The 72,089-nt window shown below is 41.1% G+C and overlaps 2 protein-coding genes across 8 annotated transcripts in view; both read left to right on the forward strand.

Annotated features, from left to right (window-relative positions):
• The first annotated feature begins 10,426 nt into the window (after window positions 1–10,426).
• Window positions 10,427–51,537, forward strand: gabra2a (gamma-aminobutyric acid type A receptor subunit alpha2a). Of its 6 annotated transcripts, none has more exons than XR_003871438.1 (11): window positions 10,427–10,924; window positions 11,302–11,387; window positions 12,087–12,208; window positions 20,870–20,937; window positions 22,804–23,024; window positions 23,346–23,428; window positions 40,008–40,151; window positions 40,452–40,604; window positions 46,946–47,148; window positions 50,251–50,723; window positions 51,136–51,537. XR_003871438.1 is itself a non-coding variant. In XM_029729933.1 (10 exons), the coding sequence occupies exons 2-10, from the start codon at window positions 11,317–11,319 to the stop codon at window positions 50,548–50,550; spliced, it is 1,365 nt and encodes a 454-aa protein (XP_029585793.1). In that variant the 5' UTR covers window positions 10,427–10,924; window positions 11,302–11,316; the 3' UTR covers window positions 50,551–51,537. The 6 variants fall into 6 exon arrangements, 4 of the variants coding, with proteins under 4 accessions (XP_029585793.1, XP_029585794.1, XP_029585795.1 ...); XR_003871439.1 differs by having other exon boundaries at window positions 50,251–51,294; window positions 51,460–51,521; XM_029729933.1 differs by having other exon boundaries at window positions 50,251–51,537.
• A 9,588-nt stretch (window positions 51,538–61,125) lies between these two features.
• The window catches only part of gabrg1 (gamma-aminobutyric acid type A receptor subunit gamma1), a 13,635-nt gene continuing 2,671 nt past the window's right edge, over window positions 61,126–72,089 (forward strand). Inside the window, exons 1-10 of one of the 2 annotated variants that reach the window (XM_029729939.1) lie at window positions 61,126–61,234; window positions 61,370–61,462; window positions 63,928–64,091; window positions 64,843–64,910; window positions 65,527–65,747; window positions 66,047–66,129; window positions 66,683–66,820; window positions 66,946–67,098; window positions 67,244–67,443; window positions 70,872–72,089. The exon at window positions 70,872–72,089 is cut by the window's right edge and continues 2,671 nt beyond it. In XM_029729939.1, coding sequence (XP_029585799.1) covers window positions 61,392–61,462; window positions 63,928–64,091; window positions 64,843–64,910; window positions 65,527–65,747; window positions 66,047–66,129; window positions 66,683–66,820; window positions 66,946–67,098; window positions 67,244–67,443; window positions 70,872–71,150 — 1,377 coding nt within the window. In that variant the 5' untranslated portion in view covers window positions 61,126–61,234; window positions 61,370–61,391 and the 3' untranslated portion in view covers window positions 71,151–72,089. Of the gene's footprint in view, window positions 61,463–63,927; window positions 64,092–64,842; window positions 64,911–65,526; window positions 65,748–66,046; window positions 66,130–66,682; window positions 66,821–66,945; window positions 67,099–67,243; window positions 67,444–70,871 lie in introns of both variants that reach the window. The other variant, XM_029729938.1, reaches the window with a different exon arrangement.

The following is a 72,089-nucleotide window of genomic DNA, read 5'->3' on the forward strand; positions in this document are numbered from 1 at the left end:
TAAGTTTGCTTAATATCCCTATATAAAATATGCAACCATAGCTGTTATTATTATGTGCCCATTGTGTAATTAAATCAAAACAAATTAACTGTGGTAGCGGTGAATACACCGCTACCACAGTTAATTTGTTTTGATTTCATTTCCTGTTATTCGTGATATTTTCAGATACAGCATCAAACTATAAATTTATCACATTGATGTTGAGACTATTGCAGAAATTAGAATATGTATTTGCATATGGTTATTGGAAATTACAGTGCAGATGTTTTAATAACAGCGTGTCACTAATGTTGTTACTCTCCATTAGTAGAGTCATCGTAATGTAATAATTGTATTTTTAATCTCTTGGAAAAAGGGAAAACCATCATTGAGGCAGTGGATGCCCTTGCATTTCTAATTCAGCCTTAATTACTTTATTGAGATGACTACTAAATTGATTATTTGGTCTGCATATTTACATTTTATTAATTTAGCAGACATGCTTATCCAGAGTGACTTACGGTCGTGAGTGCATACATTTTGCACTGTGGGAATCGAACCCACGACACTTGTGTTGCAAGCACCATGTGTTACCAACTGAGCCACATGGGACCAGCCTCAAGAGGCTTGTGTATGGGTTGGCTCCTAATGGCCTCTGTTCCTTTAATTGCTGTGATACTTCAATGTGTTCCCTGTTTGTCTCCATGGTCTGGTCATGCCTTTTCAACAATTCACACCCATTGCCGCACTGATCCTGAGTTACAACAAAAGGTTAACATGTTAATCCTTCAATGCAGTAGGAAATTTGATGACAGCACAGAGAAATAAGGGATGACAAGGCAGACAGAATAAACAGACAATAAGGCACATTGTAAGTGAAACACACAGCCCGAAGTGATGTATTATCTTTGCTGGATTCAAGTTCTTTTTTTTGTCTATAAATCTGACACATAGGCCTACTTCCACTGTTGCTAAATGACTAAGCTTAGCAGAATCAAGAAAGAAGAAGTAAGTCACCTTTTAAAATTTGCCATAATTGTCCCATGCTGAGCATGCACCAGTGAAAATCCTAATAAACTACTTAAATCTGGTGGTCTGAAATGACCTCCCATCCCCATGAGGATTTAGTGAATGAACCAGGATAATAGGCACACGTGTCACCAACACCCTATTCATAACACCAATAGGGATGGATTCCATATTGACGTTTTACAAGCGTTGAACTCAATCAGCCTTGCATGTTGCTTGTTGAACGATTATTTAAACCATATCAGTCCCAAATTTCAAACCCATTAAACCACCATTCATGCTTTACTGGTCCCCTTCCACCCATCCATCAATGGATATCCATACAGCAGCAGGCAGACTGGACTCCCTGAGGAGAGTAAGGGGCGTTGTGGCCTGGATCTAATGTGAAGATCATCGTAGAACTGTAGTTAATTTGGCAGCTTTGGGTGCAGATCAAAACATCTCACTAGAATTATATGGGAATTCCATTCAGGGCAATCAAACACTCAACTGGAATAAACCAACCACTCCAAGTGGTGGACAAAAACAATGACTTTCATCTCCGTGTTGATTGATCCTCTTTAATATGCCTAAACGTAGAATGTAGACCTGGATCTTGGTTGTTGTTGTAAAGTTTATATGCCAATGTTGTCAGGATTTTTTGGTGTCACAATCACTCAACCAGAACAGCTGCTTTGGAGTATCCGATGAAGATGTTTGTTATATGTCCTAAAATGTCAACAAATGTCATATACTAACTAGGCCAAATGAAACAGCACGTTTTCCCTTATGCAATGATTGGACTAATAGGAAAACAATTAAGCAGCAACATTTTGAACACTAGCTTTTTGGTACAGTGTGTGAAAACAGTCCAACAATAATTAAGCAAAGCACCAAGTCCCATGAAAGTGCTAAGCTCTATTGTAATACAGAAATGAGTAATATACACATGAGGAACATAATCCAGCTATTCCCAAATGTCTGCCCACGGCCTTTTCCCAACAGGGCACTGAGAGTAGTTTCAGGCGGAGCGGTTATTTGAAAAGGGAATAAGGGATCTGAACTATCTATCTGAACACATGAGGAATCAGCTTCATTACAGTATGTCTCACTGGGACTCACTAGGGTCTGCACACAGTTACTTCTGTGTGGGGAGTTACTTCTGTAATATTTATATTTTCACACTTCATATGAACAAAAACGAAATAAAGTAATGCACTTTTGGAAATTAGACAACAAGAGCCCCCACACCCTATGGGTCCACAGAACCAGGCTTGAAGAAAGCTGGAATAAACATTTTCCTTTTCTGACAGGAAACTATTATATTTGTCTGGCATGAACTTTGCATATTAATTGTACTGTGGTACAGTTTCCACACGATGCTAAACATGTATGGCCTCTTGAGTAATGACTATTGGTTTATGTGAGACAGAAGGCAAGCCATCAGAGATAAATTAATCCTCTACACAATACCTAATGAATACTTAATGACCAAATATGTGAATTTCAACATTTTACCACTATAGCCTTCTTTAACTCATGTTACATGCGTCACAAGTGAAAGCAGATTTTTCGCAATACGGTATGTTTCAAGATTATGACAATTTCTGTGTTGACTAATCAAAGCTTAAATGAATCATGGCCGTACTGTCAGGGCCAGATTAAGAAATCATAGGCCTGTGGCTTAAGGTTCGGGTTAGGGTTAGTGGAAGGGTAAGCTAACATGCTAAGTACTTGAAAAGTAGCAAGAAGTTGAAAAGTTGTCTATGATGAGACTAGAACTCACAACCTTTGAGTTGCTAGACATTGGTGTGATATGCTTACCCATCAACCCTCACCAACCACCATACTTTTATCTTTGCCTTATGCAACCATACCAAACATAACATATCATACTAATTTCAGTGTGCCGGATTAACATTTACAGGTGTATAAAATCGAGTACACAGCCATGCAATCTCGATAGACAAACATTGGCAGTAGAATGTCCTTACTGAAAAGCTCAGTGACTTTCAACATATTCATAGGAAACATCTGCAGTAGGAGCAACAACGGCTAAGCCACAAAGTGGTAGGCCACACAAGCTAACAGAATGGGACCGACGAGTGCTGAAGCAAGTAACGCGTAAAAATCTTCTGTCCTTGGCTGCAACACTCACTACTGAGTTCCAAACTGCCTCTGGAAGCAACATCAGCACAAGAACTGTTCGTCTGGAACTTCATGAAATGTTTTTCCATGGCCGAGCAGCCGCACACAAGCCTAAGATCACCATGCGCAATGCCAAGTGTCGGCTGGAGGGGTGTAAAGCTCACCACCATTGGACTTTGGAGCAGTGGAGACGCGTTCTCTGGAGTGATGAATCACGTTTCACCATCTGGCAGTCCGATGGACGAATCTGGGTTTGGCAGATGCCAGGAAAACGCTACCTGTCCCAATGCATAGTGCCAACTGTAACGTTTGGTGGAGGAATAATGGTCTGGGGCTGTTTTTCATGGTTCGGGCTAGAACCCCTTAGTTCCAGTGAATGGAAATGTACAATGACATTCTAGACGATTCTGTGCTTCCAACTTTGTGGCAACAGTTTGGGGAAGGCCCTTTCCTGTTTCCTCATGACAATGTCCCCATGCACAAAGCGAGGTCCATACAGAAATGGTTTGTTGAGATCGGTGTGGAAGAACTTGACTGGCTTGCACAGGGCCCTGACCTCAACCCCATCGAACACCTTTGGGATGAATTGGAACGCTGACTGCGAGCCAGGCCTAAACGCCCAACATCAGTGCCCAACCTCACTAATGCTTGTGGCTGAATGGAAGAAAGTCCGTGCAGCAATGTTCCAACATCTAGTGGAAAGCCTTCCCAGAAGAGTGGAGGCTGTTATAGCAGCAAAGGGGGGACCAATACCATATTAATGCTTATGATTTGGAATGAGATGTTCGCAGGTGTCCACATACTTTTGATCATGTAGTGTATTCCTTTTTTTATTATTATTTTATATAAATATCTTAATGTTAGAAATAGATTAGGTCATTAACAATCATAAGGTCCTGAAGCCCTCATAATAGTATCACAAACCACAAAAATTCAAGATCCTGAAAAAACTAGATACTGAATCCTGTCATATTTATATGCATGTCAGATGCTGTTAGATAAAGTTTATACAGTGATGTCATTATTTCATAGACCGCAGACATTGTAGACGCTTCCGTCACCAGACCCAACATATCCCAACCAAGCTGCCTTTCCTGCAGCTCAACTCAGCAGCCAAATTAGTTATGACGTGTTCAGTGCAGTATACACATTTCTCCTGAGGGTAAAGAGCCTTTTGCTCATAGGGTCAGACTGGGAATTTAATCTTGCTGCCTTAATGACTCAAGTCATATACGGAACAGATACAAATTGGGGAAATGTCCCTTTCAAATAATTCTTCAGGGTGTAACACAGTAAAGATGTAATCTATAGCAACATTTTTAGTGCTTATTGAGCGTACTTGTATTGAATTGTAATCACACTTCTACATCAGTGTCACAACCACAGCTGGGTTGTGCTACAGTAATTTGAGCATTCGCTTACAGTGACAAAAGAGGTCAAGCTGCTGTAACTCTACAGAGTCTGTTGTGAGGTTATTTCAGCTCTGCCATGGATTGCAATAGCATTCAGAGACAGAAAATTTGAGCGCTTTCTAAACAGCGTCTAATCCTAGATTCATATGATTCATAGCTACTCGACCAGGAGTGTTTCAAAGGTATCCTAGGTTAGGCTATATCTAGATCAATCTCTTTTTATGGTGTTAATTACGGTTTGGTCCTCCTAACTTTTTAAGGTTGGGAGCACCATTGCTACTAATTATTTTTTTAATTTAGAGCCCTGCTCATAGATTCCCTGGCTACTAAAGACTTGACTACACGTAAACTGTCACCTAGACCTTTTAATGGGTTAACACAGTCTTCTCTGGTTGGTGGGTCACTAACAATTCTTGTTAAAAAACAAGGCTGTGGAAGATAGTGTTATTATTACATTTGGTCCCTCACTATTGAATTCTTGTTTTTGTAAACCCATGGGACCCAACCTCTGTGCAGTTTGTTGTGATAGGTCATTGTGAGCCCACATTCACAAAGTAGATTCTCAGCTGGTGGCTGGCCATCCCCTAAATTACCCTCTTCTAAAACATTTTTTTTAATCATACCTTAATCATACCACTGCTCTTTCAGTCTCTCATTCTCCTGCTAAACTACTGATTGGTATTCTTCCCAGGCCCCTATCTCACCCCATAGTCCATGTGCGTTAATTGCCCCTTCTCTCTGGGCAGGGCAAAGCTTGCCAAAAGACACTATGAACAGAGCAGCATGTCCCCAAACCCTTCATCTTTGAGAAAAGGAGTTGGCCTATTCTCAATCAAACGCCCTAACATCATTGCATGGAATTTTATAACCCAAACTCTTTATCTTTGTGGCATGTTATTCAATGGAGCGATTTCAGTACCAACAGAAATTGTATTCGAATTCCATAATTTAGAATTTGTATTACAATATTGAATTTGAATGTAATACTTTGAAATTTGTAACGCACAAATTTAATCATTGAATTCATAAATTGAACATGTATTTCATGACTTAAAACGGAATGTTGCATTCGGTTTTAAAATTCAATTTCAAAGTAATTGAATATTCAAAATCAATATTTATATATTCAGTATCAATATGGTACATTGGCATGGTATTGCATGAGAGGGTGTGGCCCATGACCCTTGATCGCCATGCAAGGTTGTACCCTCCTAGGTCTTATTATCGCACAGGAATTTTCCTTTTTCCACCAAAACGGCAGAAGAACCGGAATAATATTAGTGGACGTAAAACAGTAGGGAAATTCAATAAGGTTTATCACAGCTTCACTGCTTGAACTCCTAATAAAAAACACTTCCCGACCCCACCTTGAGAGCACACATCTTATCATTATTGCATGGTGGCTATGGTGTTGTTTACAGATGTCATGAAAATAAACTTTAATCTAACAATGTGTAGCAAATCTAAAAGACAAGGCCATAATTCGCTGCAGGTTATCCTCTCTAGGGTAGGTGGGACAAAATCGTCCCACCTACTCAACAGCCAGTGGAATCCCGTGGCGCGTTATTCAAATACCTTAGAAATGCTATTACTTCAATTTTTCAAACATATGACTATTTTACACCATTTTAAAGACAAGACTCTCGTTAATATAACCACACTGTCCGATTTCAAAAAGGCTATACAACGAAAGCAAAACATTAGATTATGTCAGCAGAGTACCCAGCCAGGAATAATCAGACACCCATTTTTCAAGCTAGCATATAATGTCACATAAACCCAAACCACAGCTAAATGCAGCACTACCCTTTGATGATCTTCATCAGATGACAATCCTAGGACATTATGTTATACAATACATGCATGTTTTGTTCAATCAAGTTCATATTTATATCAAAAACCAGCTTTTTACATTTTTACAAACTTCCGGTGAATTTACTAAATTACTCACGATAAACGTTCACAAAAAACATAACAATTATTTTAAGAATTATAGATACAGAACTCCTTTATGCAATCGCTATGTCCGATTTTAAAATAGCTTTTCGGTGAAAGCACATTTTGCAATATTCTGAGTAGATAGCCCAGCCATCACGGGCTAGCTATTTAGACACCCACCAAGTTTAGCCCTCACCAAAGTCAGATTTACTATAAGAAAAATTTGATTACCTTTGCTGTTCTTCGTCAGCATGCACTCCCAGGACTTCTACTTCAATAACAAATGTTGGTTTGGTTCAAAATAATCCATAGTTATGTTCAAATATCCTCTGTTTTGTTCGTGCGTTCAAGACACTATCCGAAGGGTAAAGAAGGGTGTCGCGCCCGACGCGTTTCGTGATAAAACAATTCTAAATATTCCATTACCGTACTTCGAAGCATGTCAACCGCTGTTTAAAATCAATTTTTATGCAATTTTTCTCGTAAAAAAGCGATAATATTCCGACCGGGAAACCCTGTTTACGTTCAAAGACAGAGAAAATAAAAACATGGTGTCGCCTTGTGCACGCGCCTCAGTCTCATTGTACTCTGATCGACCACTTACCAAATGCACTAATGTTTTTCAGCCAGGGGCTCCAAAGACATCATTCCGCTTTTTGCCGCCTTCTGAGAGCCTATGGGAGCCGAAGGAAGTGTCACGTTACAGCAGAGATCCTCAGTTTTCAATAAAGAGAGTGAAGAAGCCCAAGAAATTGTCAGACAGGCCACTTCCTGTAAGGAATCTTCTCAGGTTTTTGCCTGCCATATGAGTTCTGTTATACTCACAGACACCATTCAAACAGTTTTAGAAACTTTAGGGTGTTTTCTATCCAAAGCCAATAATTATATGCATATTCTCGTTTCTGGGCAGTAGTAATAACCAGATTAAATCGGGTACGTTTTTTATCCGGCCGTGCAAATACTGCCCCCTACCCCCAACAGGTTAAACTACATACAGTGCATTCGGAAAGTATTCAGACCCTTTGACCTTTTCCACATTTTGTTACGTTACAACAATTGATTAAATTGTTTTTTATCCTCTTCAATCTACACACAATACCCCATAATGACACAGCTAAAACTGGTTTTAGTCATTTTTGCAAATTTATAAACATAAAAAAATTGTATTCAGACCCTTTAATCAGTACTTTGTTGAAGCACCTTTGGCAGTGATTACAGCCTTGAGTCTTGTGGCGGATGAATCAGAATTAGTTGGGTAACATAGATAATTAAGATGTTTCATTTGCAAACATTGTCTTCATATGTGAATGTGTCTTTACCTATTCTTAAACCATGTGAAGAGATGGCGTGATTAATGGGGAACCAATTACATGTCTCCACAATGTCTGTGCGCAAGTCACCACTTCCTTTTCTATGTTGTGGGGAGGTGTATGGCAGTGTCTGGGACCATTGTATGTCCTCTCTTAGATCTTGCACTTATCCTGGGATAGTATATGACCTAGAGGCTCACTCCCCTCAATGAGCTTGTCCAGGAGTGGGTTCAAGAGGGGGTTTGCTTGACTTAGGAGTATTTAGAGTTGACAATTGATATATGCCATTGGATGAGTTGGTGTTTTTGTACTATGAAGTACCAGGAACAAAATTAGAAACCTCGTCAAGGGGACCAAACTGAACGATAATTTATAGCGAATGCTATCTGGCTGTGGATACTCCTCTCTCAAGTAAACAGTCTTTCTTTGTGAACCGTTCCTAAATATCTGTGGTTTGTCATGTCAAAGGGGGGTGTATCTTTGCTATAAAATATCTCAGTAGCCATTGTGTTAACACTCTCAATGGGTCATTAGAAATGGTGAATCGTTGAAAGTCAAGTGCTAATGCAAAGCTCTTATAATTAAAATTGTAGTTTAAGTATAACTCTGACTGGTGTGTGTGAAGTTTGTCTCTCCTCATTTGGTAAAACAGAAATTAGCAACCACAGTCTTCTTGGGTTTGGCGGTACAAGCTTGGCACACCTGTATTTGGGGAGTTTCTCCTATTCTTCCCTGCAGATCCTCTCAAGCTCTGTCAGGTTGGGTGGGGAGTGTTGCTGCACAGCTATTTTCAGGTCTCTCCAGTGATGTTTGATCAGGTTCAAGTCCGGGCTCCGACTGGGCCACTCAAGGACATTCAGAGACTTGTCCCAAAGCCACTCCTGCGTTGTCTTTGCTGTGTGCTTAGGGTTATTGTCCTGTTGGAAAGGGAACCTTTGCCCCCAGTCTCAGGTCTTGAGTGCTCTGGAGCAGATTTTCATCAAGAATCTCTCTGTACTTTTGAGTTAATCTTTTCCTCAATCCTGACTAGTCTCCTAGTCCCTGCCGCTGAAAAACATCCCCACAGCATGATGCTGCCAACACCATGCTTCACCGTAGGGATGGTGCCAGGATTCCTCCAGGCGTGACGCTTGGCATTCAGGCCAAAGAATACAATCTTGGTTTCCTCAGACCAGAGAATCTTGTTTCTCATGGTCAGTCCTTTAGGTGCCTTTTGGCAAACTCCAAGCGGGGTGTCATGTGCCTTTACTGAGGAGTGGCTTCCGTCTGGCCACTCTACCATAAAATACATGTTGGTGGAGTGCTGCAGAGATGGTTGTCCTTCTGGAAGGTTCTCCCATCTCCACAGAGGAACTCTGGCACTCTATCAGAGTGACCATTGGGTTCTCACCTCCATGACCAAGGCCCTTCTCCCCCGATTGCTCAGTTTGGCCGGGCGGCCAGCTCTAGGAAGAGTCTTGGTGGTTCCAAACTTCTTCCATTTAAGAATGATAGAGGCCACTGTGCTCTTGGGGACCTTCAAATCTGCATAAATTCTTCCACAGATCTGTGCCTCTACAAAATCTTGTCTCTGAACACTACGGACAATTCCATCGACCTCATTGCTTGGTTTTTGCCTTTCCAAATCATGTCCAATCAATTGAATTTACCACAGGTGGACTCCAATCAAGTTGTAGAAACATCTGAAGGATGATCAATGGAAACAGGATGCACCTGAGCTCAATTTCGAGTCTCATAACAAAGGGTCTGAATACTTATTTAAATAAGGTATTTTTGTTTTTCATTTGTAATACATTTCCAAACATTTCTAATAACCTGTTTTCGTTTAGTAGGAAAATACATACATTTTTTGTCACTTCATTCATATTAAAATTCATTTTTGGGGGCAAACTTTGGAACTAAGTTATTAGAGCAATGCATGATGGGCAATGGTGTTCTACACTGCCTTTTTTGTCCCCCCCACACACACATACACACACACACACACACACACACACACACACACACACACACACACATATATATATATATACACACACAAATTTGTTAACAACCCAATATTTTTTATCAACCAGGTTGTCACAGACATAATTATAATATAATGGTAGCCTTCCGATGTTTGTATTTTTATTAACGCCAATATTATTTTCCGTTGTCACGTGTGGTTCAGTTGGTGGAGCAAGGCACTTATTATGCCAGGGCTGTGGGTTCGATTCCCATGGGGGACTAGTACGGACAAACATGAAAATGTATGCTCTTACTACTTTAAGTCGCTCTGGAAAGAGTGTCTGCTAAATGACTGAAATGTATTAAGGTTATGTCATTCAATTTGTATGCTATTGTATAACCGGGTAAGATACAGTCTAATATAGTATGTCTTAGAAGGCATATGATATTGTACAACTGCTATTCCATTCATAATGTAACCTAATATACAGTATCATACTAAATGGATTGTCACAGAATAATACCAATTGTCCTGAGACCATGTTAATTTCTGAGTTAATTACGATAGGCAAAGTCACGCAGCCTCTTGAGCGCATCCGAAGTGCCTCAAATAACATCTTAGCATCTATCCAACTCCTTTACTTGAAACCAGTTCCAGTTTCTACATGGTGGTGATGTGCTTTGTGTTGCAGAGAAAGAGCTTTTCCAGAACCCTCAAACATAAATTTGTCACTGGAAATCAAATCTGGGATTTATTCTAGTGGTCAAAGGGTGGAAGCTATCTCTAGGACCTAGTATATCTGCCTCGCTCGTCTTACTCACTTTTCTCAGTGGCTCGTGCCACGCGGAATTGGGCGCGCGAGTGCATCGGTTACAGGTGAAAGGCGGGAGCCAATATTGAAAAAATTGTGAACCACGGCACTTGGATACAGATGGACAGAGCTACATTCGGTCTTTTGGATTTTTCAGGGTTTGGAATATAATCAAAATCTTTACGCGCACTCCGGGTGCATTGCCAAATCTCCGTGGTGTAATTTAGATTACGCACAGAGCTCTTGGGCGCAACTTTACAGCTGAGTTCGCAGAAAGAAAATCAAAGGGGGGGTACCTTGCGCTAGTCAGGTAGCCTAGCTGTCAACCGCCTCATTGCTTTGCTGCGACTAAGTGACAGTTGCCTTGAAGGTTTGATGATTTGCAAAACGTTTTCAAAAAATCTTCTTGCTCTCTATTCCAGCAAATAATAATGGCGTTTTCAATAACTTCAATACGTTTAAAAAAAATAATGTATCATGTTTTTTTATGGAGTGGTCGAATTTATTTGTGTTTGCATGTTGCCATCACATTTGATGTCTTTGCATATACTTTATAGACTATACAGCGCATGACTATTTGATTTTGGATAGAGAAAACAGTTTATAGAATTAGTTTGCATTAATTTGTTAACAAAAGGCAATAATTCAGAATGAATGGTATTGCTTAGCATTTCAATCGAATGTCTTCATGAATGGAAATTCGGGCTCTGAATATTGCATTTAATTGGGCATCCTCCCATTCTGTAGGTTTGGATTTCAGCAATGAACAAGCGATTGGATTTCTCACATTATCTAGCGGTGTTCTTCTCGATGATGGTACTGTGGCAGTCAAGGTAAGTTTCGTTGTATTTTCTTTATAAAAAAATAAACAATCAGTAGAAAAAACAGTAAGCGGTGTTTGCGTGCACTGCATCTGTCCGTTCTAAATCTTCTCAATTTTGGCCAATCTAAATGGTTCCCAGATTGGAATAAAGCAGTCACGCGAAATTACTATTTTTTTGTTGAAATTATCGTGATAACATGGTGGTACAATTTGTGTGGAGAGCGGAGACACCAATTGCGCGGTGACCTGCAAAGCAGACTCTAGGTAGAGATTGCGCACCGCTCCAGGAAGTTAGAACATTTGTATGAATCTGAAGAAAGAAAACTCAGTAATGTGATAATCGACTGATGCACGATTTCTTGGTGCCTTCCTTCATTAATCTTCGGAAATGTTTAGGAATTTCTTTGGTGAGGTAGAACTGTCTGTTCTATAATGAACAAATGTGAGAGAGGCTGGTTGTCTTTGCAAGAAGCCAACTGAGCCACATTAATTCACTTTTGTGGTCTTTAATAGTTGGCTACAGAACAATTGTTTGCCGCATAGTGCTCTGTCCCATTTCAAGAGAGGAAGTTGGCAGAGAGAGATTGAATTAGGTTTTTATTTTCCTTAGGAAAACACACAAAAACAATGTTTTTCCCACATATGTCAATTTTCCCCTCACATCTCTCCTAATCATTGATGTTTCTGCTACTTAATGTTACCTACATAGATCAAGAGTGGAATCGTCGGCATATGCTTCAGAAGCCTTCAAAAACAATATCACTCTGTTCACCCGGATCTTGGACAGCCTTCTGGATGGCTATGACAACCGATTACGACCTGGACTTGGTGGTGAGCAGTTAACATTGCATACTTTCCATATAAAATGAAATAAATTGAAAGTTAAATTGGTTTTAAATGTTGATCAGCTGCTCAGCAGGACCTTGATTAGTATAATCAGGTGTGTTAGAGTAGAGCTGGAACAAAAGCCTGTACACCCAGTAGGACTCCAGGACATATATTTTATTCAGTTTTAAATATCTTTGAGATTAAACATGTTCTTGTGTCAATCTTTTGCATTTCCCCAGATGGAAGCTTGTTTAAATTCCCAAATAACTTGTCTGGTGTCAGAATGAGTTACTGAGCTTGCATTTGCATCCCCCTTATCACCAAGACAACAACACAGAAAGTATTATCTGCTGTAACAGAAGAGATACTGTAAGAAATATTCTAGGCTGTTTTATTTAGGGCTGACCCAGTCACTTTGAAGTTTTGTTTGCGTGTATCCATTAAAACCGTTGCCACTCAAATTTCTCTGTGTGTTTTGGTGTGTCTGGCTCACCATGATGATTGAGCTGTGTATGAGTGTAGGGTTCACTATGATTGTGGACTCTCTAATTCATAATGTCCCAGGGTGCATGACTCACGGCAAAATAGCTCCCAATACCTCTATAGCTCCCAAGAGAGGCTCCCTTTGTCCCAGTTCTGATGAGCAGCATAGACACTGGATGTAGTGTACAAAGATTAGTCTTAGTCACAATTAGGGAATTTTGGTAGAAAAAGGTAAGATAACGAAAAACCCAGTGCCTACTGTGCTAATGTGATTATCCTGATAACTGTGTCATAAGGCTTTGCTGAACATTCACATCCAGAAGGATACAAATTGACATTTGGGACAGCCCCTTAGTCATGTGCAGTTTACAACTGGCCTTGTTGCGAGGTAATTTCCCTTACTATGGTACTATACCTCCAACTGTAAATTGCTGGCAAGGATGTACTTTGCTTCTGGCTTCTTACTGATCCAAGAGCAGCCCACATTAGGTGTGAGTGGTGTGATTTATAATGCCTGGTCTGTAAAAGATGACTGATCATGGTTATACAGTAGCCTCTCACTGATCCCAGTACAGTCACTGATCTCATTTGTGTGATTGAATATGCTTTCTTGACTTTGAGGACTTACTGAGGACTTACTGAGGTTTTAACTTTTCATGGATCCTAGAATAGCCCACAAGGTGCTATGATTTATGTTGATGTTTATCTACTGTAGTTGTAGATATTATTTTATGACAGAAGCACTCTACAGTCAGGCAGTAAAGTTAATTTGATTTCCCATGAGACCAAAGAAGACAGATGCACCAGATGTGTACTGGAAAATGGCAGTTTTATTTATGGGAAATTAGATTTTTTTCACTGAGAGATTTTAGAATTGCACAATAGCTCCCAGGTTTGGCTTAAATCAAGGCTTACAGTTGTAGACAATTCAGTGCAATTCAAAATAAGTAGACTGTTTGTTTGTTTTTCACTCCTGACCTCAAAAGAAAATGTAAGAAGCTCAGCAAACCTCATAACAGACAAAAAGGCATGAATTCTGGCGTTGAGATGACAAAGAATTTTAAATAAGTGATAATGATTTTGGGAAAGTCAATGTAAACCTTGTTTGAGATTACCCAGGGCTCCATTGATTCTGCACCCGGTCATCACACAGGTATTAGGATAATCCATGTTCATGGTGTATTTAATAAAAGTGAAAACATATTTTTCGAAATGTTTGCAAATATGTTGAAAATGAAATGCAGAAATATCTCATTTACATACGTATTCACACCCCGACTCAATACATGTTAGAATCACCTTTGGCAGTCATTACAGCTGTGAGTCTTTCTGGGTAAGTCTCTAAGAGCTTTGCACACCTGGATTGTACAATATTATTTTCAAATTTCTTCAAGCTCTGTCAAATTGGTTGTTGATCATTGCTAGACAACCACTTTAAAGTCATGCCATAGATTTTCAAGCAGATTTAAGTCAAAACTGTAACTTGGCCACTCAGGAACATTCACTGTCTTCTTGGTAAGCAGCTCCAGTGTAGATCTGGCCTTGTGTTTTAGGTTATTGTCCTCCTGAAAGGTGAGTTCATCTCCCAGTGTCTGGTGGAAAGCAGACTGAACCAGGTTCAGGTTACATCTAATTTTACTGTTTGCATGAGTTACTTGATGTGGAATAGAGTTCTATATAGTCATGGCTGTTCAATGTTCATGGTCCCATGTGGCTCAGTTGGTAGAGCATGGTGTTTGCAACGCAAGGGTCGTGGGTTCGATTCCCACGGGGGACCAGTATGGAGAAAAAAAAGAGAAATGCATGCATTCACTACTCTAAGTCGCTCTGGATAAGAGTGTCTGCTAAATGACTAAAATGTAAGTGCAATGGCTTTATGTAGTACTGTGTGCCTCCTGTAGTCTTTTCTGGATTTGGGGACTGTGAAGAGACCTCTGGTGGCATGTCTTGTGGGCTGTGTGCTAGTAGTTTTTAAACAGACAGCTGGGTGCATTCAACATGTCAATACCGTTCACAAATATAAGTAGTGATTCAGTCAACCTCTCCTCTACTTTAAGCCAAGAGAGATTGACATGCATATTATTAATGTTAGCTCTCCGTGTACATTTAAGGGCAAACCATGCTGCCCTGTTCTGGGCCTATTGTAATTTTCCTAAGTCCCTCTTGGTGGCACATGACCACATGACTGGATAGTAGTCCAGGTGCAACAAAACGAGGACCTGTAGGACCTGCCTTGTTGATAGCGTTGTTAAGAAAGCAGAACAATGCTTTATTATGGACAGACCTCTCCCTATATTAGCTACTGTTGCATCATTGTGTTTTGACCATGATAGTTTACAATCCAAGGTTACTCCAAGCAGTTTTGTCTCCTCAACTTGCTCAATTTCCGTATTATTCATTACAAGATTTAGTTGAGGTTTAGGCTTCAGTGAATGATTTGTCCCAAATACAATGCTTTTAGTTTTTGAAAAATGTAGGACTAAATTATTTCTTCCAAACAATTTTTTAACTACATCTCTTTGTTAAGATTTGCAGTGATTTCACTTGCTGTGGTAGCTGATGTGTTGAGTCATCAGCTTACATAGACACACAGGCTTTACTCAGAGCCAGTGGCAGGTCATTAGTAAAGATTGAAAAAATTAAGGGGCCTAGACAGCTGCCCTGGGAAATGCCTAACTCTACCTGGATTATGCTGGAGAGGCTTCCATTAAAGAACATCCCCTGTGTTCTGTTAGACAGCTAACTCTCGATCCAAAATATCAAATCACATTTTATTAGTCACATGCACCGAATACAACAGGTGTAGACCTTAGAGTGAATTGCTTACTTACGAGCCCCTAACCAACAATGCAGTTTAAAAAAAATACGGATAAGAAATAAAAGTAACAGGTAATTAAAGAGCAGCAGTAAAATAACAATAGTGAGACTACAGTATATAAAGGGTACTGGTACAGGATCAATGTGCGGGGGCACTGGTTAATTAAGGTAATATGTACATGTAGGTAGAGTTATTAAAGTGACTATGCATAGATGATAACAAGAGAGTAGCAGCAGTGGGGGAGAGGGGGGGCAATGCAAATAATCTGGGTAGCCATTTGATTAGGTGTTCAAGAGTCTTATGGCTTGGGGGTAGAAGCTGTTTAGAAGCCTCTTGGACCTAGACTTGGTGCTCCGGTACCGCTTGCCATGCGGTAGCAGAGAGAACAGTCTATGACTAGGGTGGCTGGAGTCTTTGACAATTTTTAGGGCCTTCCTCTGACACTGCCTGGTATAGAGGTCCTGGATGGCAGGGAGCTTGGTCCCAGTGATGTACTGGGCCATTCGCACTACCCTCTGTAGTGCCTTTCGGTTGGAGGCCGAGCAGTTGCCATACCAGGCAGTGATGCAACCAGTCAGGATTCTCTCGATGGTGCAGCTGTAGAACCTTTTGAGGATCTGAGGACCCATGCCAAATATTTTCAGTCTCCTGAGAGGAAATAGGTTTTGTCGTGCCCTCTTCACGACTGTCTTGGTGTGCTTGGACCATGTTAGTTTGTTGATGTGGACACCAAGGAACTTGAAGCTCTCAACTTGCTCCACTGTAGCCCTGTCGATGAGAATGAGGGCGTGCTCGGTCCCCTTTTTTTCTGTAGTCCACAATCATCTCCTTTGTCTTGATCACATTGAGGGAGAGGTTGTTGTCCTGGCACCACATGGCCAGGCCTCTGACCTCCTCCCTATAGGCTGTCTCGTCGTTTTCGGTGATCAGGCCTACCACTGTTGTGCCATCTGCAAACTTAATGACGGTGTTGGAGTCATGCCTGGCCGTGCAGTCAAGAGTGAACAGGGAGTACAGAAGGGGGCTGGGCACGCACACCTGAGGGGTCCCTGTGTTGAGGATCAGCGTGGCAGATGTGTTGTTACCTACCCTTATCACCTGGGGGCAGCCCGTCAGGAAGTCCAGGATCCAGTTGCAGAGGGAGGTGTTTGGTCCCAGGGTCCTTAGCTTATTGATGAGGTTTGAGGGCACTATGGTGTTGAACGCTGAGCTGTAGTCAATGAATAGCATTCTCACATAGGTGTTCCTTTTGTCCAGGTGGGAAAGGGCAGTGTGGAGTGCAATAGAGATTGCATCATCTGTGGATCTGTTGGGGCGGTATGCAAATTGGATGTGGGTCCGGGGTTTTTGGGATAATGGTGTTGATATGAGCCATGACCAGCCTTTCAAAGCACTTCATGGCTACAGACGTGAGTGCTACCGGTCGGCAGTCATTTAGGCAGGTTACCTTAGTGTTCTTGGGCACAGGCACTATGGTGGTCTGCTTGAAACATGTTGGTATTACAGACTCAGCCAGGGAGAGGTTGAAAATATCAGTGAAGACACTTGCTAGTTGGTCAGCGTATGCTCGCAGTACACGTCCTGGTAATCCGACTGGCCCTGCGGATTTCCCTCATTAAAATGCAAATCAATATTTAACATTTTTGACATGCGTTTTTCTGGATTTTTTTGTTGTTCTTCTGTCTCTCACTGTTCAAATAAACCTACCATTAAAATTATAGACTGATCATTTCTTTGTCAGTGGGCAAATGTACAAAATCAGCAGGGGATCAAATACTTTTTTCCCTCACTGTGAATACATAGTCCACCGCCCCTTGTCTTACCAGACGCCGCTGTTCTATCCTGCTGGTGCAGCGTATAACCAGCCAGCTGTATGTTGACGGTGTTGTCCTTCAGCCACGACTCCGTGAAGCATAAGATATTAGTCTTCACAGTCTTCCCTGTGGCTCAGTTGGTAGAGCATGGTGTGTGCAATGCCAGGGTTGTGGGTTTGATTCCCACAGGGGGCCAGTACAGAAAGAAAATAAAAAAAATGCATGAAATGTATGCATTCACTACTGTAAGTTGCTCTGGATAAGAGTGTCTGCTAAATGACTAAAATGTAAATATGGAAGGAAGTGGGAGTTTATTTGATTGCCTATGAATTCTCATAAGGCAGCCTACCCTTTGGCCCCTTTTTCTCCACCTCCTCTTCACGGGAATCTGGGCCTGTTCCCAAGAAAGCAGTATATCGTTCGTGTCGGGCTTATCAGACTCTTTAAAGGAAAAAAAGGATTCTGCTAGTCCGTGGTCAGTAATTGCAGTACTGATGTCTAGAAGTTATTTTCGGTCATAAGAGACGGTAGCGGCAACATTATGTACAAAATAAGTTTAAAAAATAAGTTACACAAATAAATGAACCAAAAAACACTAACGGTTGGGGACATGTAAAACGTCTTTCTCCAGCGACATTTTTAGATGAGGGATGTAAAGCAGGGTATGTAAAGCCATGTTTTTTCAGCAGCAGATTATGATCTATAATATCAAAAGCTGCGCTGAAGTCTTACCAAACAGCTCTCACAATCTTTTTATTATCAATTTCTCTCAGCCAATCATCAGTCATTTGTGTAAGTGCCGTACATGTTTAATGCCCTTCCCTATAATCATGCTGAACATCTGTTGTTGGTTTGTTTACTGTGAAATAGCATTGAATCTGGTCAAACACAACTTTTTCCAAAAGTTTACTAACAGCCTGATTGAGCCTGTAAAGGGTGCTTTGCTATTCTTTGGCAATGGAATTACTTTTGCTTTCCTCCAAGCCCTAGGGCACACACTGTCCTGTAGGCTTAGATTGAAGAGATGGCAAACAGGAGTGGCAAGATCGTCCGCTATCATTTTCAGTAATCTTCTTTCCAAGTTGTCAGACCCAGGTGGCTTGTCATTGTTGATTGCCAAAAATACTTTTTTTCACCTCTTCCACACTCACTTCACAGAATTCAAAATGTTAATCCTTGACTTCCATAATTTGGTCAGTTATGCATGGATGTGTAGGTTCAGAATTTGTTGTTGGCATGTCTTGCCTAAGTTTGCTAACCTTGCCAATGGATTTTTTTTTCCTTAGGTCCGTTCCGTTTATTTTTTATCCTGAAACTTCCCAGTTCTTAACAATTACGAGCGTTTTCAGAACATGATGCAGACACCACCATGCTTGAAAATATGAAGACTGGTACTCAGTGATGTGTTGTGTTGGATTTCCCCAAACATACCATTTTGTATTCAGGACAAAAGTTAATTGCTTTGCCACATTTTTTGCTGTATTACTTAAGTGCCTATTGCAAACAACACATGTTTTGGAATATTTGTATTTCTCTACAGGCTTCTTTCTTTTCACTCTGTCAATTAGGTTTGTATTGTGGAGTACATTTTAGTCATTTAGCAGACGCTCTTATCCAGAGCAACTTACAGTAGTGAACACATACATTTCATAATTTTTTTTTTTTTTTTCCCTGTACTGGCCCCCCGTGGGAATCGAACCCACAACCCTGGCGTTGCACACACCATGCGTTGCAAACACCATGCTCTACCAACTGAGCTACAGGGATGGCCTGGTAACTACAATGTTGCTGATCCATCCTGTAACTTTAAAATCACCATTGGCCTGGGCGGCAGGTAGCCTAGTGGTTAGAGCGTTGGACTAGTAACCGAAAGGTTGCACGATTGAATCACTGAGCTGACAAGGTAAAAGTCTGTCGTTCTGCCCCTGTACAAGGCAGTTAACCCACTGTTCCTAGGCCGTCATTGAAAATAAGAATTTGTTCTTAACTGACTTGTCTAGTTAAATAAAAGTAAAATAAAAAAAATGGTGAAACCCCTGAATGGTTTCCTTCCTCTCTGGCAACTGAGTTAGGAAGGATGCCTGTATCTTTGTAGTGACTGGGTGTAATGATACATCATCCAAAAATGTAATTAATTACTTCACCATGCTCAAAGGGATGTTCAATGTTTGCTTTTCTTTTACCCATCTAACAATAGGTGCCTTCTTTACAAGGCATTGGAAAACCTCCCTGGTCTTTGTGGTTGATTCTGTGTTTGAAATTCACTGCTTGACTGAGGGACCTTACAATTATCTGTATGTGTGGAGTACAGAGATGAGGTAGTCCTTCAAAAATCATGTTAAACACTATTATTGCACACAGAGTGAGTCCATGCAGCTTTTTACTCCTGAACTTATTTAGGCTTGCCATAAAACAGGAGTGGAGTACTTATTGACTCAAGATATTTACGTTTTTCCTATTTAATTAATTTGTAAAAAAATTGAAAAACTCAATTCTGCTTTGACATTATGGGGTATGGTGTGTAGGCCAGTACCAAAAATACCCTCAATTTAATCATTTTTAGTCTCAGGATTTAACACAACAAAATGTGGACAGTTATTGGTCACTGGGGTGCTACCTGAACACTTTTGTTTTTGGCAGTTGTTTGCTGTTCCTTCACTATATTTTTTATTTTTTATTTTAGAGAGTGTGAATTATGAGTGTGACTGTATTTATGTGTGAGGACCTGTGTTTGTGTATGTGTCTGATGGCCTGTGTATGTGTGTGATGGCCAGTGTATCTGTGTGATGGCCTCTGTATGTGTGTGATGGCCTGTATTTGTGTGCACGCATGCATTTACTGTATATAAGAATGATCATTGTATGATACGTTAGTGTTAGATTGGATTTGGATTGTACTTTTCAGTAGGTATCATATGTCCCTTACTGGGATATTGCTTTTAGATTATATGGGAGTACATTAAATCACCCTACCCACGATCAATATGTAACTCCGACCTGGTAGACATCAACACTGCTTTTACTATACTTAGGTCAGAATTAATTCCTTTGCATGGAGAGTTGGAGACCAGGAAAGGAGGCCGCTTTAGCCAATTGAGATGCCCCTAAAGTGTCTGAAGGGCAGTGAGGAGAGTGAGTGTGTTTTCCCCATGAGGACAGCGCAGATGTAACATGATATAGTGTATGTTCCCATCCCACTGTTCACCAGGGAGTCTGAGGCAGGAATATGAGCGATGAGAAAAGGTAAATGTGGAATCATGGACAAAGCGTTGCCATGACAGCACAGACATCTAAGTTTAATGTGAAATCATGGCTTTCAGTGGCTGGATTGATCTCAACCACATCTCATTCCAGATGTACCTCACAGTTCTCAAAAACATGTGTTTTTAACATGGGATTTGCGAATGGATTCCTTGTTGACATGAACAGAGAGATCTAAAAATATACATATGAAACATGAATGAAGCATTAAAAACAGTTGTTGCGACTATATGAAAACAACCATTTTAAATACATTTAAAACATTTTTTTGTGTGCATATATTTTACAGATCGGGTGACAGAGGTGAAGACTGATATTTATGTCACAAGTTTCGGTCCAGTGTCAGACACAGACATGGTAAGTGTTATACTAGGTATTAGACTACTAAGATAAAGCTCTTAGTGAAATATATTCAGCTTCTTTCATCTATGAAGATGCTGTAATTCATTATTTATTTCATTATTTTTATATATAAGCTTATGTTTAACAATAGCTATAAACTGATATATGTTAAGTATTTCGCATATATTTTGAGTAGGACAGAGACTGACCCTTTAAACTGTGATTGGTCCATCAACATTTCATGTGATTTTGGGGTAGCATCACTACTGTGTCTGTCTGTTGCCGTTATAGGTGCACATTTTCTTCTTAGACACACACATACATACTGTACATACACAGGCATATCATCTTCACAGAGTCCTCACTCTCTGTGTCCCATTTCTTTTTTCTTTCTCTGTCTCACTCTCTCGCCCCTGTCCTTTCCTTTGGCCTTGTTCTCCAAGCTCCAGGCTCGTACCTGCTGGGCTTTAAAAGCTTTTCTCAGTTTCCCTCCATCGCACTCTCAGCCCTCCATTTCAGCCTGCTCTCAAATATTTAAACCATAAAGAAGAGGGGAAAATGGTTGCTACCGAACAAGTGCCTTAAAAAAGAAGAAGAAATGGCACATGTATAATTCATTTAGAGGATCCTTCCAGGTCACGGTGGATAATTTCACTCTTGGGCCATCGCTCTGCTTTGATAGTGTTTCTCTGATAGTGGCATCTCTCTCTCTCTGTCTCTCTCTCTGTCTCTCTCTCTCATATATTTGACAGCATCCCTGCTGCTCCCTATGCTTTATGTCTGTAAATATATGGCTTCTATATTTCCCTCTCCTTATTGTGATCCCTCCACGGAGCTCTTGTGGCATAGAATCAGTGTCATAGTGTTAGACAAAACGAATCATTACTAGGCCGAATATTGGACGATACATTTCTAGACTACTTTCATTTGACTGACCAGGGCCCAGTTTTTCCAAAGTTATCTATTTGGATTTTGCCAATCAGACATTAAATGCACAGAAATAGAATGGACAACTCATTGACTTGAATGGGGACACCAGTTCTGTTCATTTTATTTCTATGCATTTAATTCTATTCAATAGCTGACATTTTCCGTAAAGATAACTTTAAAAACATTGGACCCAGGTGATAATAGTGGATTGGACTGGTACAGAGCTTTTCGCTAGGCTCTATCACAGGGCTTTCTCTGTTTGGGGTAACTCAACCCATTAACATCCATTGTGAGACATCACAGAGCTAACTTGTGCTCTTGGAGTGTGTTAACAAAGAAAGTAATTTTCTCTGGGAAAAATGGATTGCAACTTCACAGTTGTCATTGAAGTCTTTGAGCATGTGTTTTTGTTTAAGGGCTTCAAATTCAAAGGGTTTCAGAGTCCAGGAATCATTTACCCTTGTGTGTCGCCCTATGAACTGCTCAGTAAAGCCCTTGGGGGTCAGGAGCCTGGGGGCTGTGTGTATGGGAAGGGGGCTGTACCCACCAGACCCCAGAGGGCCAGATATTGACAGGATAGGGGGTACTGATGTAAATCCACCCTGACATTAGCCAGAGGGCAGGGAGCAGGCATCCACCACTGACTCTGCATGTCCCCAGACATAACAAACCAGGTGCAACCTCAAACACTGACTCCGGAGGCACCACTTTAGAACACACTTTTTTATTTATTTTATTGATTGAGGAGCTTTAATACCCTTATGGTTTCACTATACTTATTCAAAACACATGTTATGATGCAGCAGTAGGTTTACCAGATCTAAGGTGTTTTTATAACACCCTCTGCCATTGCAGTCTCTTCATTACATATTGTGAGAATTGTGATGGAGGGGGGGACATTATCCATATCTCAACCTGTGCTAAAGTCTTTTGTACTCTGCTCTTTGTCAGGAATACACTGTGGACGTGTTCTTCCGTCAGAGCTGGATTGACGAGCGGCTGAAGTTCAATGGGCCGATGAATATCCTGCGGCTGAACAACCTGATGGCTAGTAAGATCTGGACGCCAGATAGCTTCTTCCACAATGGGAAGAAATCTGTCGCTCACAACATGACCATGCCCAACAAACTGCTCCGGATCATGGAGGATGGAACACTGCTGTACACTATGAGGTAACAAGTGCTTGTTCTTTATTACCCCTGGTTTCATTAGAGAGCTAACAGAGCTGTCCTCAGGTCTAAGGACAAGGTGATGTCAGTGCAGCAGCCAACGCCAGCATTGAGATTTACTGCTATTGTACAGGCAGTCAGCATCACCCTATGAAAACCATACAGTATGTGTACATACCATTTCTCAGCATAGCCTGAAAGTGAGGAGAGATGAGGCCATTCAAAAGAAACATGGTAGCACAACAAAACAACTGCAATGCGAGAGTAGCCCTGAGGTTCTGGGGTGATGTGAACTCTTGCGTCTGTATTTTTGTATTTACTCAGGTTAACGGTCCAGGCGGAATGTCCCATGAACCTCGAAGACTTCCCTATGGATTTCCACTCCTGTCCACTGAAGTTTGGCAGCTGTAAGCTTATCTCCTCATTCTTGCTTCTATTTTACTTTGTAAGGAACTAATTGAGCTAGAGGCAGAACTTTTTTTCTTGCTGGATGTTTAACTGGTTGCCTGTGAGACTGAAACATCTAGTTAGTTGGGTTCATTCTGAGTTCACAAGTAAAATTAGGCTTTTCATAAACAGCAATGCCATGCGCCTCTCTACAAAGACGTATCTGACGTAAGTTCTATCAATCTTCTATCAGATTGACTGTTTTGCTGGAGGTGATGGAATTTAGCTTCCTTTCATTATGCAATGTAATTTTCTCATTTGACAGTAACATAAACTCAGCAAAAAAACGTCCCTTTTTCAGGACCCTGTCTTTCAAAGATAATCAGTAAAGGGTTTAAACACTGTTTCCCATGCTTGTTCAATGAACCATAAACAATTAATGAACATGCAGCTGTGGAATGGTTGTTAAAACACAGATTACAGATGAACAGATTACAGACGGTAGGCAATTAAGGTCACAGTTATGAAAATTTAGGACACTAAAGAGGCCTTTCTACTGACTCTGAAAAACACCAAAAGAAAGATCCCCCAGGGTCCCTGCTCATCTGCGTGAACGTGCCTTAGGCATGCTGCAAGGAGGTATGAGGACTGCAGATGTGTCCAGGGCAATAAATTGCAATGTCCGTACTGTGAGACGCCTAAGACAGCGCTATGGTGAGACAGGACGGACAGCTGATCGTCCTCGCAGTGGCAGACCACATGTAACAACACCTGCACAGGATCGGTACATCCGAATATCACAGCTGTAGTACAGGTACAGGATGGCAACAACAACTGCCGGATTTACACCTGGAACACACAATCCCTCTATCAGTGATCAGACTGTCCGCAATAGGCTGAGAGAGGCTGGACTGAGGGCTTGAAGGCAGGTCCTCACCAGACATCACCGGCAACAATGTCGTCTATGGGCACAAACCCTCTGTCGCTGGACCAGACAGGGCTGGCAAAAAGTGCTCTTCACTGACGAGTCGCGGTTTTGTCTCACCAGGGGTGATGGTCGGTTTTGTGTTTATCGTTGAAGGAATGAGTGTTACACCAAGGCCTGTACTCTGGGGCGGGATTGATTTGGAAGTGGAGGGTCCGTCATGGTCTGGGGTGGTGTGTCACAGCATCATCGGACTGAGCTTGTTGTCATTGCAGGCAATCTCAACGCTGTGCGTTACAGGGAAGACATCCTCCTCCCTCATGTGGTAGCTTCCTGCAGGCTCATCCTGACATGACCCTCCAGCATGACAATGCCAATAGCCATACTGCTCGTTCTGTGCATGATTTCCTGCAAGACAGGAATGTCAGTGTTCTGCCATGGCCAGCGAAGAGCCCGGATCTCAGTCCCATTGAGCACGTCTGGGACCTGTTGGATCGGAAGGTGAGGGCTAGGGCCATTCCCCCCAGAAATGTCCGGGAACTTGCAGGTGCCTTGGTGGAAGAGTGGGGTAACATCTCACAGCAAGAACTGGCAAATCTGGTGCAGTCCATGAGGAGGAGATGCACTGCAGTACTTAGTATCTGGTGTGGCCACCAGCTGCATTGACTGTTAGTTTCGATTTTGATTCCCCCTTTGTTCAGGGACACATTATTCAATTTCTGTTAGTACAATGTCTGTGGACGTTGTTCAGTTTATGTCTCAGTTGTTGAATCTTATGTTCATACAAATATTTACACATGTTAAGTCGTTTTGGCAAGTCAGTTAGGGCATCTACTTTGTGCATGACACAAGTCATTTTCCAACAATTGTTTACAGACAGATTATTTCACTTGGAATTCACTGTACCACAATTCCAGTGGGTCAGAAGTTTAAATACACTAAGTTGACTGTGCCTTTAACCTGTCTGGGATAGGGGGCAGTATTTTCACGTCCGGATAAAAAACGTACCCGATTTAAACTGGTTACTACTCTTGCCCAGAAACGAGAATATGCATATTATTAGTAGATTTGGATAGAAACACTCTAAAGTTTCTAAAACTGTTTGAATGGTGTCTGTGAGTATAACAGAACTCATATGGCAGGCAAAAACCTGAGAAGATTCCAAGCAGGAAGTGGCCTGTCTGCGAATTTGGAGTCCTTCTGTTGCTTCTCTATCGGAACTACAGTATCTGAGCTGTTACGTGACCCTTTCTAAGGCTTCCATTGGCTCTCTAAAGCATTCAGAAGCGGATTGAGGCGTCTCCTGTCTCTGGGCAGATAACAGGAGCACAGTTTGTCAGTGGACTGCCTGGTGACAAAGAGATTGGAGATGCGCGTTCACGAGACCTCGCCATTTTTTCTCTTCATTTTTGAATGAATACAGCATTGTCCGGTTGGAATATTATCGCTATTTTACGAGAAAAATAGCATAAAAATGTTTAATAAACAGCGTTTGACATGCTTCTAAGTACAGTAATGGAACATTTAGATTTTTTTTGTCTCGAATTGCACTCGCGCGTTACCCTTTGGATAGTGACCTGAATGCACGAACAAAATGGAGGTATTTGAACATAACTATGGATTATTTGGAACAAAAACAACATTTCTTGTGGAAGTAGAAGTCCTGGGAGTGCATTCTGACGAAGATTAGCAAAGGTAATACAATTTTTGTAATACTAATTCTGAGTTTAGTGTGCCCCGAAGTTGGCGGGTGTCTGAATAGCTAGCCGTGATGGCTGAGCTATGTACTCAGAATATTGCAAAATGTGCTTTCGCCGAAAGCTATTTTAAAATCTGACATAGCGATTGCATAAAGGAGTACTGTATCTATAATTCTTAAAATAATTGTTATGTATTTTGTCAACATTAATGATGAGTAATTTAGTAAAGTTTTGGGTGGGAATGCATGTTCTGAACATCACATGCCAATGTAAAAAGCAGTTTTTTGATATAAATCTGAACTTGATTGAACAAAACATGCATGTATTGTATAACATAATGTCCTAGGAGTGTCATCTGATGAAGATAATCAAAGGTTAGTGCTTCATTTAGCTGTGTTTTGGGTTTTTGTGACATATATGCTTGCTTGGAAAATGGCTGTGTGATTAGTTTTGGCTATGTACTCTCCTAACATAATCCAATGTTTTGCTTTCGCTGTAAAGCCTTTTTGAAATCGGACAATGTGGTTAGATTAACGAGAGTCTTATCTTTAAAATGGTGTAAAATAGTTGTATGTTTGAAAAATTGAAATTATTGAATTTTTTAGGTTTTTGTATTTCGCGCCACGCTCTTCCATTGGATATTGGCGAGGCGTTCCGCTAGCGGAACCCCTTGATGTAAGAAGTTAAACAGCTTGGAAAATTCCAGAAAATTATGCCATGGCTTTAGAAGCTTCTGATAGGCTAATTGACATCATTTGAGTCAATTGGAGGTGTACCTGTGGATGTATTTCAAGGCCTACCTTCAAACTCAGTGCCTCTTTGCTTGACATCATGGGAAAATCAAAAGAATTAAGCCAAGACTTCAGAAAAAAAATTGTAGACCTGCACAAGTCTGGTTCATCCTTGGGAGCAATTTCCAAACACCTGAAGGTACCACGTTCATCTGTACAAACAATAGTACGCAAGTATAAACACCGTGGGACCACGCAGCCATCATACCGCTCAGGAAGGAGATGTGTTCTGTCTCCTAGAGATGAACATACTTTGGTGCGAAAGTGCAAATCAATCCCAGAACAACAGCAAAGGACCTTGTGAAGATGCTGGAGGAAACGGGTACAAAGTATCTATATCCATAGTAAAACGAGTCCTATATCGACATACAGTTGAAGTCGGAAGTTTACATGCACCTTAGCCAAATGCATTTAAACTCAGTTTTTCACAATTCCTGACGTTTAATCCTAGTAAAAATTCTCTGTCTTAGGTTAGTTTGGATCACCACTTTATTTTAAGAATGTGAAATGTCAGAATAATAGTAGAAAGAATTATTTATTTAAGCGTTTATTTCTTTCATGACATTCCCAGTGAGTCAGAAGTTTACATACACTCAATTAGTATTTGGTAGCATTGCCTTTAAATTGTTTAACTTGGATCAAACATTTCGGGTAGCCTTCCACAAGCTTCCCACAGTAAGTTGGGTGAATTTTGGCCCATTCCTCCTGACAGAGTTGGTGTAACTGAGTCAGGTTTGTAGGCCTTCTTGCTCACACACGCTTTTTCAGATCTGCCCACAGATTTTCTATAGGATTGAGGTCAGGTCTTTGTGATGGCCACTCCAATACCTTGACTTTGTTGTCCTTAAGCCATTTTGCCACAACTTTGGAAGTATGCTTGGAAGACCCATTTGGAAGACACATTTGCAACCAAGCTTTAACTTCCTGACTGATGTGTTGAGATGTTGCTTCAATATATACACATAATTCTCCTTCCTCATGGTGCCATTTATTTTGTGAAGTGCACCAGTGCCTCCTGCAGCAAAGCATCCCCACAACATGATGCTGCCAACCCGTGCTTCACGTTTGGGATGGTGTTCTTCGGCTTGCAAGCCTCCCCCTTTTTCTTCCAAACATAACGATGGTCATCATGGCAAAACAGTTTTATTTTTGTTTCATCAGATCAGAGGACATTTCTCCAAAAAGTACGATCTTTGTCCCTATGTGCATTTGCAAAACGTAGTCTGGCTTTGGAGCAGTGGCTTCTTCTTGCTTCTTGCATAGTATCTTAAAGAGTAACAGCTAGGCCAGCAGCCTATTTGTTGAAACGAAAGATAAAATAATAATACAACATAGACCTTACCGTGAAATGCTTACTTACAAGCCCTTAACCAACAATGCAGTTCAAGAAATAGAGAAAATATTTACTAAATAAAATAAAGTAAAAAATAAAATAAAGTAACACCAAAAAATTATATAACAATAACGAGGCTATATACCTTAGATCCTGTAGTTCACGATAATCTCCTATGGCTTGCTCACATTGAGGGAAAGGTTGTTGTCGTGGAACCACACTGCCAGGTCTCTGACTTCCTCCCTCTGTTGAGTGCGATCTTAGTGCCAGTACTTCATCCAAGATGGCGTAGCAGTTCAGACGTCCTGTCGTGTCCCGTGTATATATATATATATTTACATCTTTTTTTCTTCACTTATCTTTTTACATTTTTTTTATTCTAAATACTCAACCCCAAAGCACTCTCCTGCAACCCGCCTCATCAATTAAAAAAAAAAAAGAAAGTATTATTTACCTCATCTGAATTCCACGACAGAAGCTAGCCAGAGGTTAGCCATTTTCACTGGCTAACGTTGAAGTTCAGCTAGCTACGGTTAGCTGTCCTCAGCTATCCATTAGCTCGAAAAGCTATCGCCAGTTTTTGTACAGCGCGACTCAGACCAGAGCATATCGGACCTATTCTCTCTCCTTTCCTCGATTTCTACCGCAGGCTCTGGACATTTACACCTGGATCTTGCAGCTAACTAGCTGCTACCTGAGTGACTATTGGCAACGTCGGTCACGGAATTAACACACACTATTACGGAGCTAGCTAGCTAGCCAGCTGAAGAGTTCCGTCAGCCACTCGTGGGCTATTCCTGAGCTAGCCAGCTGAAGTGTCTCCTGGGCTACAACTCACCTATCCTGACCCGTTTTACTGCCGATGCGGAGCCCCATTGGGTCTTCACGACTGGATCACCGACGTTATCTGCCCGAGGGAGTTGTCCAACTGGCCCCTCCGTCGCGACGTAACCTGATCGCCCATCTGCGGCCAGCTAATCGTTAGCTGTCTTTTCGGATGCGATCTGAATAGGTCTGTCGGACACTTTTCTTGGGCCACTATAACTAACTATTTTGCCAACTTGGACAGGTCCCCCCTTCCACACGGAACCCCACTAACCCACAGACGGAAACGCACGAGGCGGCTAAAAACAGACCTCCCTCCCATCTTCCACCAGCTTGCTACCTATGGCCCGGCTAGCTGTCTGAATCTCACTGGACCCTCTGATCACTCGGCTAAGCATGCCTCTCCTTAATGTCAATATGCCTTGTCCATTGCTGTTCTGGTTAGTGTTTATTGGCTTATTTCACTGTAGAGCCTCTAGCCCTGCTCATTATACCTTATCCAACCTCTCAGTTCCTCCACCCACACATGCTATGACATCTTCTGGTTTCAATGATGTTTCTAGAGACAATATCTCTCTCATAATCACTAAATGCCTATGTTTACCTCCTCTGTACTCACATCCCACCATACCTTTGTCTGTACATTATACCTTGAAGCTATTTTATCGCCCCCAGATACCTGCTCCTTTTTCTCTCTATTCTGGACGTCACAGACGACCAATTCTTATAGCTTTTAGCCGTACCCTCATACATATTCTTCTCTGCTCCGCTGGGGATGTAGAGGTGAATCCAGGCCCTGCAGTGCCTGGCTCCACACCTACTCCCCAGGCGCTCTCTTTTGATGACTTCTGTAACCGTAATAGCCTTGGTTTCATGCATGTTAACATTAGAAGCCTCCTCCCTAAGTTTGTTTTATTCACTGCTTTAGCACACTCTGCCAACCCGGATGTCCTAGCTGTGTCTGAATCTTGGCTTAGGAAGTCCACCAAAAACTGTGAAATCTTCATCCCTAACTACAACGTTTTCAGACAAGATAGAACGACCAAAGGGGGCGGTGTTGCAATCTACTGCAGAGATAGCTTGCAGAGTTCTGTCCTGCTATCCCGGTCTGTACCCAAACAATTTGAACTTCTACTTTTAAAAATCCACCTCTCCAAAAACAAGTCTCTCACCGTTGCCGCCTGCTATAGACCCCCCTCGGCCCCTAGCTGTGCTCTGGACACCATATGTGAACTGATTGCCCCCCATCTATCTTCAGAGCTCGTGCTACTAGGCGACCTAAACTGGGACATGCTTAACACCCCAGCCATTCTACAATCCAAGCTTGATGCCCTCAATCTCACACAAATTATTAATGAACCCACCAGGTACAACCCCAAAGCCGCAAACACTGGCACCCTCATAGATATCATCCTAACCAATGTGCCCTCTAATTACACCTCTGCTGTTTTCAACCAAGATCTCAGCGATCACTGCCTCATTGCCTGCACCCGTAATGGGTCAGCGGTCAAACGACCTCCACTCATCACTGTCAAACGCTCCCTGAAACATTTCAACGAGCAAGCCTTTCTAATCGACCTGGCCCTGGTATCCTGGAAGGATATTGACCTCATCCCGTCAGTAGAGGATGCCTGGTTATTTTTTTAAAATGCCTTCCTCTCCATCTTAAATAAGCATGCCCCTTTCAAGAAATTTAGAACCAGGAACAGATATAGCCCTTGGTTCTCCCCAGACCTGACTGCCCTTAACCAACACAAAAATATCCTGTGGCGTTCTGCATTAGCATCGAACTGCCCCCGCGATATGCAACTTTTTAGGGAAGTTAGAAACAAATACACACAGGCAGTTAGAAACGCCAAGGCTAGCTTTTTCAAACAAAAATTTGCTTCGTGCAACTCCAACTCTAAAAAGTTCTGGGACATTGTAAAGTCCATGGAGAATAAGAACACCTCCTCCCAACTGCCCACTGCACTGAGGTTAGGAAACTCTGTCACCACCGATAAGCCCACTATAATTGAGAATTTCAATAAGCATTTTTCTACGGCTGGCCATGCTTTCCACCTAACTACCCCTACTGCATTCAACAGCACTGCACCCCCCACAGCTACTCGCCCAAACCTCCCCCATTTCTCCTTCTCCCAAATCCATTCAGCTGATGTTCTGAAAGAGCTGCAAAATCTGGACCCCTACAAATCAGCTGGGCTTGACAATCTGGACCCTTTCTTTCTAAAATTATCTGCCGAAATTATTGCAACCCCTATTACTAGCCTGTTCAACCTCTCTTTCGTGTCGTCTGAGATTCCCATAGATTGGAAAGCAGCTGCTGTCATCCCCCTCTTCAAAGGAGGTGACACTCTTGACCCAAATTGCTACAGACCTATATCCATCCTACCCTGCCTTTCTAAGGTCTTCGAAAGCCAAGTCAACAAACAGATTACCGACTATTTCGAATCCCACCGCACCCTCTCCGCTATGCAATCTGGTTTCAGAGCTGGTCATGGGTGCACCTCAGCCACGCTCAAGGTCCTAAACGACATCGTAACCGCCATCGATAAGAAACAATACTGTGCTGCTGTATTCATTGACCTGGCCAAAGCTTTTGACTCTGTTAATCACCACATCCTCATCGGCAGACTTAGTAGCCTTGGTTTCTCAAACGATTGCGTCGCCTGGTTCACCAACTACTTCTCTGACAGAGTTCAGTGTGTCAAATCGGAGGGCCTACTGTCTGGACCTCTGGCAGTCTCTATGGGGGTACCACAGGGTTCAATTCTTGGGCCAACTCTTTTCTCTGTATACATAAATGATGTCGCTCTTGCTGCTGGTGAGTCTCTGATCCACCTCTACGCAGACGACACCATTCTGTATACTTCTGGCCCTTCTTTGGACACTGTGTTAACAACCCTCCAGACGAGCTTCAATGCCATTCAACTCTCCTTCCGTGGCCTCCAACTGCTCCTAAACACAAGTAAAACTAAATGCATGCTCTTCAACCGATTGCTGCCTGCACCTGCCCGCCCATCCAGCATAACTTCTCTGGACGGTTCTAACTTAGAATTTGTGGACAACTACAAATACCTAGGTGTCTGGTTAGACTGTAAACTCTCCTTCCAGACTCACATCAATCATCTCCAATCCAAAGTGAAATCTAGAATTGGCTTCCTATTTCGCAACAAAGCATCCTTCACTCATGCTGCCAAACATACCCTCGTAAAACTGACCATCCTACCAATCCTCGACTTCGGCGATGTCATTTACAAAATAGCCTCCAATACCCTACTCAACAAGCTGGATGCAGTCTATCACAGTGCCATCCGTTTTGTCACCAAAGCCCCATATACAACCCACCACTGCGATCTGTATGCTCTCGTTGGCTGGCCTTCACTTCATAATCGTCGCCAAACACATTGGCTCCAGGTCATCTACAAGACCCTGCTAGGTAAAGTCCCCCCTTATCTCCGCTCACTGGTCACCATAGCAGCACCCACCTGTAGCACGCGCTCCAGCAGGTATATCTCTCTGGTCACCCCTAAAGCCAACTCCTCCTTTGGTCGTCTCTCCTTCCAGTTCTCTGCTGCCAACGACTGGAACGAACTACAAAAATCTCTGAAATTGGAAACACTTATCTCCCTCACTAGCTTTAAGCACCAGCTGTCAGAGCAGCTCACAGATCACTGCACCTGTACATAGCCCATCTATAATTTTAGCCCAAACTACTACCTCTTCCCCTACTGTATTTATTTATTTTATTTATTTTGCTCCTTTGCACCATATTATTTATATTTGAACTTTCTTCAAACTACAAATCTACCATTCCAGTGTTTTTCTTGCAATACTTTATTTACTTTGCCACCATGGCATTTTTTTGCTTTTACCTCCCTTATCTCACATAATTTGCTCACATTGTATATAGTCAAAAAAAAAAAAAAAAAAAAAAAAATTCTACTGTATTATTGACTGTATGTTGTTTACTCCATGTGTAACTCTGTGTTGATGTATGTTGTCGAACTGCTTTGCTTTATCTTGGCCAGGTCGCAATTGTAAATGAGAACTTGTTCTCAACTTGCCTACCTGGTTAAATAATGGTGAAATAAAAAAATAAAAAAAATAAATTACAAGAAGTAGCTGCTCTGTCCTGCCGATGTACGGAAAACCCAGACAGCTCTATATTATCCGTGTCGTAGTTCAGCCATGACTCGGTGAAACATAAGATATTACAGTTTCTGATGTCTCGTTGATAGGATAGTCTCCACCGTAGATCATCAATTTTGTTTTCCAGTGATTGCACATTGGCTAATAGAACTGATGGTTCTATTAACCTATACATTTGTGTGTAATGGCATGGTGTTTTATGTACTCTTCCAAGTAATCTCACAGGCTTATGTTTATAATTTTGTGAATGTAAATCACGGATTGCACGTCTCGGTCAGGCTCAAGGGCTGCCCCAAAACCCCTGTCATTGACCTTGCATAGTCACAGGGCAGGGAGTTTGGGCAAAGCCCCATCTGAGACAGCAATTTTACAGTCCATTATCTAATAGGTCTAGCCACTATAAGGTGAACAAGTGGTAGCCTAAGTTAGCAGTATATAGCTGAGACAAATAGCCTGTAATGGAGACAATGCCCCTGTTTTGGGATTACATTTTACATTTACATTTTAGTCATTTAGCAGACGCTCTTATCCAGAGCGACTTACAGTGGTGAATGCATACATTTCATACATTTCTTCTCCGTACTGGTCCCCCGGGGGAATCGAACCCACAACCTTGGCGTTGCAAACACCATGCTCTACCAACTGAGCCCCTCTGTGTCCCCTCTGTGTCCTTCATTCCTCCCATCCTTGAAGACATCACCAATAGATGGATAGTGAAAGGAGATTTTACTCTAGACTACCAACCAAGTCATGTCAGATCAGTGATTATTTCTTTATATATAGCCTATGCTCATTGATCATCATTGATCTAATAGGCCTATATTTATATCAATGATTATTTCAAGAAAGGGAGAATCCATCCATTAATATATTCAAACAAAGCCTAAGAATAGCTGCTTTGCACATGCAGGAGTGGTCCTTGAGATGCCTCTTCTCCCACAGACAGGTGCTATAGGTTTATAATGGGCTGCAAAATAGCGGTGTTGTAGCAGCTTGACATGAGACACATACACACGCATAGCCCCCGGTCTCCAGGATCCCAAGATAATTTGTTTAATTGGGTGTGCTCACATAGCCTAGCCTATAGTCGTTAGAAGGAAATACTACTGTTAGTAAAACACCATGGATAGGTCATTAATGGTTGCTATTATGCACAGATGTTTTATTCCCCTCTATTCTGAACTTTTCTTTTCTCATATAGGCCTAGCTGTAAGACTCTCTAATCTACTGTCTGTAGTCTATGCAAGGTGTTCGCCTAAGCTACACAGAAGAACATTGTAGCAAATTCAGAGGGCAGACTGACAGAGACTAATACCCCTTTTACATCATGGTGCAATGCATATGTCATCTTCACGGAGTCTCGCCCCACTACTGATCAGACAAGTGTAGTGATTGTAACACAAGATAGAGGCGACGCTGTCTCTTGTCAGAGATTGCATTTATTGTGGGAGATTGCTAAATATTACCTTTTTATCCAAGACAGGATAAATATATTGTTTCAGGTGATAATAAAACATGTTTTGTTTAGTTACTTTATCCTCAACTTGTTTCTCTAACTTTATAGCATGTCAAGCTAGCTAAAAGCCAACGCTAATTTGAATGTACCATTGTAGCTAGCGACCTCACCTAGTAATGACTTTTGGTTTTTATAATAAATGTTATCACAATAAACTTCAACTGAAGGCAAGTCATATAATATAATGGGTATTATTTAACATGACTATTATAATATTACTCACTTTTATGGAATGGGTAAAGTTGCTAGCGATCCCATAAAGCCATCAATATTTTAATCTTCTTCTATGGTTAAGTAACTTCCTGTTCTTTGACAGACTGAAAACGACTCAAAGTTAGAACAACTTCAAAGTATGCTCTGGCCGTCTCGCAACGGAGCCTTCAATCACAAGGGCGCATTGCGTTTCCACTCCGTTGTGGGTGCGATGTAACAGAGTTTGTTGGGGTAATGTGAACAAGGCTTAATGCCTTGATCACACTGACAGTGTCACTGCATTTTAGTACACCAGAAGTACATACATTTCCAATGGAATGCTGTGTTTGCCTTACAGAAATGCATTGCAGAGGCAGTTGCAGGGTATTTTGTCTGGTGCATAGTTGGATTTATCGAACGTATGCGTTAAACTGTATGCATAGATGGCTTGACAGAAATGACAGCAGAATGTTGAACTTTTGTTGCACACACATCCTATTGATGCTGTGTACCATTTTAAGCAATGACGCTGTCGGTGTGATCAAGACATAATGCCTCGAACACACCTACAGCACCATTGTGCAAAATGGTACGCAGATCATCTAGATATGTGTGCAACATACAGTACCAGTCAAAAGTTTGGACACACCTAATCATTCAAGGGGTTTTCTTTTTACTATTTTCAACATTGTAGAATAATAGTGAAGTCTTCAGAACTATGAAATAACACACATGGAATCATGTAGTAACCAGAAAAGTGTTAAACAAATCAAAATATATTTTAGAGTACCAAAATGCAATGACGCTGTAGGTGTGATCGAGGAACCCCAGGTCTCTTCCCAGTCAGTGACAGAGCCAAGAAAGTTTTTTGTTTGCGCTCATAATGCACCATGGCCTTTAGAAGAGCATATGCCTATAGTATGAAGATTTCAGGGGGAAACTTGATGTGTGTGCGCACATGCAGTGACACCTGTTTGAATGAGTTATTAGATAATTAGACTGATAAGCATGCGTGCGCAGTGACACCTGTTCCAACAAGTGTATTAGATCATTTGTTTTTTGCCCCTACTTTTTAACACCCACACACAACCCACCCATCTTTACCTATGTATGCAACCACACAGGCTTGGATGAAATACCTCATCCAAGTCTGTGTGGTTCCTCCTTCTGAAAAGACCCAATCTGTGGCTCAACCTCTTCCAGGTCCTAATAATTATAGGGGGTACTACATTTGGTCTTTAGAAACACATTTATTTTATTTAGCTAGGCAAGTCAGTTAAGAACAAATTCTTATTTACAATGATGGCCTAGGAACAGCAGGTTAACTGCCTTGTTCAGGGGCAGAACCACAGATGTTTACCTTGTCAGCTCAGGGATTCGATCTAGAAACCTTTCAATTACTGGCCCAACACTCTAACCACTGGGCTACCTGCCGCCCCAGATAACACATCCATAAATGGCAAAAAAGGCAGTAAAAAAATTATAATAATCATAAGGAATAAGGGTTTGAAGTATCTGTCCTATACTTAATTATATACTTTTTGTTTTACACATAACCCCATTTTTATGGTAGGCACAAAATGAACTCCATAATTCCATAACAAATTTTAACCGGTATGGTTACCTTCAGACGAGTCCGTCACACTTGTGGGGTCATAGAGCAAAATGAAAAACACCATTGTGTTCGTGAGAATCTCCCCTTTCCATAGAGTGAAATGCTACAGCGATTTTCGGGATGTTTCATGGTCTGACAAACACCGCTGTGGTTTTGTCTACCTTCGCAGCCGATGCAAAAAAAACCATATCTCTAGCTTAAACTGACGTATTTTGATGGGGATTTTTTATTATGCTACTTATATTGACGCACCAGTGATAATTCTGTGCAAAAAGAGCAAGGATTTCCTTGTTACTGAAGCCGATTGTAAAGTATAGTTTCACCAGTCATTTAACTCCGGCATGTCAAAGGTGGAGCGCACAGCAACAGGGAGCCAGAGAGGTATGCAATTAATAACCAAATCCCTTACTTTAATCGCAGGTTGACTTTTATTGCCAAGAGTCTTGTCCTGGAGGAACAACTGAGTGATTTCCCATTAGATAGGCCAGCTATAATGTCAAAATTGGCTAGATTATGAAAACAAAAAATAGTTTTTAAAGTACTATCTCTTCACTTGGTCCTAATTCAAAATTACAATGCTTGTCTTTCATAATTTGGTCAGTTATGTATTTTTTTAAAATTATTATTTCACCTTTATTTAAACAGGTAGGCTAGTTGAGAACAAGTTCACATTTACAACTGCGACCTGGCCAAGATAAAGCAAAACAGTGCGACACAAACAATAACACAGAGTTACACATGGAATAAACAAACAGAGTCAATAATACAATAGAGAAAGTCTATATACAGTGTGTTTAAATGAGGTAGGATAAGGGGGTGAGGCAATAAATAGGCCATAGTGGCGAAATGATTACAGTATGACAAAATAAACACTGGAGTGATAGATGTGCAGAAGATGAGTGTGCAAGTCGCAATACTGGGGTGCAAAGGAGCAAAATAAATAACAATATGGTGATGAAGTAGTTGGATGGGCTATTTACAGATTGGCTATGTACAGGTGCAGTGATCTGTGAGCTGCTCTGACAGCTGGTGCTTAAAGCTAGTGAGGGAGATATGAGTCTCCAGCTTCAGTGATTTTTGCAGTTCGTTCCAGTCATTGGCAGCAGAGAACTGGAAGGAAAGGCGGTCGAAGGAGTTATTGGCTTTGGGGGTGACCAGTGAAATATACCTGCTGGAGCGCGTGCTATGGGTGGGTGCTGCTATGGTGACCAATGAGCTGAGATAAGGTGGGGCTTTACCTAGCAACGACTTATAGATGACCTGGAGCCAGTGGGTTTGGCAATGGATATGAAGTGAGGGCCAGCCAACGAGATCATACAGGTCGCAGTGGTGGGTAGTATATGGGGCTTTGGTGACAAAATGGATGGCACTGTGATAGACTGCATCCAATTTGCTGAGTAGAGTGTTGGAGGCTATTTTGTAAATGACATCGCCAAAGTCAAGGATCGGTAGGATAGTCAGTTTTACGAGGGTATGTTTGGCAGCATGAGTGAAGGATGCTTTTTTGCGAAATAGGAAGCCTATTCTAGATTTAATTTTTGATTGGAGATGCTTAATGTGAGTCTAGAAGGAGAGTTTACAGTCTAACCAGACACCTAGGTATTTGTAGTTGTCCACATATTCTAAGTCAGAACCGTCCAGAGCAGGGATGCTGGACGGGTGGGTAGGTGTGGGCAGCGATCGGTTGAAGAGCATGCATTTAGTTTTGCTTGCATTTAAGAGCAATTGGAGGCCACGGAAGGAGAGTTGTATGGCATTGAAGCTCGTCTGGAGGTTAGCTAACACAGTGTCCAACAAAGGGCCAGAAGTATACAGAATGGTATTGTCTGCGTAGAGGTGGATCAGAGAATCACCAGCAGCAAGAGCGACATCATTGATGTATACAAAGAAAAGAGTCGGCCCAAGGATTGAACCCTGTGGCACTCCCATAGAGACTGCCAGAGGTCCGGAAAACAGGTTTGACACACTGAACTCTGTTTGAGAAGTAATTGGTGAGCCAGGCGAGGCAGTCATTTGAGAAACCAAGGCTATTGAGTCTGCAGATAAGAATGTGGTGATTGACTTAGTCGAAAGCCTTGGCCAGGTCGATGAATACAGCTGCACAGTATTGTCTCTTATCGATGGCGGTTATGATATTGTTTAGGACCTTGAGCGTGGCTGAGGTGCACCCATGACCAGCTCGGAAACCAGATTGCATAGCGGAGAAGGTACGGTGGGATTCGAAATGGTCGGTGATCTGTTTGTTAACTTGGCTTTCGAAGACCTTAGAAAGGCAGGGTAGGATAGATACAGGTCTGTAGCAGTTTGGGTCTAGAGTGTCTCCCGCTTTGAAGAGGGGGATGACCGCGGCAGCTTTCCAATCTTTGGGGATCTCAGACGATACGAAAGAGAGGTTGAACAAGGTAGTAAAAGGGGTTGCAACAATTTCGGCTGATAATTTTAGGAAGAGAGGGTCCAGATTGTCTAGCCCTGCTGATTTGTAGGGGTCCAAATTGTTCAGCTCTTTCAGAACATCAGCTATCTGGATTTGGGTGAAGGAGAAATGGGTGAGGCTTGGGCAATTGCAGTGAGGAGTGCAGGGCTGTTGACTGGGGTAGAGGTAGCCAGGTGGAAAGCATGGCCAGCCGTAGAAAAATGCTTATTGAAATTCTCAGTTATAGCGGATTTCCTAGCCTCAGTGCAGTGGGCAGCTGGGAGGAGGTGCTCTTATTCTCCATGGACTTTAGTGTCCCAGAACATTTTGGAGTTAGTGCTACAGGATGCAAATTTCTGTTTGAAAAAGCTAGCCTTGGCTTTCCTAACTGCCTGTGTATATTGGTTCATAACTTCCCTGAAAAGTTGTATATCGCAGGGGCTATTTGATGCTAATGCCGTACGCCACAGTATATTTTTGTGCTGGTCAATGGCAGTCAGGTCTGGAGTGAACCAAGGGCTATATCTGTTCCTGGTTCTAACTTTTTTGAATGGGGCATCCTTATTTAAGATGGTGAGGAAAGCACTTTTTTAAAGAATAACCAGGCATCCTCTACTGACGGAATGAGGTCAATATCCTTCTAGGGTACCCGGGCCAGGACAATTTAAAAAGGCCTGCTCGCTGAAGTGTTTTAGGGAGCGTTTGACAGTGATGAGGGGTGGTTGCTTGACCGCAGACCCATTACGGACGCAGGCAATGAGGCAGTGATCACTGAGATCCTGGTTGAAGACAGCAGAGGTGTATTTAGATGGCTATGTTTTGCTATGAAGGTTGAGTTTGTTGTTGACATGTCATGCCTAAGTTTGCTAATCTTGCCAATGGAAAAGTCATTAAAGTAGTTGGCAATATCAGAGGGTTTTGTGATGAATGAGCTATCTGATTCAATGAAGTACAGTATGAGCTCAAACTTTTTATTATCATCCTTTATATAATTGATCTTTGTTTCATAGTACAGTTTCTTCTTACTTTTGTTTAGTTTAGTCACATTTACAATTAATCAATTTACAGTACATTTGCCAATCAGCTGTTGTGCCAGACTTATTGTGCAGACTTATTGACCTTTATTACTTTCTGCAGATGCTTACACAATGGCTGAAGTGACGTACATTTGGACTCGAAACGCATCAGCGTCAGTGGAGGTAGCAGGAGATGGATCCAGACTGAACCAGTATCACCTTCAGGGACAAACTGTGGGGACAGAGACCATTAAATCAAGCACAGGTCAGGTCTAGACCAGAATAATCAAAAAATGGTGTGCTCAAATCAAATAGTGTTTTAAAGAAAAGTATTTTGGTGAAGGGTTGGAAAGGAAACATCAACTGGAAAATGAAAACCCACACTCACTAGTAATAGTAACCCGTGAGTGTGTGTTTTCAAGTTGATGAGTCTACACCAGTACCCATTACTGGATCTGAGCAGCAACACCAAGCAGAGACAACAATCTCCTGAACCAATATAAAAAAATACAGTTATCACACCACACTCTCACCTGTATTTGTTCTGCTACTTCCCTGTCTGCAGGTGAGTACACCGTCATGACAGCCCACTTCCACCTGAAGAGGAAGATTGGCTACTTTGTGATCCAGACTTACCTGCCCTGCATCATGACAGTCATCCTCTCCCAGGTCTCCTTCTGGCTCAACCGAGAGTCTGTACCCGCCAGAACTGTATTTGGTAAGCACTTTCACACACAATTACTTGATCACAGCAAATAGCGATTACTACCACAACGGTGCCATGTTTGCAACGTCTCATATGTGATTTTGTCTTTAGTCAGGCTGAACATGTTTGCCTATGTAGTCAAGTAAAGCATATTATTCCACTGGAAGTCTCTGCTCTTTAGTAGTTGAGAGTGCTCCTCAATGTTCAGGTCAAACACATCATATGTTCCGTTTTTCTAGTCAATCAGCCCTTGTCAGATCAAATGCATTCCACCATAGCTAGTTCAAACACCGGTTACTCTACAGTCAGGCCAAACACCTGCTCTTAAATAACAGCCTGGTCAGATAAGTCACATACTGCACATCCACTCATATCCCTGAGCAAAAGTGTTACATCTGACAGGCTAACACTATCAGAGCATCACAGCATGCTTCTCACAAGAAGCCCAGTCGACCCACAGAACAAATAAATAAAAACCCAGACCCTTATATCCTATTTGGAAATGTCAGGGACCTGTCGGTCTCTAAACTTTGGCTTCTATACACTCTCTCCGTCTGCCCCCTAATGTAGATTCCCCTCATATAATCAGTGCTAATTATGCATTGGAGTTCCATGTATTCAGAGCCAGTCAGTGTATTCACAACCTTAATGACATGAAGATTATGTTCTGTATTAGTTGAATGGTTTAACATTAGGGGAACTGGAGTGGTTTTTAATAGGCCTTTTAGAGGAGCAAATTCATGGCTTTTAAGTTGACTTAACATCAAACTACCACTTTAGCCCTCAATGTAAACACAGACCACAGGCGTATTAAAGATCAGTTACTCTAAATGCCCTTGGTTGCCAACATAACAGCCAACATATGAAAAAACTTTATCAGTTTTGTCTTTATATGCATTGTTGTTGGTTTAAATGATTGTAGACTAGTTTCTACAGTTTTAGGAAATAGTATATCCATCTATTTGTTTTCCTTTGAATACTTCTATATTATGAGTCCTTTCTTTTTCTTATTGTTTACATTTTGGGGTCAACTCACCATACAAATTCAAGACCTGCAGGATTTTCTGTCTATACTTTTAATTTGTTCACAATTCTCCCTCAGTCTTCTAGTGCATTAAACAGATGGATAACTATTCTAAAACATGTTCAATTATAATCCTCATGAATATCACTCGTTGAGACAGTCTAGCTCAGCATTTCCTAAACTTGGTCCTCAGGACCCCAAGGGGTGCACGTTTTGGTTTTTGCCTTTACACTACAAAGCTGATTCAAGTGATCAAAGCTTGATGATTAGATTATTATTTGAATCAGCTGTGTAGTGCTAGGGCAAAAACCAAAACGTGCACCCCTTGTGGTCCTGAGGACCTAGCATGGGAAACCCTGGTCTAGCTATTCATGCAAGGTTATTAAACATTTCATATTCAGATAATAGCTGGTAAATCCAGCTTTCTAGAGGGGTCAAAGAACTGTGGCTGACTGCTCCTTCTTTTCATTGTGATTTGGCACACATCATCCTTCCCTCCCTTACCATTCTACATTGAAAGAGTGAACAGGTTTCATGAAGTTGTTATGAATATGCTTCAAAGGGGGGCTGAACTTCCTGATCTAGCCTCGGTTTCAATTATCCTCATTCTGAAATGCCACTGATAATGAGGTGTGCTTTGATGTGGGTGTCTCTTTTGTGTGTTCGAATGTGGGAAGCGATGGTACATTCACTCTGCCAAAACAGTACACAGTTAGTCATTCACCCTTCTAGATAACTTAAAACAGTCTAACCAGGTCTTGTCTGGAAGTAGGCTAGACTAGCTAGCAAGCTAGCCAACTTCTTTCACCAATTAGCTTCAGCCGCTGGTGTGCAACCATGTGAAAGTTGGTTTGATTTTGAATAGCCTAGCTCTGGGGATAGTTAGGGACCGTCAATAAATTACACAATATGTTCATGTTGCATATCTTTAGTTGTCTCATTAAATGCTTTCAATATTTGCATATTCATTTCTAGAATTTATAGTTGGTTTGAGGTTTTTAAGTCATTGAAATTTGGAGCTTTTACTGATGGTCCCTAACTAGCCCCATAGGGATATTGAATGTCAAACTAAACGGACCATGGGCATTATGATCGGGTCCCGTGCAGCTGCGCTCCGAATTGATGATTACTTGGGTGCTGCCAGCTGTGGGCATGTGGGCAGGATTGAAATAAACCCAACCCAAGGAAGAAAACTGTTACGGTACCCTTCATTCTGTGACATACAATTCTTTCCTAATTATCTCGCAAATCTCAGTTTTGGATGAGATTGACTTTATGACAAATTATCCTATTTACACTTTGTAGTACATTTTGACACTACGATAATTGTTTCTGACTAATATCGATGCCACATTGACGTTTTCTACAAGAGAAGTTGTTTATTGCCTTCAGTTGCTCTTTAAAGGCACACTAACTTGTAACACTGTGGTAGCTAGGAATGAGTTACATAAACAATGTTGTTTGACAAACTACTATCAAATACACTGTAACATTTAGGGCTCTAATCAATCCGTAGCGCTGAAGATCTGCGCTGTAGCCTAATTGAAATTTAAAGGCATTGTTCTCGTGTTCGAGGAGACTGCATTCACGGTAAAAGCTGCATATATTGGCTCAATCGGAAATAATTCACGCTATAATGCAGATTTTCAGCAAAGGCCATCTAAGGAAAAGTGTTCCTTTTAGAACTGTGTTCCTTGTTGTCTCTGTTCTATGAGGTCTGGCTCTGTGGTGGTGTTCTGGTTAAATTATTAATGTAGTCACCACTTCAAGCCTCCAAAGCACATCCCCACAGGGCGTTTTATCCTCGCAATCGGAGGATTGTTATTTTACCCCGTTAGCCTGCGGTATGTTGTTTGATGTAGTTTCATGTTTCCTCAAATGCAATGACCCCCCCCCCCCCCCCCCCAAAAAAACTAACCATCAGCAGCCATGTGGAAAAAAACACCCATTATTTCACTGTCAATGTAATCTTAGTCAGAGGTTTGAAAGAAGTGATAACTCGTTGTCTATTTACATGCCTGTGTCTGCATGTTTAGAGTACACAATGACAATGTGTAGATTGTCAATGGAAAACATGTTTTCCAGATTTGTTTATCCTCTCACCTTCCCCTGCAATGCAGTAATCTAAGTGTATTTTTTTCCTCTCTGAAAATGATGAGGCCAGGCAATTAATAAAGAGAAAGGAAGATGCTTTGCATTTGCTTTGACTGAATTCATAGAACAGGGACTTAAGGGGGAGAGACACCTATTGATCATTTAGGAGGAAACTCAAGGAAGCGGAGGAAATATGGTAGATGCCTCTGTGTGTTTGTGTGTCTGTTATTTCTGTGTGTATTCCCATGTATGTAGGAGTATAGGTCTGGAGTGATACAACATCAAAAGGAAAACACATTATCCTCTCAAAGCATTGGAGTGGTTTGATAGGGTGGGATTCCTGCGTGTCCTCCAGCACCTGATAGTCTTTGTGCACCATGATGAGTACTTCATATCAGCTTGTTGGTAATACTTTACTTGAACTGCGCTGCCGAAATGCCTTCTTAAACAGATCATAGAAATGATGTGCTAGACATCATAAAAGGTCATGACAACAGCTCACCTTTGACTTGAGACAATTGAACAGTAAAACATATTTTTCCAGATATTTATCTATACATCGTGACTGTGTTATATAAAGAATATTTTTGTTAGGACTGTCGAAGTAAATGCATTAATAATGCGTTTAACTCGTGACATGTTTATCGGCGTACATTTTTGGGACGCCATTAATCACATCTTTATTTCTTCACTGCACTGAATCTTAACGCCTCAATCACACCAACGGCGTCTTTGCGCAAAATGGTACGCAGCATCATCTGGATATGTGTGAAACACAAGATCAACATTCACCTTCTGCTACCATTTCTGTCAAGCAGTTTGATGCATACATTCGATAAATCCAACGTATGCACCACACAGAACGAACTGCAATGCAATGCTGCAAGGCAAACACAGCGTTCCATTGGAAATGAATGTACTTCTGGTGTACTAAAATGCAATGATGCTGTCGGTGTGATCAAGGCGTAAGTGCACATGTTTCCGCACGGACCCTTTTTAAGCTCAAAACCCAACACTTAACACAGCTACGGTCAATGGGTGTTTCTAGAAGGGACACATATTTTGCCAAAATTGACTTGTCATATTAGGTTTCGGAGAATTTACGCAGCAGGGTAAATAACATAGGGTTAGCTAAAAACTACTTTTGACATCAATTTCACAAACTGTATCCCATCTAGACATGCCCTAGTCAGTGCTTGTGCCTTAACATGAAACCCCTTTACATCGCAGAGAACCTTGTGCCTCTATCCAAAATCATGTAAAAATTATGCCCAATGTTACCAGAAATGTTTTTCTTTCTGTCGCAGATTTGTGCGCATGTCACGGGCCACTCGCGAGCCACTATTTTTTGGGGTTTGATAACAAAATGTATTTAGCTAGCTAGTTATGTTACCTGACCACAGGAAGAACTGACATTTTTTAAAATTTGTTTATTATTTAACCGTTATTTAACCAGGCATGCTTATTTACAATGACGGCCTACCAAAAGGCAAAAGGCCTCCTGCTGGGACGGGGGCTTGGATAAAATTTTTATTTTTTAGGACAAAACACACATGACAAGAGAGAGACCCCAACATAACATAAAGAGAGACTTAAGACAACACAGCATGGTAGCAACACAAAATGGCAGCATCACAACATGGTAGCAGCACAAAACATTGTGCAAACATTATTGGGCACAGACAACAGCACAAAGGGCAAGAAGGTAGAGACAACAATACATCATGAAAAGGAATAGGCTACAAAGAGATGCTTTAAAGGTAGGCTGCATATGCAAGAGTGGGGTGTTTATGATTGTGTGAGAGAGGATGTGTGTGAGAACGGGATTAAGTGGGGGAGTTCGATTTGCCTGGCCTATTTCCCGGGTGAATGGAGATTTCACTGAAGGACCAACGGAATGGCCTAAAATGTTCAAACTCCGCTCATCCCGGGCACTGAGCCATGCAAAATGAACTTGCCCAGCAAGAGCGAGAGGAGGGTGTAGGCGGGAGAGTGTGTAGGCCTATGGGTGTAAAGTTATCTGAACAGTACAGATGGTAACAGTGCTTTCATAACATTGTTAGACAAGTTTAAAAGCTCTTTGTTCTTTGTATCCATAGATCCCGTTCTTTTTTCCTATAGTCACACTCATTTAGAATGTTTGAAGCTTTAACAGTACTTAAAGCTGTATACGCGCACGTGCACGTGCAAGTGTTAAACTTCAAGAAATATTTATAAGAGGGAGTAGGCTTACTTAACCATCGGGAGTGTTAATAGCGACTTTGTGTTTACTGTGAAAATGTTATTTTACCAGGTAAGTTGACTGAGAACACATTCTCATTTACAGCAACAACCTGGGGAATAGTTACAGGGGAGAGGAGAATGAATGAGCCAATTGTAAACTGGGGATTATTAGGTGACCATGATGGTTTGAGGTCCAGATTGGGAATTTAGCCAGGACACCAGGGTTAACATCCCTACTCTTACAATAAGTGCCATGGGATCTTTAATGACCTCAGAGAGTCAGGACACCCATTTAACATCCCATCCAAAAGACAGCACCCTACACAGGACAGTGTCACTGCCCTAAGGCATTGGGATATTTTTTTAGAACAGAGGAAAGAGTGCCTCCTACTGGCCCTCCAACACCACTTCCAGCAGCATCTGGTCTCACATCCAGGGACTGACCAGGACCAACCATGCTTAGCTTCAGAAGCAAGCCAGCAGTGGTATGCTGCTGCTATTAAAACCGTCTAATTTTGTGTTTCCGTCCCCAATCAATGCATAGTATGCCTGCAACTCAATGCACAGTTTTTTGAATGGAAAAATCTTTCTTTAGGGCCATTAACTCTATTTAATTATTGTAGTCGTTTGACAGCCCTAATTTTTGTGCATGGTATGGGGATGTGCATTTGCTTTGTAATGCTCGCGCGTGAGGAGTTTTCCCCAGGTTTTCACAGTAACAGCAGCCACCGTAGTTACATCTTGAAAGAAAGCTTCACTCAAAACGCAGAGAGGTGTACACGTGGGAATACTTTTTTTGTAGCCTACCCGAGAATCATCCACATGAATAATCGATTGTCATTGTGGATGGAAATACCATTTTCTGTTACACATAGAAATACAAGTGAGCAAGGAAAAAACTACAGTACTCTTCACTTACTGCAGATGGAATTACTAGTATTAATCATTCAAATGAATTGTCAACATTTTTGATTTAGCTTGTGATCACATTTCTCTTTTTGTGATGACACAGGTGTGACCACTGTGCTCACTATGACGACTCTCAGTATCAGTGCCCGTAACTCTCTGCCGAAGGTGGCCTACGCCACGGCCATGGATTGGTTCATCGCGGTATGCTACGCCTTTGTGTTCTCTGCCCTCATCGAGTTTTCTACCGTCAACTACTTCACTAAAAGAGGCTGGGCCTGGGACGGCAAAAGTGTGGTTAACGTCAAGGTAACCAGGGCAACCCCACTGACCACTGACAGTCCCATATTGCTGTTCATTAAATTGAATGTCACATGCAATCCTGCATTTGAGTTAACACTGCATCTTTATCATGGTACTGTACTCGCTAATAGCAGTTTTCATTTAGTAATGCTATAAGAGGTATGTGCAGAACAAGTGAACAACGGCTGTCAAGACAAATACAAATCTGAACAATTGTCATACATTCGGTTAATGTACAGATTCTACAGCCCCATGGCATTGCAGAGATAAATGTAAAGGAAATGCAAAGACATAGCTATGAAGCATAGAAATAAATACATTATATTCAAAGCAAGCCAGGCTCTCTAATACTCAGAAGTGTTTGCCTGAATATCCATGTTGAGATATTGCATCTGAAGCGGTACCTTATTAAAAGAGAGGGAGGGATGAAAGGAAGATAAAAGGAGATGAGGAGCTGCGTGTGGGTGCATCAAAAGCAGAGGCGAAACGCACAAATTATCTGTGATCTCTCAAGTAGAAGATTGTTGATACAGTTACAGTGCCTTCAGAATGTATTCATACCCCTTGACTTATTTCACATTTTGTTGTGTTACAGCCTAAATTTAAAATGGGATTAAATAGATTTTTTTCTCACCGATCTACACACAATACCCAATAATGACAAAGTGAAAACATGTTTTTAGAAATTTTTGCAAATGTATTGAACATTTCATACAGAAATATGTAATTTACATAAGTATTCACACCCCTGAGTCAGTACATATTAGAATCACCTTTGGCAGTGATTACGGCTGTGAGTCTTTCTGGGTAAGTTTCTAAGAGCTTTGCACAGCTGAATTGTACACTATTTGCATATTATTATTTTAAAAATTCTTCAAGCCACGTCAAGTTGGTTGTTGATCATTGCTACATAACCATTTTCAAGTCTTGATGTTCAAGCCGATTTAAGTCAAAACTGTAACTCGGCCGTTCAGGAACATTCAATGTCATCTTGGTAGGCAACTCCAGTGTATATTTGGCCTTGTGTTTTAGGTTATTGATCTGCTGAAAGGTGAATTCATCTCCCAGTGTCTGTTGGAAAGCAGATTACACCAGATTTTCCTCTAGGATTTTGCCTATGCTTAGCTCTCTTCCGTTTTTCCCCCCCTATTAAACTCCCTAGTCTTTGCCGATGACAAGCATACCCATAACATGATGCAGCCACCACCATGCTTGAAAAAAATTAAAGAGTGGTACTTGGTGATGTGTTGTGTTGGATTTGCCCCAAACATAACGCTTTGTATTCAGGATATAAAGTTAATTTCTTTGCCACATTTTTTGCAGTTTTACTTTAGGGCATTATTGCAAACAGGATGCATGTTTTGGAATAGGTGTATTCTGTAGAAGCATCCGTCTTTTCACTCTGTCATTTAGTTCAGTATGGAATCACTACAATGTTATTGATTCATCCTCAGTTTTCTCCTATCACAGCCATTAAACTCAAACTGTTTTAAAGTCACCATTGGCCTCAGGGTGAAATCCCTGAGCGGTTTCCTTCTTCTCTGGAAACTGAGTTAGGAAGGACGCCTGTATCTTTGTAGTGACTAGGTCTATTGATACACCATCCAAAGTGTAATTAATAACTTCACCATGCTCAAAGGGATATTCAGTGTCTGTTTTTTTTACAATCTACCAATAGGTGCCCTATGAGAGGCATTAGAAAACCCTCCATGGTCTTTGTGGTTGAATCTGTGTTTGAAATTCACTGGTCGAATGAAGGAGCTTACAGATAATTGTATGTGTGGGGTACAGAGATTAGGTGGTCATTAAAAAAATAATGTTAAACACTATTATTGCACACAGAGTGAGTCCATGCGACTTATTATGTGACTTATTAAGCACATTTTTACTCCTGAACTTATTTAAGCTTGCCATAACAAAGGGGTTGAATACTTATTGACTCAAGACATTTCAGCTTTTCATTTTTTATTAATTTTTAAACATTTCTAAAAACATTATTCCACTTTGACATTATGGAGTATTGTGTGTGTGTGTGTGTGTGTGTGTGTGTGTGTGTGTGTGTGTGTGTGTGTGTGTGTGTGTGTGTGTGTGTGTGTGTGTGTGTGTGTGTGTGTGTGTGTGTGTGTGTGTGTGTGGGCCAGTGACACAAAATCTCAAGTTAATCCATTTTAAATTCGGGCTGTAACACAACAAAATGTGAAAGTCAAGGGGTGTGAATACTTTCTGAAGGCACTGTAAGCCAGAGAAATAAGTGACACCAAGGCTGTGTTTAGACAGACAGCCAAATTCTGATATTTTTTTCAAGTAGTTGGTCTTTTGACCAATCGGATCAGCTCTGAAAAACATCTGATGTGATTGGTCAAAATACCAATTAGTGGAAAATAAGATCAGAATTGGGCTGCTTTCGAAACGCAGCTCAGCATTCAGATTTCATAAGTGTTTCTGCGTTCCGAATTCTGATTTCAGCTCATTCCTTTCCCAGCATATCTGATAATTACACCTTCTCCCCACAACTCACATACTCAGAGGAATGTGTGTGACAGCGACAGTGATGGGTGTGCTTTTACTTCAGAATAACTATTACTAACTGAACTGCTTGTAACCATATCCATATCCTGCCATAATACAGATTTGATAAGTGAGGCCAATTAGAATGGTCATGAGAGACTTCAAAGAGATTCACACTCCATAAGGACCTCAAGGTTACTGTTCATTTCAATCCAAATTGATATTGAAATGAAACCCCATAAGGCTTAACAGGCAATTTAGCAAATTATACACTTTGTTTTGGTAATACATCATAGATTGTTAAAGACAGAATCATAATTACTGTGAAATAGCTACTGTACAACAGATGCTCCATTTTCAAATCAGAAGAATAATTTCAAACATATTATGGTGTCGGTATTATGCCTTGAAATGAGCTTTTAGCTGTGTGAGAGGTATTGAGAAAACAAATGCAATGATCTAGTAACAATCCAACACTTGGAGGATCAGTTAGCCTTCATAGTAGTATTACCTCTGGCTTGTAGTGTCTCTCATTGTATTACAACCAGTAATTAATTACAACCAGTCTCTAATGTGTATTTTATTTCTCTCCTACAACAGGAGGCATCCTTCACGAAGAAGAACAATGCCTACGCTGTTGCCGTGGCAAACTACGCTCCAAACATCACCAAGGACCAAGGTGGTATGCCCACCATCTCCAAGAGTGCCACCTCTGACCCCAACAAGGCCAAGCCAGAGGTCAAGCCCGAGCAGAACAAGAAGACCTTCAACAGTGTCAGCAAAATCGACCGTATGTCCCGGATTATGTTCCCTGTGCTCTTCAGCGGTTTTAACCTGGTCTACTGGGCCACCTACCTGAACAGAGAACCAGTCATAAAGGACATGGTCCCATCCAAATGAATACAAAATATTCACTTTGCAAGGAGACAGGATTCACTTTACACAGCTGACCCAGGACTGATGATCTGTGTGCTTTTATGTGTGTGAGTTTGGTTACATGGAGCCGTGGCATGCACTGGAGTCAATATGGTTGCTTTCTTTTGTAGGCGCATTCATTACGAGGAGATACCCAGGTAAATGATTACTAACTTCTAGTTGAATTGTAATTTGTTTGAGAGTTTATAGTTGTAAAGAGGTTAACATTTAACGATTGTTTGTTTATAGTGATGTAAGGATCTTATACTTACATAAATAAAGAAACCACTGGTGCTTTCTCTACCTTCTATTTGAATCTCCAAGAAACCAACTGCCATAATTCAGTCAACACAAAAAATAGTTACCAACTCCTAGTTATAACCCTGTATTGAAGACTCCTGTATAAGAAAGCACAGACAAGCATTTCCTGTTTTTGTTCCATTATTAACCTATATCATGCTCTTCATATTTTACGATGTAAATGTTTGTTTCCACTATTTTTTACTTTAATCTGATCAAATTCTTAAGTTGGAAATAAAGACCGTGTTGCACCCTTTTTTCATCACACAGTGAACACAGATCTACCCAAGTGAGTGTTGATCCTGCAGGTTCCGGCAGTACACAGCTAGACTCACCATAGGTTCAGGGATGGATGAAGGATCACTTCCTATCACTTCCTATCGTAGGCTCAAAGACACTGTGACAGAGGACAGTGAATAGACACAAAGTGTGAGTAAGGCTTGCAGGAATGTACTTTATGCCAATATTTAATATCACTGTTATCTATCATAGAGTTGGATGTGTTTTGTATTTACAGATTCATTTAATGACTCAAGTATGTGATTCCCTGTTGTCACCATTTTATATGCAATGTAGCTTTTTTCTCTGATGCAGATCAAAGGACCCAGATGCATACAGTGGAGTTGGACATTTTTGACACCCATGATAAAGATGAGAAAAAATAATTATAAAATAAATAATTTAAATACTGAGCTATATTGTATGCATGTTATATGCAAAAAAAAAATGGGCCCCAGGATCCACCACCATATTTTACAGTAGGTATGGGGCCAAAGAGCTATATTTTCATGTCATCTGACCAAAGCACTGGTTCCATTTAGCAAACTCCAGGCATTTACATGCGTTTGTTTTAGGACATTTTTCTGTGTTTTATATTTCCACCCTATGAGGTTGGAGTAATACTGGGAAATTGAGAAAATTATGATAATGTCCTTTTAGTGTATGAGCTGTTTCAAACGGTCACCTAAAAGTTCTTCCAGTTTTCGTGGGATGGAGTTTGGTTCTTCCATGGTGACATCACCATGCGGTAAATGTGTGAATAGACCAATAAGAAATAGAGTTCCAAACCTCTCTGCTAATAACATTTAATTTTCCGTTTTTCCCTCCCCACTCAGACCCCTCCCAGACCATCCATTCAAAATTCTTGCTTGAGAAATTGTTCTTTGCTAAGAAGCAATTTTTGTTTATTTTTGGCCATTTTAATTTAAAACAATCACAGTAAGGTACTTAATTGTTCCCCAGACATTTTAGTAAAAACCTGGTTGCCTCTGCCAGGAGGCTGAAACTTGGCCGCAAGTGGATGATAACCAAGACAATAATCACAAGCCAGATCCACAAATAAATTGTTAATTGGCCACAAAGTCAACATTTTGTAATGACTATCTCAGTCTCCTGACTTGAAACCCATTGAGATCCTGTGGTTCTGAATTGAAGATGGTAGTCCATAAGTGCCTACGAAGGATATCAAGGATCTGGAAGGATTCTGTATGGAGGAATCTAAGTCTGTGCCGTTATCCTCCCAAGGTGAGGTATTGAAAGGTTTTGAAAACAGGGGTGTCAATAATTTTGACACCTACCTTTTTGAGAAAAAAACGATTATATTAGTTGTTAAACAAAATCTGTTTCTCTGATTAATTGTATTACTATAAAATAATAAGATTACCATTTTTTTTGCATACAATATAGCTCAGTATTTGAATTATTATTTTATACTGGCATTTTTGCTCATCGTTATCAAGGGTGTCAATAATTTTGGACCAAACTGTAAGTGCTTCTAATGTAGTCATATCAAGTCCAACAGGTAACACTTTGTTTAAAGGTCTGCTTATAAAATGCTTATAAACAGTAATACATAAATTGTTAACATTGTAGTTTATGCACAATATAAAGCTGTTATTCATTATGTATATATGAGTACATGTCCTCATAATAAATGGTTCCTAAATTGTTTAATATAGTTTATAAATAGTTAATAAGCATGCTTAAAATACAAATTGTATTAAAAGTTCACAAATCAGTTCATATGGACAAGGTTGTGTCTGTTCGTTTCTCTTTGACTCAACTCGACCATATGATCAAATTGTGAGATATTTTTCTTGGTCACATCACTGTTTCTCTTTCTATTTTAGCAGTGGGTGAGCGTACCATGCCATTGCATTTTCTATTGTAAGTAAATATGTCGTTTAGTGGGATTTGTTACTGTGTTGTACACACATTTGGAAAATAAAAAAATGTGGCACAAAACATTACACTTACTTTATGATGATATACCACACACAATACAATCATAATGTAATGTATTTTTCCAATGAATGTATTTTAAAATTTTACTCTAAGTCTAGAATTCTTGTTATTCTCCTGCTTTTCCATGGTGATATTGTCAAAATCACAGAAAGAGTTATACTCTTAAAACTTTGAGCGCACAATCGGATTTCACTTCCATTCGAAGGTGTCCTCTTGAACTGAACATGTTTTTCTTGCAGAGTCCCATGAGTTACCATATTAATGGCATTTCAGTTTGACATTGCAAACTGTCCGATGAAAAATACTTATCATGAGTTTCAACAAATCTTGAAGATATCCTATTACTTTAGGTGACAGATTGCAGAGATTTAACAACCGTAACATTTGAAATAGATATGATACAGAAACTTAAGATATCCTGAAGGCATGCACCCTGACGTTAGAAGTGACTCTTAATGAATGGTCAAGAATGGAGCTGCCCTATTAGTGGTTTAGTCAGATAACTCACACAGTAGCCCAAAGCATCCAGCTGATGAATCACAGAACAGGACATGTGCGGACATCCTCCTTCAGCCTACCAGCTTCAGTTAAACAGACAATATTCTTTTTCACTTGACTTGAGGAAGCCATACACACAACCTACATAACACTGCCATAAGAGTGACATAATGCCTAAGGATTGAACATGTCATATTTATGCCAGTAAACATATGAAGCAGGAAAATATTCAACAAAAATGGCTGAATTACTGTTAGACTTTTATTTCAAATTGCCTGAAAGGGGGTGTTACCAACCTGACTTCTGCCCTTCCCTGTCCTGGAAAATTACTGGCTTGGTGCTTCAAGCCTGGGTGTAGTGGCTGAGTCACAGATCTAAATGAAGTAAACAATAATTTCCCTTACTGTCAACACCAACACATCCTTTCATATAGCAGATATTTCATACTGTACAAAACCCCCAAATGTTCAAATTAAAGGGATGTGTAACTACACACACACACATACACACACACACACACACACACACACACACACACACACACACACACACACACACACACACACACACACACACCTCTCCCTTAGACAGCCTCAGAACTCCCAGAGCCAACACACGACTGTCAGCAGCAGGACATCTAGCAACCAAATCCCAGCGCTGCTAAAATTATAACACTGCTGAAATCCCTACACTGCTGATACCCCAACACCGCTGAATACCTAGTGTGGCTGAAATGGGCACAATCGATAACAGAGCAGACTGTACAGTATAGTGCTCTAAAAGAAAACAGCAAGCAGTGCACTGTCTGTCAGCAGAATTACTTCACTGTGTGCTTCTTCCTTTCTGCTCACCCTTAATCCTCAAATTGTCTCTCTACTTATCTGTTTCAGTGTTTGTCTGCTTTTTAATGTGTCGACTGCGAACTCCACTAAGATTAACCTCCCTAGAAACCCATATAGGCCTAGATACTAGCCATAAATTAGCAACAATTTGAATGTTGTGTTAAAGACCTGTTCAGATGAACTGTACGGTCCTCTTATAGCCTATAATTGCATTGGAAGGTAAAGTGGTGCTTGATGAGGTTGTTGAACCATGGGTAGTGAATATAATGTAGGCCCTCTATAATCTAGGGTGATAGAAGATAGTGGGGTTATATTATTTTATTCTCTTTTCTCTAGTCTAAATTCCACAAATCTCTGACACTTTCCCATGCACACACATGCACTAAGGATGCCTTCAAACCAGACAAACTGATGCGTAAAACTGAACAACTGTAACGCCCTGGCCATAGAGAGGGGTTTTTGTTCTTTATTTTGGTTAGGCCAGGGTGTTACATTGGGTGGGCATTCTATGTTCCTTTTTCTATGTTTTTGTATTTCTTTGTTTTGGGCCGTGTGTGGCTCCCAATCAGGCACAGCTGAAGTTCGTTGTTGCTGATTGGGAGTCACACATAAGGAGCATGTTTTTCCTTTGGGTTTTGTGGGTAATTGTTTCTGTTAGTGTTTTGCACCTGATAGGACTGTTTGGCTGTCGGTTTTCTTGTTTTGTTTGTATAGTGTTCTTTCTTTATTAAATATTCAATGATGAACACTAACTCCGCTGCACCTTGGTCTACTCTCTCTCACGACAGCCGTTACAACAACTCAATGTTTTTCAATGGGAACAATGCGTTGGGGCAGGGCCTAGGGTTGTGTTGCACTATCCATCAGAAAAGTTCAATTGAAAACGTAGAACAGCGTTTCACGGAATCATTTCTCCTCACCACCACGTTTTTGTTTGAAGGTACCCTAAAGCATAAGGACATGTATGTGTTCACAGGCTCACAGAAAGATACTGTACACAGACACACACTGATACATTCTATGGCTCTGTTACATTTGTCAACACACACACACACACACATAGCCCCCTGGCCATCAGGGGCAGCTCAATCTCTCTTCCCTGATCTCTTTTAACCTCTCTGGGGTATGTGGGACGCTAGCGTCAACAGCTAACAGCCAGTGAAATAGCAGGGCACCAAATTCAAAACAACAAAAATCTCATAATTCAAATTTCTCAAACATACAAGTATTATAGATCATTTTAAAGATAAACCTCTCGTTAATCCAACCACAGTGTCCGACTTCAAAAAGGCTTTACGGCGAAAGCATACCATTAGATTATTTTAGGACAGTACCTAGACAAGAAAAACCACACAGCCATTTTCCAAGCAAGGAGAGGTGTCACAAAAACCTAAAATTAATCACTAACCTTTGACGATCTTCTTCAGATGACACTCCCAGGACTCAATGTTACGCAATACATGTATGTTTTGCTCGATAAAGTTGATATTTATATCCAAAAAAAACCATTTTACATTGGCGTGTAATGTTCAGAAATGTTTTGCCTCCAAAACTGCCGGTGAATGAGCACATCAATTTACAGAAATACTCATCATAGTCGTTGATAAAATATACCACTGTTATGCATAGAATTAAAGATAAACTTCTCCTTAATGCAACTGCTGTGTCAGATTTCAAAAAAGCTTTACGGCGAAAGCACACCTTGCAATAATCTGAGCACAGCGCTCAGTCACCAAAACAAGCCATACAGATACCCGCCATGTTGTGGAGTCAACAAAAGTCAGAAATAGCATTATAAATATTCACTTACCTTTGATGATATTCATCGGAATGCACTCCCAGGAATCCCAGTTCCACAATAAATGTTCGTTTTGTTTCAATAAAGTCCATATTTATGTCCAAATACCTCCTTTTTGTTCACGCATTCAGTTCACTATTCCAAATGCAAAATGCGCGAGCACTAAGTTCAGACGAAAAGTAAAAAAAGTTATATTACAGTTCGTAGAAACATGTCAAACGATGTATAGAAATAATCTTTAGGATGTTTTTATCATAAATCTTCAATAATATTCCAACCGGACAATTCCTTTGTCTTCAGAAATGAAAAGGAACGCAGCTTGCTCTCATGGCTGTGCGCGTGACTGAGCTCATGCCATTCTGCCAGACACCTGGTTCAAATAGCTCTTATTCTCTCCCCATTCACAGTAGAAGCCTGAAACAATGTTCTAAAGACTGTTGACATCTAGTGGAAGCCTTAGGAAGTGCAATATGACCCCACAGACACTGTATATTGGATAGGCAATCACTTGAAAAACTACAAATCTCAGATTTCCCACTTCCTGGTTGTATTTTTCTCAGGTTTTTGCCTGCCATATGAGTTCTGTTATACTCACAGACATCATTCAAACAGTTTTAGAAACTTCAGAGTGTTTTCTATCAAAATCGACTAATAATATGCATATCCTAGCTTCTGGGACTGAGTAGCAGGCAGTTTACTCTGGGCACGCTTTTCATCCGGACGTGAAAATACTGCACCCTACCCTGCTGGACCTATGAGTCCAATCGCCAGCGGGCAGAGCTGTCAAGTGTCATCAGAACTCTTATCTCTGCTCCCGCATCCCACTGTGCCCCCTTAACCAGTTAGCCTGTGTCTGTCTGCAGATGTCAAGCGAGCTTGTCTTCATCTTCCCACTATACGAGCTTAAAATCATTGGTGTATCAGACTGAAAATACACAATGGCTTAGAAAAACTCAAACACGTGCTAGTTTAGTAGGGGCTTGTCCTATCAGCTTGATGTAAATCAGGGATGTAATACTCCAAATAATGGAGGGCTGAGTGTCATCTGGTTTTGTTATTAAGAACTAAACATCCAGGTGAGTGTACGGTTTCTGTGTGCTTCTTCGCACTTTCTTCCTCTGTGCAATAAGGTAATAATAAAGTTTCTTCCTCCGTGCTTCTACACCTGCATTGCTTGGTGTTTGTGGTTTTAGGCTGGGTTTCTATACAGCACTTTGTGACATCAGCTGATGTAAGAAGGGCTTTATAAATACATTTGATTGATTGATTGATTGATTGATTGATTGATTGACTATACCTGTATATTAGTGAGCATGAAATGAGCCTGATGTATTTTTTCATCATCATTTTCTTTATTTTTGGGGGGAGGTTAAGGTGAACTTACTCATCCAATAAAGTTAGTTACATTTCACTGTTTATGCACAGATTTCCTTTAACTAAGTTGATGCCACATGAGACACATGAGATCCCCATCGCAGTGCCAACCCAGACAAACCACTGCATCAGCATAATACGCACACTGAACAGTGAATACATGAGCACAAACCACATACCGAACACAATTCTGCCTTAGCTCTCTTTGTACACAGACCCCGACAGATCCCGCCAAACATAATCAATGGACTCCTTTGCCAGAAGATCCAAAGACGAGTAACCTTGGCTTAAAAGAGAGCTCAGTGCAGTTTGTATGTTTACGTACCTCCTGCCTACTCTTTTGGGCTACTCTTATTTTTGATGTAAATTGTGTGAAACCAAACAGACAATTCATTTAGGGAATCAACATATACTTGCCTTGTTGTGTGATTACTGCTAATGCATTCAGAAGCTGCATCTATAGTCAGTATGTGATTAATTTGTAGGCCAAGGTCACTGCAGAGTCTACTCATATTGATGCATGTTAATTAGGCCCTGGAGAAGTTCATAATGCGAACAAAGACAATTATTCTCCTTCTCTCTTACTGTTAACCTTCATCACTCATCTACTTCTTGCCCTTTTAAAAAAGGTAGTCTTGTTCTGAAATAATCTTTCCTCTTTGGAGATTGGCATTAGGAACTGCTTTAGAAATGCAAACTTAATCACGGTCTTCCCAAATACTTAGCTTTCATTCATTTTAGAATTCCAACAGCGTGTCTGTTCTCACTTTATTTATTTTTTTACATTATAATGTTTACTTTTCTAAGCTGTGGAAAGATTTACCCTGGGAATGAGAAGGAATGGAATTGGACTGCGTTGGTGTTAGCATGAGAGGCTTGGCTAACCTGATCGAGCAAGCTTGTGATTACATTTGAATGAGGTCTTCTCTCACCGGTCTCCTAATGGGTACGCAGAAAGACACAGCTCTGGCAAAGAGAGAAAAAGAGGAGGAAACAGTGAAGACAAACCAGGAGATGTGAGATTCCCCTTTAAATGCACGCCAGTCAGGCATGAACAAGGTGTTGATACAGTTGCCTAGCAACAGAGGATAGGTCTCCGAACAGAGGCTTTGATGTTAAAACTAAGTGAACGTCCCCTTTGGGTCTAGATTGTGTGTCTGGATTATCATTAGGATCATTTCATAAGATAAGACAGGTGAGATGTGAAAAGTAATCCATCCAACAGAGAGGCTTCACCTTGACTGCTAAGTGGGAAGAGAAGTGGTTAGTCACCCCTAAGACAGCCATGCAGGGTCATGTTGGCTACTCTTCCTCTTATCTTCAGTGAACTCCTTCAGCCTTTTATTTACCATGGCCTCTCCTTCAATGTCATCCTTCAAGGAAATTAGACTTCTATTGGGATGGATGGTATTTTGTTAGAGACAGACATCACCTTGGACCATTGGTGTCAGAACTATTTCAAAAGAAATCTGCTTTTCAACAGGAAATTACTGTATAGTAGCTCTGAAACAGAAAAGGAAAATGTATAACATGCTGGCTGACATTTTAAGAGGATGGGTGGGGCCTGGACCCCCCTCCCCTTTTCTTCATCCATGCCCAGGGGGCCTAGTGAAGAAGTACATGTACTTCAGTAGCTTTGTTTGGCAGAGGGAGACAGTCTCTGATGTTAGCCAGCCAGACGATTCAGAGCAGTTTGGAATGCTAATGAGGGCATTGCCATGGTGACATGTAGTTCCATCATGTTATTGCATTGAGAACTTCAGGAGTGCGTCTGCATACTAATGTGACTAGCATTTCATTCTCCCCTGCCTAGGCAGCACCTATTATGATCATAATAATAATATAAATACTAATTAGGTGGGTGTTTACATTTGTCCTATTTCCTGAAACGTCGCTGTTTCGAATCCCCGTGCCGACTAGGTAAAAAATCTGTTGATGTGTCCTTGGAAAAGACACTTAACCTTAAATGCTCCAGGGTCGCCGTCAATAATGGCTGATCCCTGGCCGTGACCCCACCCCCCAAGAGTGACTTAGTGGGAGTGGGATGTGCAAAAAACATTCACACAACCATATAATAGGTATTCGCTCACATGTAATGGGGTTGGCAGAAAAAACTACAGTAATTTTCAGTTACCAAGTGGGAAATTGGTTCTTTTACATCAAATTCCACTGGTTAAATATCTAATGAATAATACAGGTATTGTGGCATATTATCATTATTGATCTGGTTAACGATTGACTTCCACTGTTAAAGACTGGATGCATAAAAATAAAAAATAAAAATAAAAAGATGGCTACTGTCCAATGGAGGCCTATCTAATGAGAAATGTGCTGTAAGGCAGACTTTTCATACGTTTTGTCGTGGGAACATGTACAGGTGGCTGGAGTCACACACACAGGTACAAACACACACATAACATACACACTGTAGACATGTACACCTGGATTGTGTGTTGTAGCTGCCGGTGGGCACTTAATGTATTGTGAAATCTGTTGTAAAATGTATTTACAAATTGTATTATAAGGTATATTACTGCCTTCATTTTTTTCCTGGACCCCAGGAAGAGTAGCTGCTGCCATCGAAGCAGCTAATGGGGATCCATAATAAATACAAATACAAACTCCTTGTCACTCATTTTTGCCAATGCAATTCCATAAGGAGTTGGCAAAAGAGCACTAACGGCCGAAATACAGCGTATTTCACCACTACAGCCTATTTATTGCCTTACCTCCCTAATCTTACCTCATTTGCACACACTGTATATAGATTTTTTATATTTCTTTATTCCATGTGTAATTCTCTGTTGTTGTTTGTGTCGCATTGCTTTGCTTTATCTTGGCCAGGTCGCAGTTGTAGATGAGAACTTGTTCTCAACTTGCCTACCTGGTTAAATAAAGGTTAAATAAAATAAAAACAAAGAGACCGGGCACCAAGGCTAGAATGGCTGCACATGAGATGGTCGCTGGCCACTGTCCTGTGGTGCTGAACTCCCGAATGCCGATTCCTTCGCTGTCCACTTTAGTGGTGCTGAATCGCTGATCGATGCTGTTGCAGCTTGTTTGTAACATCTGACATTTTACTCTGTCCTGTGACAAAGTCGCCACATAGGGATAGTCCTCAGCTTGGTTGGGTTGTGCGAGCATTGAAGTAGAGTAATTTACAGTCAATTAGTTATGAATTCTCTATAGGTTGGTTTGTGATAACATAATTATATAGGTTGGGTTCTGTGTTTGCGGGAATGTTGAGAGACAGTTGTTCAATTGGTTGAACTGTGGGAATATTGAATGTTATAGACTCGCTAGTCACTATATCCAGGTTTGCTTATGGAAATATTGAAGCATAGATTCAGATTATGTTGTAATTAAAAAAAATCCAAAACAAATAACATTTTTGATAAATGTTCATCTACTACAGAACAGTATAGGCTATATAGTATATATGGCCGTGTCAGCCGGTTAGAGATGCAAGATGAGCGTAAAAAACTCACTGGTGCAGCACTCGCTGAAGCATTTTTCTTCCGACAAAGAATACGCAGGCTCTCTCAAGTCATATTATAGGTCTGTCTACCCTATCCTCGCCCACCTTACTGGAGCACAACACCATAAAGATAATGTATGCATCACTCAAATTCGGAAACATCTGTAACCATACATATTCCTTTTGAATAACAAAGAGGGAGACATCGAGTTGCGTTTATTTTCTAGACCTAGTTCCGATATTTTTGTGTGTTTTGTTGAAAATGAACAGTGGGATTTCCGCAATATGTGCCATGCTTCTGCTGCAACATGTCAAAGGCAAAGCGATGAATGCGTGGCTGTTGCTAGCTCTTCTCGGAGTCTGGTAAGTTTGCACTGGACTAGTGGGGGTATGAATGACCGATGAGCTTTCGGTGGTTCTGAATTAGGGCAGTAGGCGACAAGACGTCCGTTTATGGTACTAAATAAAGGTAAAAGGGGTTGAAGATCATACTGAATGTGTTGATTAGCTGCTACCCGTAGCATTGTGCCCAAGGATTCGTGCGCGGTTGTCAACACAATCCCGACACAATCTATAAAATGTCTTACAATATTGTTATGTTAGACGCATATACCTGCAAAGCCTAGTGTAGCCTAATTTGTTTAGCGTAAAGAGTGTAAGTGTAATAGCCTACTCTTGACTATAGCCTGTAGGGAGAATATACTATTCCGTTATTTCAGCGGGCAATGTCAATTAAATCAGAGGGACAACCTTGAGCAAAACCAAGGCTACTGCAGATTATCGTTTTCATTCTAAACGAATCACGCAATACTCGTTCAAAAATATTTTTCAAGCAGCAAACATTAGGTATTTTAAGTCTCAGCATCATAATTCCCACCTCCTGCCAACACTTCAAAAATATAATGATTAAGCTTAGCGTATAAAATGTTCGATACTGTGCATTTTGCTTAATAAGTTTCATGTTGGCTATATTCTTACCTATAGAGCAGATTTCACATAGGCCTATGCGGCAAAAATGACCTTAATCCGAGTCTTCATGGCAATATCAGCTGTCACTTCAAGAGCAAGATATATGATTTATGTGTTTGAACCTTAAATTGAATTGACTAATACCACAAATTGACCAATATATATTGGTGGGCCATAAACTAATTACAAAATCAAGGTAAAAAAAAGTTAGCTGTGAAGTTAGAATGAATGACTATTAGGCTATGTCACTACAGTTGGCTCTGTTCCTTGTATTGATAACAACCATGAACCTTCAGACATCTTTTTGTCATACACTTATCTGTCACCTTGTAGTAGATTGGTTCTGCCCCTACAATATAGTTTGCATCAGAATTGCATGGCTTTGATCAGCACAGTATATTAGTCCTTCATGCTTTCTGAGGGTTGGGGTTTTCCGTGGTGCCCAATAATAGTGAGCTATATTGACTCAAGTCACTCACTGTTTTCCAATACATAGACCCTGACCACCGACTTACTGATCCCTTGGCTTCCCATGAGCATCCAGCCCTGCTTTCATCATCTCTTCTGGCAGCCAGCTAGAGGGGTAGTACCAAGTGCTGGTCTAGGATCAGTTCTGGGTGTTACAGTTCTGTTAAGTTGACTCCAATCAATAGCTCAATCAATAGGCCTGTAGCAGTTGTCACCAACCCTGGTCCTGTTCCAGGCCAGCAGCACAATTCAACTGGTGAAGGTTTCGATGAGCATTTGAATAGTTGAAGGTGTGTTAGTGCTGGGCTTAAATAAAAGTTTACACAACCAGTAACCCAGGACCACTGGGGTAGATTAAGCTGATCCTAGACCTGTGCTTTGGTTGTGACACTACAGTGTCTTGGTCACCGATTCTTGATCACCACAACATTCTTGCAGCCCTCAATGATATGCTTCCATACAATTTGCTTAATTGTAGTGTTGTGATATATTTGTGAGTTTACAAAAAATGTGGTACAAATCCATAAAAAATTCAAAGTCATTATTTGACAGATTTATATGATATAATTTATTGAGAGTTAGCTCAAGTTGCCTTTTCAAACTCTCAGCCACCTCTTATCATCTAAAAGGGCCCACTTGCTTCTAATGGACTATCAGTGGAATAGGGTTATGGACATTTAGTGCTTCTAGGTTGTTTAACATTGCGGGGTATGGATACTCAGTGCTTTTGTGATTGTGAAACATTGTTGTAGAGATTACAGATTCAGTGGCACAGGACAAGTGGGTCTGGCCATATTGATTCTGTTTAAAGGCAGTTGTGCACTAGCATCTGGGAGGGACTGCTGAATGGCCTGGGCGAGGTGCCAAGTCCTCAGGTCTCTTAACGGTATTGGATACATGTTAAATAACAGAAACAACAGCAGCTGGGCTTGGTATTACCGGAGCACTCGCTCATTTGTGACCGCCAGATACAGTGGCACAGTTACAGGGCGGATGGAATGGGATGTACAATTCCCAGATCTACCTCTATAGCTTCTCCCTGAATCAAACCCAAGACTCTACTGTAAGCTCCAAAGTGTGGTCTTTGGCCTTCTTTATCAAATAAATAATTTTTAGAGAAGCTGTACATCTGGACAGACTGACACCTTTTCCCCTATAACGTGCCTTAATGACACTGGTCTGAATTCCAGTAAGTGTGTGTCTTGTATACCCTCAACCTTTAGCCCCACTCTACCCAAGATTCCTGTCCAGCTCTTCTGCCAAAACACCTGGCTTAATGGATTGCTTAGCAGTCATTCCAGTGTTCCATCTGCAGAACCAAACTGTCTCTCTTTATATATATATATCTCTCCCTCCCTCTGAATCATTTTCTCTCTCTCCTCTCTTCGCAGTGTGGCGTCATTTGGGCCCAGTACAAAGGAGGATGAGGACTATGAAGACGTCCCCATAAATAAGACCTGGGTTTTATCGCCCAAGGTCTATGAGAGCGATGTCACCTTGATCTTAAATAGATTGCTGCAGGGCTATGACAACAAACTCCGACCTGACATTGGAGGCAAGTCCCATTGGGCACACACTGGTTGAATCAACGTTGTTTCAATGTAATTTCATTGAAAAGACATTGAACCAACGTGGAATAGACATTGAATTGACATCTGTACCCAGTGGGGTAGTTCTACAGCAGCCAGTGGGAATCTGCTTTGTTTATAACATTTTAGTTCCCCATTAATTATGTAAGCTTGTGATAGATCATCATTAACTTACTCAGCATTGTTTAGCACTTACCAGTCATTTTCAGAGTGTATATAATTGTAGAATAAGTCGTGTCTGCATGCATATCTCAAAATCAGGACTCAGCCCATTGCCAGTGTATTACTGCTTCCTAAAATATCCCTCCAAGGCAATGGCGTAACTGTGCTGTGTGCAGGCCAATGTGAAGTTCTTTTTAAGCAGATTGATCACACACAGTGGATAGAATGCAACTGAGACAAATCATGACTGATCGCAAGGCTCTGGGTCATTGTTAGGATTTCAGTTCATTCGATTGTTGTGTACACTGACGGAGGATACAAATGGTTTGCGAAAAAAATAGTATTCTACTTCTAAGCATAGTAGCCTAAAGTTGTTTGGTTAGTTTGAGATTGTGGACTGTATAGCCTACTGTGTATAGCAGCATGGAAGCAGTAAGAATGCGGTTCTTTCTTTGACCTCGTACATACTTGCATTATTTGAGAGCCCCTGGTAGGCTATACTGTAGAGATAGGTTACATTCATAAAGGTGAAAGGTGTTGTGTTTTTTGTTTCAGTAAGGCCAACAGTGATTGAGACAGCGGTGTATGTCAACAGCATCGGACCAGTCGATCCTATTAACATGGTGAGTCTGGTGGCCTGGGGTGGTCTAGCTGTCTAAGCCGCTGCCTCTAGAGCATATGTACAGCTCACAGCATGGGTTTGAATCCAGCACAATTTCAGCAGTCACTGTCCTACCTTTCACCTCTACCTCTCTTTGTCCAATAAACATACAAAATACTTCAAAAAATATATACAGTACCAGTCAAAAGTTTGGACACACCCACTCATTCCAGGTTAAGAATGTGGTTCATCATGGCAAAGGGTGGCTACTTTGAAGAATCTCAAAGATATTTTGATTCGTTTAACACTTGTCTGGCTACTACATGATTCCATATGTGTTATTTAATAGTTTTGATGTCTCACTATTATTCTACAATGTAGAAAATAATAAAAATAAAGAAATACCCTTGAATGAGTACGTGTGTCCAAACTTTTGACTGGAACTGTATATAAAAAATAAACATGGTAAGTCCTGTCTTGTCATGTACTACATTGATGCTCTTCGTTGAAACAGAAGGAATACAGGAGAGCAACAATCTAATACAATGCTCAGAACATAATCATGGCAGTGGCACAATACACTGGTGTAAAATAACTGTTCCATGGCAAGGTTAACCCATGCGTCCATCTTGTTTCAGGAGTACACCATAGACATCTTCTTTGCCCAGACGTGGTATGACAGTCGCCTTAAGTTCAACAGCTCCATGAAAGTCCTGATGCTCAACAGTAACATGGTGGGAAAGATCTGGATTCCTGACACCTTCTTCCGGAATTCTAGAAAGTCTGACGCCCACTGGATCACCACTCCGAACCGTCTGCTGCGACTGTGGAACAACGGGAGAGTGATGTACACGCTGAGGTAGGAGGATGACGGCTGCCATTTTTTGTTTTTCCAGGACTCTGTGTTTAGTACTCGTGGTATGTGCAGTTCTAGTTTGTGCATCTGTACTTTGTCTTGTAGCCCTCTTTTAGGCACCCGCTATTTGTCGAAGCATGATCTTGAAGCCATTGTTATTTTTCCCTAGCATTTGTTTAAATAAAAGAGAGGGAAACACTTTTTAATTGTTACGATCAAGCCTGTTTGGGGAAAAAAAACACATTACAAAATCAATGTAACACGTCATTAACTTTTCTCTGTCACAATTCTGTTTTTGTCAGGTTGACTATTAATGCGGAATGCTACCTTAAGCTGCATAACTTTCCTATGGACGAGCACTCGTGTCCGCTGGAGTTTTCGAGCTGTAGGTGTTTAAACACTCTCCCCGTTTTGATCCGTCATTTCGACTTCAGCTTCAGTAGCCAGCCCAGAGAGGGCGTCAGAGCGGGCCAGCATTAGGAGCTGAGCCCCAGCCCCACACAAGCCCATCTGCTTGAGGCTGTCCCTTCAGCCTGTATGATCTATCATCTGCTCCACCGGGGAAGAAAGGAGGTCACAAAGTACCATTCTCTGACAGACTAATGAATTATGCAGCACCCCCAAACTGATTCATGCTCTGTCTGTGTCATTCTCCATCCGTCCTGCATTGTGCTTCAGCTTCTCATGTCTCGTTGTCATGATCTTAACCCTCACACACCCTGTTGAGTGCTACAGTGTAAACTGGAAGGGCATCCCATGGTTAGAAGAAAGATGTGTACCATCTTGAATGCTCCCCTGCTTGGCCATATAATATGCCCCTGTGGTGTACTGAGATGCACTGTTGTGTTCTGGATTGTGGAATCTACAAGGTTGGACAATGAGAGGTTCCTAATCTTACATGTGTGTGTTTGTGTGTGTTCAACTGTACACCGTTCTAGATGGCTATCCTAAAAATGAGATTCTGTACCGTTGGCAAAAGCGTTCTGTGGAAGTGGCCGACCAAAGGTACTGGAGACTCTACCAGTTTGCGTTCGTCGGTTTACGAAACACATCAGATGTGGCGCATACACAATCAGGTAAGGGATGACATGCATCCTTTTAGAAACTGCACTCTTACCTCTGGTTTTTAAGTTTTACCATAATGATGCAAAACATTTTCACTTCTTTTATATGTGTGTATGATTCTCTTTTGAATGTCTAGGTGAATATGTCATCTTGACAATCTTTTTTGACCTGAGTCGGCGAATGGGCTACTTCACTATTCAGACGTACATCCCCTGCAGCATGATTGTGGTGCTGTCATGGGTCTCTTTCTGGATCAATAAAGATGCTGTCCCTGCCAGGACCTCCTTAGGTATGATTAAACCTCAGTAGTTTCTTACACCCCTCTATAACGGACAAAACATCTGCTTTTCTAATGGCTAGTGTCAGTTAGGTGAACACACAAAGTCAGCTCAACCAGCTAAATCATTAAACTGGCTTTGTGACTTCCTGTGCAGGAATCACCACGGTGCTTACCATGACAACGCTGAGCACCATCTCCAGGAAGTCGCTTCCCAAGGTATCCTATGTGACGGCCATGGACCTGTTTGTGTCTGTCTGCTTCATCTTCACGTTTGCTGCTCTGATGGAATATGGGACTCTACACTACTTCACCAGCAATAGGCAGAGCAAGAAGGATACGGACAAAAAACCACAGGTAGTGACACCACTGTTGCATCCCAGTAGCTTCTGCTATTTAATTTGAAGATGTACACTTTATAATGGGAATATACTATTTGTACAGGTTTAAAATCAAGGCAAGTAATCAAATTACAGCAATGTAAATAGGAGATTTCAATGAGTTGTGTGAACACGCACATACCATTTCTTAGTAATTAACTACGAAATAGTGCATAACAGCATATAACCTTGACAATGAGTCAGTCTGCATACATCAGCTACACAAATGGAGGAAGAAAGGAAGCTGCAGTAGCTTCTTTCTCTGACATGAACATTAACATAAGTTACTTTAACACTGCCATTTCCAAGGTCAAATTCGTTAGTCGTTAGTAACAATGCTGCCTATAACTTGAGGCCATATTTTGATTTCATTAGGGTACATTTCCTTAGTCTGTAATCATATTTACCCGGGTTTTAAAGACTTTGTGAGAAATAGGTTTCTGTGGGAGAGTAAACACACACTCAGCAGAGGAGTAGGAGTGCAGAGAGGGCATAAGTCATCGCTGTAAATGGGCACGCATCCTTCCAACTGGGACTGAGAAGCAGTGACATTGAGCAGAGAAAAGGAAATCCCCGTAAGCTACATACAAATGGCAACGTCGTCTCTTACAAATAGCAAACTGCATGAAATGCAGTGAAAAAGGCCTATGCCAATTTCCTACCGAGGAAAGACTGTATGCCTTTTTATTGACTAAATATGGCTGAACCACTCCGCTCTTCCTAGTATATTCCCACAGCCACCGTGATGAATTTGAATGTGATATATTGCATTTATAATATACATCTATGATCTTCAGCTCTCATTCACCACAAATGGCATCCACTATGTGGGATAACGCTCACCACACAAGTGTTGTAAGCTACAGTGCCTTCGGAAAGTATTCAGACCCCTTGACTTTTTCCACATTTTGTTACGTTACAGCCTTATTCTAAAATTGATTAAATACAATAATTTCCTCAGCAATCTACACACAATACCCCATAATGACAAAGTGAAAACATATTGTTAGAAATTGTTGCAAATTTTTTACAAATAAAAAACAGAAATACCTTGTTTACATAAGTATTCAAACACTTTGCTATGAGACTCGAAGTTGAGCTCAGGTGCATCCTATTTACATTGATCATCCTTGAGATGTTTCTACAACTTGATTGGAGTCCACCTGTGGTGAATTCAATTGATTGGACATGATTTGAAACCACCAAGTTTTAAGTTCCTTGGCGTACACATCACGGACAAACTGAAATGGTCCACCCACACAGACAACCTCAGGAGGCTGAAGAAATTTGTCTTGTCACCGAAAACACTCACAAACTTTAACAGATGCACAATCGAGAGCATCCTGTCGGGCTGTATCACCGCCTGGTATGGCAACTGCTCCGCCCACAACCGTAAGGCTCTCCAGAGGGTAGTGAGGTCTGTACAATGCATCACCGGGGGCAAACTACCTGCCCTCCAGGACACCTACACCACCCGATGTCACAGGAAGGCCAAATAGATCATCAAGGACAACAACCACCCGAGCCACTGCCTGTTCACCCTGCTATCATCCAGAAGGCGAGGTCAGTACAGGTGCATCAAAGCTGGGACCGAGAGACTGAAAAACAGCTTCTATCTCAAGGCCATCAAACTGTGAAACAGCCATTACTAACATTGAGTGGCTGCTGCCAACATACTGACTCAAATCTCTAGCCACTTTAATAATAAAAAATTGGATGTAATAAATGTATCACTAGTCACTTGAAACAATGGCACTTTATATCATGTTTACATACCCTACATTACTCATCTCATATGTATATACTGTACTCTATACCATCTACTGCATCTTGCCTATGCTGCATGGCCATCGCCCATCCATATATTTATATGTACATATTCTTATTCATTCCTTTACACTTGTGTGTATAAGGTAGTTGTTGTGAAATTGTTAGATTACTTGTTAGATATTACTGCACGGTCGGAACTAGAAGCACAAGCATTTCGCTACACTCGCATTAACATCTGCTAACCATATGTATGTGACCAATAAAATTTGATTTGATTTGGAAAGGCACACACCTGTCTACATAAGGTCCCACAGGTGACAGTGCATGTCAGAGCAAAAAACAAGCCACGAGGTCAAAGGAATTGTCCGTAGAGCTATGAAACAGGATTGTGTCGAGGCACAGATCTGGAGAAGGGTATGGAAACATTTCTGCAGCATCGAATGTCCCCAAGAACACAGTGGCCTCCATCCTTCATAAATGTAAGAAGTTTGGAACCACCAAGACTCTTCCTAGAGCTGGCCGCCCGGCCAAACTGAGCAAGAAGGGCCTCAGGTAGGTGACTAAGAACCCGATGGTCACTCTGACAGAGCTCCAGAGTTCCTCTGTGGAGATGGGAGAACCTTCCAGAAGGACAATCATTGCTGTGGCACTCCACCAATCATTTATTTATGGTAGAGTGGCCAGATGGAAGCCACTCTTCAGTAAAAGGCACATGACAGCCCGCTTGGAGTTTGCCAACAGGCACCTAAAGGACTCTCAGACCATGGGAAACAAGATTCTCTGGTCAGAGGAAACCAAGATTGAACTCTTTGGTCTGAATGCCAAGCATCACGTCTGAAGGAAACCTTTCACCATCCCTACGGTAAAGCATGGTGGTGGCATCATGCAGTGGGGATGTTTTTCAGCGGCAGGGACTGGGAGACTAGTCAGGATGAGGGAAAGATGAATGGAGCAAATTACAGAGAGATCCTTGATGAAAACCTGCTCCAGAGCGCTCAGAACCTCAGACTGGGGCGAAGGTTCACCATCCAACAGGACAACAACCATAAGCACACAGCAAAGACAATATATGAGTGACTTCGGGACAAGTCTCTGAATGTCCTTGAGTGGCCCAGCAAGAGCCTGGACTTGAACCTGATCGAACATTTCTTGAGAGACCTCAAAATAGCTGTGCAGCAACGCTCCCCATCCAACCTGACAAAGCTTGAGAGGATCTGCAGAGAAGAATGGGAGAAACTCCACAAATACAGGTGTGCCCAGCGTTATACCCAAGACGACTCGGTTCTGTAATCACTGCCGGAGGTGCTTCAAGAAAGTACTGAGTAAAGGGTCTGAATACTTTTGTAAATGTGATATTTCCATTTTTTTGTATTAATAAATGATCTAACATTTCTAAAACACTGTTTTTGCTTTGTCATTGTGGGTATTGTGTGTAGATTGATGAGGGAGAAAAACGATGTAATTAATTTTAGAATAAGGCTTTAATATAACAAAATGTGGAAAAAGTCAAGGTGTCTGAATACTTTCCGAAGGCACCATACAACTTAAAGTGAATGGTAAATAAAAATCCAATCTTGAAGTGTATTCCCAGAAAGATATGAATAACTTAGCCCCAATTGTAATATTTACCTACAGAAATCCAGCAGCTTGGTGAACATTAGGCCAGGGACGTCACTGCTCCAGATGAATAACATCGCCCCCTACCAAGACGAGGATGATTACGCCTACGAGTGTCTGGATGGGAAGGACTGCACCAGCTTCTTCTGCTGCTTCGACGACTGTCGCTCCGGAGCATGGCGCGAAAACCGGATGCATGTCCGAGTTTCAAAGATCGATTCCTACTCACGAATATTCTTCCCCACCGCCTTCGGCCTTTTCAACCTGGTCTACTGGATCGGGTATCTGTACTTATAAACCTAGTCTAGCAAAGAGGAGCAATAGCCTTTTACTTCAGAGAAAACAGGTCAAAATATTTGTTTACTCTCTTTACTTGCTATTCTTGGCACTGTGGAGGATAAGATAAAATAACAGCTCCCTATGTTTGTATCTGTACTATTTTTCTAGGTGATGGCTCACAGATGAAGGCAGCAGGGTCAGAACAGGGCGAGACTCTGGGTCATACCCACCAGCAATTGCATGATGTTTGGTTCCTAACCTCTATGGATTTAAGGAATTTTATAAAACAGGTTGATTGGATGTTAGATGCTAGTTGGTTGATAGCAGGGAATTATTCATCACAATCCCTGGGAAATGCATGTTAAAAGTTTAATTTGAATTATCAATGCTGTCCCACAGTCCAGCCAGGCAATTTAAAAAAATGTATAAACTCCCCTGGGAAAAAGTATGTAGACATTTTTTCCCCAAGCTACTAGGCTAGCATTTGGTTTGTAACAGTCAGGGTTTGTCTAGACTCTAAACCTTGCTGCCTGTTTCTCCGACCTGTGCAACAATGTTGCAGTTTATTTTGCGATCTGCACCGTGCCATAGAGAGAATGAACGTGATGAGAATGACAGCTTCTCTGAGCTAGGCACATTAATTTATTAGGATCATTGTAATTGATATATCAAAATAAATGGCAAAAGAAACAAAGGTAAAACATGGAAATTCAAAAAGTTTGCTGTCATTTCAGCTGCTTGATGTGATTGTGTGTTAACTTTACAAGTAGCTAGACTGCATGGCAACATTTTTTTCGCTTAGAACATTTGAAATGGGCGAAATGTCTAGCAACTTCATAATCTCAGAACAGGCTATTGCCTGGACTATATCCTCTGGTGGAAGGATTAAATAAAACACATTTACTAATTCAAATAAAGTTTTTAATTAAAACATAATTTCTCTTTAACATTTTTTTT

This window comes from Salmo trutta, chromosome 33 (assembly GCF_901001165.1).
Source record: "Salmo trutta chromosome 33, fSalTru1.1, whole genome shotgun sequence".
In the NCBI taxonomy this organism is placed as follows: Eukaryota; Metazoa; Chordata; class Actinopteri; order Salmoniformes; family Salmonidae; genus Salmo; species Salmo trutta.

What these genes read in the sequence shown, in the direction of transcription:
- gabra2a (XM_029729933.1), top strand. Translation starts at nt 11,317, where the DNA reads ATGAACAAGCGATTGGATTTCTCACATTATCTAGCGGTGTTCTTCTCG. An exon ending in ATTACGACCTGGACTTGGTG is followed by an intron (nt 12,209 to 20,869) that starts GTGAGCAGTTAA and finishes TATATTTTACAG; the next exon opens with ATCGGGTGACAGAGGTGAAG. An exon ending in GACCATTAAATCAAGCACAG is followed by an intron (nt 40,152 to 40,451) that starts GTCAGGTCTAGA and finishes CCCTGTCTGCAG; the next exon opens with GTGAGTACACCGTCATGACA.